This window comes from Urocampus carinirostris, chromosome 19, assembly GCF_059441175.1.
Source record: "Urocampus carinirostris isolate Australia breed hairy pipefish chromosome 19, RoL_Ucar_1.0, whole genome shotgun sequence".
NCBI lineage: Eukaryota > Metazoa > Chordata > Actinopteri > Syngnathiformes > Syngnathidae > Urocampus > Urocampus carinirostris.
Window position 1 is genome coordinate 4,923,077 of NC_142367.1, and position 51,559 is coordinate 4,974,635.

General features: G+C 39.6%; 3 protein-coding genes across 4 annotated transcripts; all 3 read right to left on the reverse strand.

Moving 5' to 3' along the window:
• Nucleotides 1–485: 485 nt before the first annotated feature.
• On the reverse strand, nt 486–19,896 carry nploc4 (NPL4 homolog, ubiquitin recognition factor). The gene is made up of 17 exons (XM_088323963.1): nt 19,729–19,896; nt 16,433–16,513; nt 14,091–14,200; nt 13,789–14,016; nt 12,296–12,344; nt 12,058–12,152; nt 10,936–11,059; nt 10,423–10,602; nt 8,060–8,146; nt 7,150–7,221; nt 6,667–6,793; nt 6,450–6,610; nt 6,311–6,382; nt 3,589–3,681; nt 3,407–3,523; nt 3,231–3,333; nt 486–2,361 (listed from the first exon to the last, which is right to left on the reverse strand). Exons 1-17 carry the CDS (start codon nt 19,741–19,743, stop codon nt 2,201–2,203), a joined length of 1,875 nt encoding a protein of 624 aa, XP_088180089.1. The 5' UTR covers nt 19,744–19,896; the 3' UTR covers nt 486–2,200.
• Nucleotides 19,897–32,413: 12,517 nt separating this feature from the next.
• pde6gb (phosphodiesterase 6G, cGMP-specific, rod, gamma, paralog b) lies at nt 32,414–38,095 on the reverse strand. Of its 2 annotated transcripts, none has more exons than XM_088323602.1 (4): nt 38,017–38,095; nt 33,846–34,018; nt 33,696–33,736; nt 32,414–32,574 (listed from the first exon to the last, which is right to left on the reverse strand). In XM_088323602.1, the coding sequence occupies exons 2-4, from the start codon at nt 33,989–33,991 to the stop codon at nt 32,498–32,500; spliced, it is 264 nt and encodes an 87-aa protein (XP_088179728.1). In that variant the 5' UTR covers nt 33,992–34,018; nt 38,017–38,095; the 3' UTR covers nt 32,414–32,497. The 2 variants fall into 2 exon arrangements, with proteins under 2 accessions (XP_088179728.1, XP_088179729.1); XM_088323603.1 differs by having other exon boundaries at nt 37,960–38,053.
• Nucleotides 38,096–40,779: 2,684 nt separating this feature from the next.
• Nucleotides 40,780–45,990, reverse strand: oxld1 (oxidoreductase-like domain containing 1). Its single transcript, XM_088324133.1, has 2 exons — nt 45,819–45,990; nt 40,780–44,050 (listed from the first exon to the last, which is right to left on the reverse strand). The coding sequence occupies exons 1-2, from the start codon at nt 45,867–45,869 to the stop codon at nt 43,739–43,741; spliced, it is 363 nt and encodes a 120-aa protein (XP_088180259.1). The 5' UTR covers nt 45,870–45,990; the 3' UTR covers nt 40,780–43,738.
• Nucleotides 45,991–51,559: the final 5,569 nt, after the last annotated feature.

Below are 51,559 nucleotides of genomic sequence, written 5' to 3' on the forward strand. Positions count from 1 at the left end.
GGCACACTACATCTAGGCTACTGAGCTACCTTCCATATGACTTTAAAGCGCTGATTCTTCCATTGTGAAGAGTTTGATCCCTTTTGTGCACACTTTTCAGCGTGCTGTGTGAGGATTTTGTATTTTTGGGTATCTTGGTGTGATTTACCTGTCCTTATGCACTTTTCCTAATGCACCGGTAGGGGGCGATGACACTTTACTTGACAATGCCCTACAAAGCACTGAAATTGCCGCTTCTGTGTCAGCGTCATTTTTAAGTTGACTTAATTGTTTTATTGGTCTTTGTTTTGGGCATTGTCTGTTGAGTCAGACTGCCGAGAAACACAGCAAGAATTTCAAACACTCCACTAAAAAGTCAGGCGTTTTCCTGACCTTAAAAACACAACATTAAAATTCAAGTATTTTCCCGGATTTCAAGCACCCATACGAAACCTTATAGCTGTCATTCCGGTCCAAGTTAAATAAAAACCTCAGGAAGAACGAGAGCAAGTTTTTAATTCTTGGTTTTTATTCCTTCAACTGAACATCACGTCAAGAGGAAGCTAGCCTCAGCAAACACGGACAAAAGTCGCTCGCTAACGTGATCCGCAAAAATCACTCAAGAATTCGCACGCCTCCAAAAACAAAGAGTCCAGAATCATCCAGACTGAAAATATTTTCTCACAGCAACAGAATTCCGATCAAACTCCTCGAGGAACATAATAACCACAAGTGTCCGTCAAAACTTGAATATCTGGAAAGTGTGTCCACTTCTTAAATTTGTATATCGAGGGCACTTTACGCCTGAAGGTGGGGATCCAGAGTCAAAAATTCGATTTCATCCAATTTTTTTTACACGTCTTGTAGGTGCGTTTATAGGTCATTTTAATAATTTCACAAGCATGAAATAAGCTATGTTTTGAAAAGTGCAAATTCCAGACGTTCGCAAACTTTTCAAAGTTTTCTATAATGATGAAGATCAGTGCTGCCTTGAGACACAAAGGTCTCAACAATCTTTTTACAATTGTTTTTGATGCAGAAATTGTAAATGTATTTGCTTCAGATCTGCACAACCAGACAACTGAAGGTTAGGCTAAGAAGATTAATCAACAACGTGAATATTTTGTTCCCACTTTTGCTATTTCACAATTATCTGTTTTTGATATATAACAGAATTTTCTACACACAGTTGTGATAAAAAAAAAAAAAGATCATTTTCTTTTTTATAATTTAAAAAAGTCCCTGGAATGAAATTAACTCACAAATTCTGCCTGTGATTTAAGTTGTAGTGTGTACAAAAGCAAAGTTATTTTTAAAACTCAATCAGGGGATAAACCTGTTAGTATGAGAGGCTGTTTGAGAAGCAAATCATACTTGCTCTGACACACACATACCACCCCACCCCCACACAAAACCCCTTTAGTAAAAGTAATTTTAATGGTCTGGAATTAAAGTGTAAGAGTGTATTTGTGTGTGTATGTAGTAGTAGGTGTATGAGAGTATATGAATGTGTGAGAGTGTCTATAGTAGAGTGTGTGTGTGTGGGGGGGGGGGTATTGTAGTGTGTGGGAGTATAGTTGTGTGTGTGAGAGTATCACAGTGCGCGTGTATCTAGGAAAACAGTATAGTGAGTATATGTGAGAGTATAGTACCGTGTGTGTGAAAACCTAGAAGTATGAGTGGGTATATAGGTGTGTGTGCGTGTGTATGCATAGCACTGTGTCTGTGTGAGAGTATAGTTGTGCATGTGTGAGGGTATGACGCTATATGTGAAAGCAAGAATGATTTGCTTCTTAATAGGCCTTTTATGTTATTATAATTTATATATAATCTTATTTTAAAAATCCATATTAGTCTGGATCTAACGTCGCAGAAAAATCCATAAAAATACATGTCGATGCATGATCATTTCTTTCAGCAGGCAAAGCTAAAATTAGATCATTGAATCTAAAGGCAGCACCATTACATCTAGCGTTCTGTCCAATTTTGTAACCATTTCAGGCAGGAAGTGACGAGCACCAGTTAAATGAAGGTGAATACAACCGACAGTCGGCGTCAAATCGGGTTATTATGAATTTTACCCATTCCGGTCCAAACCATCCGAGCAGGAAGCGCTTAATACGGAAAGCCGGAGAGCCGCTGGTCTTCTATTTGAAAGTAAACGGGGCTGGCAGCGTGCCGTAGGGTGGTGACACCCGGCGAAAAGGAGGCGTGGTTGCCTTTAAGTGCGAGGCAGCCTGCACATTTCACAGTGCTCTGTCCCAGGCTGGTTCATAAAGGTGCAGTGCACACACGACCACATGGAGGACGAAGATGGCGGTGCCGACGGGTCGCCCATTGTGTCGAAGCCCACCGATGCAGACGGCTGACCGCTCACGGTGCCTATGGGTTAAGAGAAAATTTTGAATGCCTAAAAAAAACATTTAAACAATTAATCTCAGGTGACAACGACCTCTTTTTTTGCAACATTTTAAACACTGCAGCTTTAAATGAAGTGTGGCTTATTTGATTTTTTTGTGTGGCGGCACACAGGAAAACGGCAAGCTGCTCTTTTCCACAACCCATGCGGTTTAAATACAAAACACCACAGTGACGTCTGGAAACATCTTTGACACTTTGTTAGAGTACAAATGAGTTGATGATTCTGCCAAAATTGTTTATATAGTACATACGGGAACAGAAAGGGGGGTTTAAAAAGAATTTATTGAATATTTATAACATACTCACGATATTTCAATTTTTACAGCCACAAATTAAGTCATCAATTATATATCTCAATTGAAGAGCAGTGGATGTAATCAAAACTGCTACAATACTCTTTCTGTATCATCTGCGTCAATGTCAGGTCGCTTAAGTTTCCTTTAATTCTTGAGGAAAGATAAAAAGCGAATGCAATTTGGTCTTTTACCGCAGAAACCACCAAATAAAACACAAAAAGACATTGAAAAAGACACTGTGTTGCACTTTGGCACTAATCTCCACAGTACAGTTGCCCTAGTGCCGTCGTTTAGAAATATAGGGCTGGCATTTTACTGCGTTTTCTTTCTGTGCAGTAGTAAATATGTGTTTGTCTTTGTAATCGCCATTTTGAATGGTCAGATCATCTGAAAACACATGATGAAAACAACTTGAAGCAAAACTGGCTTTAAATCCAGTGTGTGCAAAATTCTTAAATTTGCACCTGCAATTTTGAAATAGGTGCACTCCGTAGGCCAGAATTTACGGCAGATTTAAGCGGGTCAAAAACTTACCGCACAACTGCTCGATGGTGGCCCACTGCTCTGACTTTTTCCACGTCTCTGCCAGGTCTTCGTCTGACGTTTTGACGGCGTCCAACAGCAGGCCGATGCTGTCCTGCAATTAAAAAAATGTGCTGGTGGACGGGGTAGGGTGACCAACGATGGCACCCAGGGGCTGGTGTCCTCACCCTCAACGGCATGACCTCATTGGTAACCAGGAATAGGAGAAGGTGAAAGTCCGACACAATGTCCAAGAAGGATGAGGAGGTGCACTGCGACAAATATGTTGCCAGGCTGTGGAAGTTCTGTGGGTAAAGGAGAAGAAGATTGAATTCGTTTTCTCTTCAGGGAAAAAGACGAGCTTTCTTACTTGTGTTTCGCCGAGGATTTCTCGATTCTCGATGGGGAAGCGCTGAGTGGAGCTGAAGGTAAACTGGGGGTCCTTGGGGAACGTTGTGGTGATCTGGTGAGGAAGCAAAAATGAACTTTTGAAATTGTGTCTTGCACTGTGTAGAGTGTACTCTTGCTACTTGGACATACAAATACATATATCCCCCATTCAACTACAGACAGGATGCCAAACAGGAACTATGTTCCCTGACTGTTAAGAGTACAGATGCCCCCGGATGAGCAGAAACACAGTAATCCCTTGCTTTCGCAAAGATTGTCCTTCAAAAATGTCCTGCAATAGTTAAAGCCGCACAGTAGAAACGTGTATTTATTTATGTTTGTTAAATACTCCGAAAAACATTGAAACCAATAAAACAAACCCAATTTATAGGCTTAGGTTTTAGTTTAACAAATAAAAGTACCATATGTAAGATGTTTTTTTTCACAAAAAACTTCTGTACGTTCAAATTATCATTTGAAAAATAATCTTTTCGCAGTTTTGCAAAACTATAGCTGTAAGACATGATCATTTTCCTTCACAAAATACTTTTGCCACCATCATGTGGACGTTGTGGAATACTGCTTTACTTTCCGGCCTAGCAACACAAGCCATATTGGAATCATGTAAAAAGCAATGCCCTGAGCAACAAAATATTAAAAGCCTTATAAGGAAGGGAACACATACTGTATGTATATTCACTGGAAAACGCTAAGAATATTTCCTGTTTTCATTTTACAGAAACCATATATTTTTCCATTATCAAACATTTGAGAGAATGCACCAAGGAGCTACTACTGAGCGTCAAAGAGCAGTATGTGACTCAAGAGCAAGTTTAGTGGGGCAAGAAGTCCAACTTTGTAGGCGATAGAATGATTCTTCTTCCACGTTTTTGACCAGGTTGCCGGTGGTTTTGCCGGTCCAGAGTATTTTGTTGACATGATGGCTTTTAGAGAAACTTGAAAAAGATTTGAACATACACAATGTAAGTCCGTAAAGCTGTCGTACATAAGTGTATACCTCTGACCGCAATGTCATTGACACACAGGCAGAATTAAGCACAGAAACGGGATGGGGGAACTGACTGTTTAGCTAAACAGAATGCAGAATACGATCGATGAAAATCTGCTAAGTAGCAAAACAGTGATAAGTAAACCGCAATAGAGCAAGGGATTACAGTACACGTGTCTCTACCACCCCGATGGACAGCTTCAAAAATGCACACTAGTCGTCCGCAAATTCTCACTCAAACGACCAAGTCGACTATTGAAACGATTAGTCAAATAATCGGGTAAAATGTAATTTAAAAAAATGAAATATCTAAATTTTGTGAAGTACAATCAGTGGTCAAGTGCAAAATCTAACAATTAACTATTGAACAGAAATCAAACGGTTTCAGCAACTGGCAATTGTCAGTTTTAACAAATGACGTCTGTTCTTTGGACTGCATGCATGATTGCAATGAACAGCGTGTAATTGTGCTCTGTATCTGGCAATCTACAGTAAACTAAGGAGACCCTGACTACTTTGCACTTAAGTTATTGCTGGTTCCCTGCTTTGCAGATTTATAATTGTCTTTATTGTTAATGATATCAATGTATCGTGCATCATGTTCAGCAGACATCAAATACTATCACAGGGGCAGGGTAGGGAACTTTGTGTATTGCGTGAGCGTGAATGTCAGTGTGCCCGTCTGGAATAGGCTGGTGTATGCCGTCAATCAAACGGCCGGGGCGGGCAGGCGCACAAGTCAATGTGTCTACCCACTCAGAAAAAACTGCGAATGCATAGCTACAACTATCTTTTAGCGACTCGTTACATTGAAAAAAAATCCATTAATTAAATCTGACTGAGGAAAGTTAGAAGAGCGCAAAGAAACGGTGATCCGTAGCAGGTACTCAGAGTATTTTTATTGGGTTCGGGAAGCAACTGAGGCGGCGGTGGGAGAGAGGGCTGAAGGCCTAGCCTACTGCTACGGCTAGGTTATAAAATCTCTTAAAACCACCCTTGCCAAGCCTGTCTCTCACCGAAGGTAGATCCATTACCCAAAAAACGGATGACCTGGAGCAACTCATGGGAAACTGCTTAATTTTAAACAGTTGTTTTTTAATAATAACGGAGACATGGCTCAACTGAAGATACCTGATGCTAGCATGCTCTCTAAATCCAACAATGAAAGGAGAAGCCGTTCACTTTTGTATAATGACCATTCATTCATCTGTAATTCTGTGTTTTTTTTTGTCTATCTGTTGTTATTTTGTTGTATACTCTCATTCGGTAAGGACGTCATCTTGACGTAAGTTTGACCCTTGGAGGCTTTTATGAAGGAGCAACGGATACTTTGCAGATTTTCACATTTTGCGGTGGGTTATGGTCCCCATTAACCGCAATAAACGAGGGATTATTGTACACCAGTAAATCTATCACATTCCAATTTCTACCTAGTTGAAATGTTTGATTATTGTTTTGGTTTGAAGAAATTTAGTTGCGTTTTCATCAATGTGTGCTTTTGATTGAATTAGTAATTCATCGACTAATGAATTTCGAATCAAAGAATGGCTCCCACAAAATAGAGACTGTTATTTTTAAAGAGTGAAAATAAGGCCTCCGCTTTTGTTATTATACGGTAATTTTAATCAGGACTCAAATATCCTAAAACTATTTTTCCTTCTAGACACAAAATGTAAAGCAAAAACTAACTCACATCAATGATGAGATACTCAACAGGAAGCGGCCGTGCCAGAAAGGTGACGTCGTTTCCAAACTTGTCTTTGTCCTGTAGTGACAGCATCTTTGACTACCGGTCCTCTGAACAGCAAGAGGAGCACTAGCACAAGTGTTACCTTGAAGAAGACGTCAGGGACGTACTGCTCGGGACTGGATTCTTTGGCGTAGCCCAGCTCGGGGGCATCCTTGCAGGGCAGCAAACACTCGTCCCTTACCAGCGCCATGCACTGGTTGGACACCTGGTACCCCTCAAAGTGCACTTGGTTGTCTGGACCGCCTGAGACGATCGGAAGTCAGGAAATGAGGTTCACACCTGCTGGGAGGTGGACTTACCGGTGGCGACCACAGTCACAAACTTAGAGCCAAAGTTTCCGTCGCGAGAAAGCTTGCAGGGGTTGGAATGTTGATTCTGGAAAAAGCCCGCTGTGATGCACTCCTCTGCGCTCAAGAAGTAAGCATCCTGTTGGGAACAATCAAAATCAGTGGAGAAACATGTTATCTCTGCTGTGAGAAACTCCTTTGGCACAATATAAGCAGTATACCTAAAAGGTTAATAGTTTAGTCGACGCTCAAAAGAAGCGTCGAAATAACCAATGAATTTTGAACTTCAGGAAGAACAAGAGAGGGCAATAGAAAAACTAAGTATCGACCGGTCTGGGTTTTTCAGGGCCAATACCGATACTTAGTATAAAGAGGAGGCCAATAACCAATATTTGGAGCAGATATTGATTAGCTCTAAAAGCTTAAAAATATGAAGAAAACAAAGTAATGCAAAAACAAACAAATAGTATATATTACTGAAGAAATGTACCCCACCTGGTTTCGGGTGAAGCGGACGGTCCCAATTCTGGTGTCCTCGGAAAGCAGGTCGGAGAAAATCCAGCCCACCTGGCAAAATCAGTTGAAGGTTATGTGACAATTTTGGTACGCGATTATTCTCTATTAGGATACACTTTGAACAGGTTTCTTTATCAATTCCTGTATTCAAAAGCATTTTATTTCAATTCAACAGGGAGGAAAACAAAGTAGGATTCAGGTATTTGTGTGCCTGTTAAACAAGTCAGGAGAGGGCTTTCTGTAGCTTCCATTTAAAATATAAATAAATAATTGATCAATCATGAGGAGATTGATTTCGGAATAAATAATTTAACCATGAAATATTGAATTGCGTTGTCACGCTGTTCTTTTTTAATTCTAATTTTATTTATTTTTAATCTCAGTGTGCAATTGGGTCTTTTGCAGTTACAGAGGTGTGAAAAATTGCAGAAATATAAGAATGAATATCAAGAATACATGTACAGTTGATTTAATGTTTAATACTCAGTTGTTTCGCAAGGGAGCTTGTTGAGGATGCCAGGGTTATCCATTATTTTGACCAATATTGTGCACATTCCTTTGTTATTTTCGTTGCTTTGCATTGTTTGCATTGTCTCAATTGGCCACTTTTGTTGCTGTTCTTTGTTATCTAAAACCCTTAAGTATGGATCTGCTTTTTGTAACCAAGGAGTTTTAATCAAATGTAAGGGCTCGGGGGAGGACCTTCAGAACACCATTTAATTTACTTATATTGCTTTTTTTCTTTTTACAGTCTTTTCTTCTCATTGCAGGTTCCAAAATATATATATATGACGTTCCTTCTTCACTTTGAGTGTTTAAAAAAACTCTATAAACTTATCACGATGATTGTTTTTTTTTTTTTTTTTGCTTAAAGTTTGTGTAAACACACCTTCCGAAGGCCAAGTTTAGCGGCAATCTCATCTACAGCTGCTGCTTTGGGATCTTCTAGTAGTTCCAGACTGTTCTGAGTCGCGTTCTGAAAAAAGAGAAGCTTTGGTTAGTTTGTACCAGGGGTCGGGAACCTTTTCGGCCCAAAGGTCCATAAAAGAATATTTGTTTGTTTGTTTGTTTGTTTGTTTTTAAAGAGAAAGCCGTACTATACATTTTAAAATTCAGCAAATTTAGCCAAACACACTCTCCAGACAAAATTTTATTTTTCAGCACATTTTACTATGATGATAGATTAGACGATAGATTAAATGATTAGTTAGATTACTTTATAAACTTTATGAATCAAGAAAAAGAGCCAGAGCGTGTGTCCCATATAAACCCATATACCACTTTAAACTTGTTTCTGACCCGCAGTTACCAAAGATCGTGAGGCTCATTCGACCTTCATTTTTTTTTTTATAAATAATTATTTCAAAACAAGGTGCAAGCAGGGTTTTTTCATTTAAATATGACAAAATATTGCAAACAAAAATACTGGGGCATTTACCTTCGGTGCAGATGGCGCTGTGTGCATACCTCTGCCCACCCCTACCGCTTACCCAATCAAATTGCTTTGTGTGCTTGGCTTGCGTATTTGGGTGTTTACGGTTTGTTGTATGGATTTTCATTACTAAGTGTCTCAACGGTGAACATACATTGATTAATGAACTTCCATAAAGGATTCCTTGGTGACGTATGGCCAAAACCGAGTCTGTTAGTTCGACCCATTGACTGCAAACTTAAAGTTGGGACTGTGCCCTTCATATATTGGACAGAACCATTTTTCCTACTAGCGTTATTTCTGCTATGCACACACCACACTTGACTCTGGGCTTTTTAGAAAAGGAATGCTATTGAAGTACCGTAAATTCCGGACTATAAGCCGCTACTTTTTCCCCAAATGTTCAGCCCTGCGGCTTATTCAGTGATGCGGCCAATTAATGTGATTTTTCTAACGACCACCAGCGGTACTCGAGTACAAAAAGTAAAATTTAGACCGGTGGCATCGTGCGCCGAGGTAGACTGCATCCTCTTAGTCTATGATCGAATGGTCCGTATGACAGAGGAAAGAGGTTCAATTCAAATATGAGGAAGACAGCCTTGATGGCGACAAATGTGAGGGGTAGGACGAGAACAGTTTACCATGAATTTCATAATTGAGGTACGTTTTTTTTTAACAGCTACGCTTTAAGCGTTGCGAGCATGTTAGGAGTAGCGTGGTGGTACCTTTCACAGGCACGGTTTGGGATGAAAGTTATATTATTATTATTAAAGCTTTGAAAACTCTCTCGGTGTACCGTCTTTCTTTGTAAATATGTGTAACCATGTATAAAATGTATTTGCAACTGTATATTTTTGTAATGTATTTATTTGTATTTATTTTGGACACTTATTCTGATAAGTCTTGCAGTGACCAATTAAAAAGAAGGGGCGTAACAGACGCGGGGGATTATGGGAAGTGGGGACCGGTAAAGGTGAGTGTTTGTGGACACGGCAGACAAAGGTGGATATATATTTTTCCCACCCTTACCTTTGGAAATATACACTATTTTTCCTTGGATTACTTTCAACAGGCACTCGGACTTTGCAGGTCTGCATCAAATGATAACCACCGGTATCATTTGACAATCAATCTGCCGGCTGTGGTCGATTTTGGACTGTATCGGTACGTGTTGCCGAACATGACGGAATTGTGTATATGCTTGGCTGTTAGGATAGTTGTTCAAACCTCACATTGTGTATGCTGTTAAACGTCATATTGAAATATAATATCGTGAATGTGCTTGATTGCTGTTGAGATTGTCAAGAGGGGTTGTTCAAACCTCACACTGTTTGTTTTCTGTTATTAGTGTCAATAAATTTGTTCAAACCAAAAAACGCGTAGGATAGGCTAGGGCCTTGTCTCAGCCTCTTCGCTGAAATTAAGTGTCTCGGCCTAATGGCTCTTAAGTGTATTATGATATAATTGATAATGGATAACGTCAAAATAATAAAGAAACGATAATTCTACACAAATCCTCCCCATTAAAATTGTTCGATCAAAAGGAACTCCTATTTTTAATGTGGGTGCATGCGGATAATATACCGGTGTGGCTTGTGTATGTACTAAATCGGTTTTCCTCCCGAAATGTGGGCGGCGCGGCTTATATTGAGGTGCGCCTTATAGTCCGGAATTTACAGTAATATGCATTTCCAAAATGTTATCTAATAGCAATATGTACTCATGAAAAGAGCCACATACTAAATCGCGAGCCTTAGGTTCCCAACCCCCGGGTTTGTACAAATGAAAAAGGAGAAACAGTGAGGTTGCATGTCTGGCACCTGGGGAGGCTCGTAGATGGCGGCCACTTCAGCTCTGATGCCCAGCGGGATGTCTTTGTGCTCAGTGTACTTTCCGTATAGGTATCCCACCCTTTGGCTGCCCGTTTTGCGCCAGAAATCCAGGAAGCGGTCAGCGATTGTGTGGTTCTCAAACATGATGTTGTCCACGTGTCTGTATTTCTAAAAAGAGGAAAAAATACTCTTGTTTACTTTTCCAAATCTGTCACAACTAAACCAAAATAGTGAAACTGGACTTGAGTGATGGATAGAATTAGAATGATCTTCATTGTCATTGATAATGTAGTGAATACTGTTTACAAGATTAGAAGTGGCAAACATGAAACAAGACTTTAAAGAAAATAAGATTAAACCTTAAAATCAGGAATGATAGTCAACATTTACAAGGTAGTGCATGTAGACTGGACTAAGTGCATAAAAAAACAGCAGCAACATTGTGTGAAAACAGCATAATATTTTTCTCTCTCAAGCTTGTGTAGATTTAGGGTGGCTTACCTGTCTATTGAGCGTAATGGCACTGGGCTGGCACTTGGTGCAAATGCCTTCCGGCCAGGGCAGGTGGCCTTCGCAGCCTGCCTTGATCTTACAGCTGATGTTCTCCAGGGCAGCAAACTTGCCCCTGAAACACCAATCATAACAGACCATTTTCAGAGCCAACATCATCTGAACTCTCAAGTAATGTTGTTTTGATTAGCCCTAAATCGCAAAGTCTCAAAGGGCTGCACAGACCACCATTACACCATCTCCCGATCTGAAACATATAAATGCTGAAAAGAAGGGAACCAAGTACCGAGCCTTACGGAATGCTGCAGATAATACTAAAAGGCTCAGAAGTCATATCACTTTATCTCACACAATGCATCCTATCTAAGAGGTAGGATCTGAACCATGAAAGACCAATCCCCTTTTCCAGCCGATTTAGTAAGCTATTTTGGTCACAGTGTCACTGAGATCGAGCAGCAGCAACAATGAATAAGCGCTAGAGTCCAATGCCAGGATATAATTGGTCACTTTAACCAGGGCTGTCTAGAGTATTATTATTAAGAAAGAGACCAATAATACAATTCAACAGCATTTTTCAATCAAAAAAGGCTGTTTGAATAAATAAATATCTCATAACGTCGTTTATTTCTTCTCTCTATTACATTCCCACAAAATTTAGATATGAAGTTATTTTTGTAACGTTCGCGTGAAGGGGGGACTTTTCATGCTGGGAGTGCATTTATCGACACAACACCGATAACAACTGGTAAGCATCCAGACTTTTAAAAGCTTTTAGGGCAGCGCCGGTGTAAGGGGATACTCACTTTACAATACAGTGGTACAGATTGTGTGGACTGAAGTTAGGCAGACTAAAGGGTTTGGTTAAATCCATGTCAGGAGGAAGACTGTATGGGTCGTTAGCTAGCCCTGCTAATTTTTTACAGGGTTTCTCTACTGCTCTTTGTTCTTTCAGACAAGGTGAGCCACCTCATCAGACAGCTGCACAATATTTGTTTGACAAGTCATTGTTTTGTATGATATAGATTTTGGTGTTGTTGTCAACCATTTAATGGCGTCACCCATGGGGAGCACGGTTTTATTTAGATCAAAAAATTAAAAGGCCAATGCACTCACTTGTCAGCTCCTCCGGTCAGCTTTCGGAGATATGCGTGGAACGACATGTGCTTGACAGGCGGGTCTAAGTGGTTCAGGTAGTCTTCATCGAAGGGCTGCAGAAGAAGTGAAAGAGGTCGTGTTTGTCAAAATCAAGCAAAATACACTGGGGAAAAAAAAACAAGACGTTGGGGCAGCGGACAAAAGAAAAAGGTAATGGCACAGGAGAAAAATGAGCGAGAGTTGATCTTATTCTGACCTCGAGCGGCACACAGTGCACACACTTCCCCAAGGCACCGTGGCGACATCTAAAGGACAAATGTAGGAAATAAAAAAAGTCATTTAAAAAACGAAAAAGCCACATAAACTAGATCATTTTATAAAACTACGTGTATGTTTATATTTAGACAAATGTTTACACAAAAGTAATGCTTCGCCATGTTTGGTAGTTTTGGGGGCAGAGTATTTTTGCAGTTCACAGGACTCGATTTTATGTTTCCGTTTCCCAGAGCACCTTTAGACATAGGGTCACCTAGAGGAATTGATCAATATTACACGGGTGTTAGAAAACCAGTTGTTCATCATATTTACATTTTCATTCACAAGATTCGTTTATTGTTACAAATATTATATATCATATTCATACAAAATGTGTACAAACAAGTTATTAATGGTTGCTTTTTTTGTTTGCAGTTTTTTAAAAGTGATAACATTGTCCAAAAAACACATTCTACTTTAATGTCACTCTTAAATGCTACTATGAATTTATTTTCAAAATCTTAGTATCTTAATTCAATATGACATGCCATTTTTAATATTTGGCAGCTCTGTAAAACTTACTAAATGATTAAAACTTTCTAGCTAACTAGTAGTTTTATTATTTTACATATTCTTGCAAGCTATGTAAATATTTATTTCATTTTACCTTTATTTTCCAGCACAATGCCTACACCGTATGGCAGACAGCAGATCCTCTAGCTCATTTAATTTTTTCATTCAAAGTATTTTAATTTAAAGTAAGAAAATAGTACTCAGAGGGACTTTAGATTTCGCTGTATTGTGAAGTGCAATTGAAAATGAGTGCTAAAAGCACATTGAAGCATAATATGGCAATTAAATCGTCATTTTGAGTTAGTTTGAGTCGTTAAACTTCTAACATTTTTATTTACAAACTTTACTTTTTTTATTTCATATCTTTGTTTTTATTTTAACCATTGTTTGTGTTTGGAATAAGTGTTTCGGGTTGTTAGATGGGAATAAAAGAGGGGATTTTATAGTCTTATCGTACATGGAATGTTTCAAGAGCAATTTGAGTGGCAACTTCCTGCCTGAAATGTGTCTAACCACTGAATTTAACCTGATAGAAACTACGGAGACTTAGACAGACTATAAAGCACCATTCTTCAACACATTTTTGGCCCAGCCTTTAGTAGGTTTTTTGGGTACCCGTAGAAGCAAGATGGCAGACAATTATGTCAGCTGCTTCTAGATGTTGCATAAAACAAATGCACATTTCTTGATCTCTGAGTATTTAAAACAATACAGGTTTATAGAATAGTTCATGTATTTTCTCCTATTTTGAACTCAAAATATTTTTCAGTTATGTGGTTAAAAAAACACAGAGTCACTAAATATCACACACTATCCATTTAAGGATGCGGTAAGATATGTGCAAATTTCCTCTCGCTTGTCTACCGTTTTTTCGCATTCTATGTTAGCATGAAGCTAGCGCAATGCTATGTGTCTCCTCACAGCTGGGTGTCTCGGCTCCTGTAAATCTTGCCGTCCTGCTTGGTCAAAAACTGGTCGATGTCGTCCTCTTGGATCTGAGGCGCAGACTGGGGACGGGGTAACAGGAAGGACGAGGACGTGGACGGTAGGGACGAGGACAAATGCGGTGCAGTTGTGTCCATCACCTCCGGCGAGGTAGAGGAGGAGCCTGGCGAACTCGAGGGAAACAAAAAGAGCATGTCGCCATGCCTGCCGAGGAAGCACAGAAGATGTCTTAGTGATCTCACTTTCTGTCTTGATCTTTGACGCTAACTGATGCTCACTTGATTTTCAGCAAGCTGAGGCTCTCGTTTTTTGAGAGGATCTCTCCTGTTTTGTTGCGGTTCAAATAAAGGGAGAAGTGGTTGGAGTTTAAGCCAAATTCTTTTGCCACCTGAACACAGCAAAAACAACATCCATACCTTTCAATAGTATCATAATGCATTGTTATAATCGTAATTTGCAGACTATAAGCTGCACCTAAGTACAAGCTGCATCCAATATACGTTTTAAAAGGAAAAATAGAAAAAAAACGTACATACCGTATTGTCTGTGCCATTACATTAGGCTCACCGGATTATAAGGTGCGCCCCCAAAAAAGTATTTTGTTAAACAGCCGTATGCAAAAGTTTGGGCACCCCTGATAATTTTCAAGATGTTCATTTATAAATCATTGGTTGTTCGGATCAGCAATTTCAGTTAAATATATCAAATAGCAGACAAACACAGTGATATCTGAGAAGTGAAATGAAATTTACAGGATTTACAGAAAATCTGCAATCATTGCTTAAACAGAAGTAGGCAGGTGCATAAATTACATAAATATTTAGTAGATCCTCCTTTTGCAGAAAAAACAGACTCTAAACGCTTCCGATTGCTGGTTGAAGGTATTCTTGTCCATTCTTCTTCACAAAACATCAAGAATCTGCTGATACTGACTGGAATCCATGTGACCTTCAACTTTAACAAGATTGCAAGTACCAGCACTGGCCACACAGCATGATGGAACCACCACCAAATTTTACTGTGAGTAGAAAGTGTTTGTCTTGGAATGCTGTGTTCTTCTTCCACCATGCATACTGCCCCTTGTTATGTCCAAATAACTCAATTTTAGTTTCATCAGTCCACAGCACCTTATTCCAAAATGAAACTGGATTGTCCAAATGTGCTTTAGCATACCTCAAGCGACTCTGTTTGTGGCATGTTCACAGAGAAGGCTTCTGCCACATTACTCTCCCATACAGCATCTCCTTGTACAAAGTGCGCTGAATAGTTAAACGATGTGACAACATCTGCAGCAAGATCATGTTGTAGGTCTTTGGAGCTGGTCTGTGGGTTGAGTTTGACTGTTCTCACCATCCTTTGCCTCTGCTTATCTGAGATTTTTCTTGGCCTGTCACTCCGGGCCTTAACTAGAAATGCCTGTGACTCCCATTTCCTCATTATGTTCCTTGCAGTGGAAACTGACAGTTGAAATCTCTGAACAAGCTTTTTGTATCCTTCCCTTAAACCATGATGTTGAACAATCTTTGTTTTCAGGTCATTTAACAGTTGTTCTAGGGCTCCCATGTTGCCACTATTCAGGGGCGGCAGTAGCTCAGGAGGTAGAGCGATCGTTTTAGGATCAAGGGATCCCAGTTCGAATCCCGGCTTGTCTGTGTTACATGCCGAAGTGTCCTTGGGTAAGACACTGAAACCCCAATACCCCCAATAAGCAGGTTAGCGCCTTACATGGCTGCACAGATCACGGCCGCTATTGGGAAATGTGAAGCACAATGTTAAGCGCTTTGGGAAGTCTTGACTTGAAAAGCGCTATATAAATGCAGATCATTTCATTTCATTTCAGAGAAGATACAAAGAGGAGAACAACTTGCCACTGGCTGCCTTAAATATCCATTTCCATAATTGGTTTCACCTGTGTATGTAGATTAAGGGTGAATGAGCTTACCAAACAGATTTTGTGTTCCAATAACTAGTGCTAAAGGTATTCTAATCAATAAAACAACAAGGGTGCCCAAAGGTACGCACCTGCCTACTTTTGTTTAAGAAATTATTGCACACTTTCTGTAAATCCTATGAACTTCATTTCACTTCTCAGATATCACTGTGTTTGTCTGCTATTTGATATGTTTAACTGAAATGGCTGATCCGAACAACCAATGATTTATAAAGGAAAATCTTGAAAATGATCAGGGGAGCCCAAACTTTTGCATACGACTGTATATAAGGCACAATGGACTGTAAGGCACATGGAATTAAAACTTAAGTACTCCAGTGTTTGTACACTTTTTTCATGAACAAATTCAAGCACTTTTTAAGGACTTTCAAAGCCAATTTTCAAATGTATCTGGTACCATTAAAAGACGAAATCTGGTGTAAATCATGTGCTTTGAAAAGCCACTCATTAACATACGAGATTTTTAATGTTGCGTGTGCATTTATCACGACATAAGATTTTTAGAGTTTGAGTAAAACACAAATACATCACAACATTAGTTGCATCTCTCCATCAGCAGGCAGGGTTGAAATTGTGTAATAAAAGCTGTGGCTTATAGTCAAGAAATTAGTGTAATATTTAATGTGTCTTTTAAAAGCGAGCATTGTGATATACTGTAGAATTAAATACCTTCTTTAGAAAGGCAGCAGCGGTCTCACGCTTGGTCGAAGGGACTTTCTTCATCCCATCAGGGGACTGGACCCGGATGATCTAAAATCAAACAGACAGCAGTTACTAATTTTGGGGAAAAGGTGAACGGCCAATCCATTCCAATACATACCAAGCTTTTTCATCTATCTCCCTTAGTTGGTTTGAAAAGGTTAACCAACTGTCCTTTACTGCTAATACATTTACTTAATGTTTGTTTCTTTTATAGATATGCTTAATAAATTACTATATTACAAAATACAATTAGTAAGGTGTATGGGATGTGTTATTAATTAATGTTCTGTTTTTAAATAAAGCAAATAATTTTTCAAACAAATTGATGAAACATAATATTACACAAATCAGTACAGTATATATATATCAGACTTACCTCTACACCGGGGGGCACATCAATGTAATGGCTGCCTTCAAAGGGCCCGATGTAACAAAATGTTTGTAAATGGTATGTAAAATAAATGTAACTTCTCCTTAAAGTAATATAACTTTGAATATAATACTTCTCCAAGTCACAAACATTAGAGTTACCACATTAGGCCAGTGGGCCAGGAATTTAATACATGTGGTATAATTATTCGCACCTAACGGCAGACATGTTGGTAATTTGTCTTTCTAGTTTTTTATTTCCACTTTGTGGTCAATCTTTTATCAAATAAACATCTGAATCCCAGTAAAAAGGGACATATCAGAAAGAAATAACAAAAATTAAGAAGATAGCAATTGAACACACAAAGAACTAAGAAAATGTAAAGAAAGTCGGTCACAATAAGTATTCCAGCAGTTGGATATGTGAACTATACGTACAGTATACATACCTGTCGACCTATACGTTTCCTCTATATTATGTTCATAGATCATTTCAAATTGTGTACGCTTTGTAACAAACTTTGTGCACGATTTTTTTATCAATACACTGCTACATTTAACAAGCATCATTGAGTTTACTAAAAGTGGGGAAAGAACTAAGATGCTGAAGAAGGGTTTGCACACCATTTTTTGGGCTTAATTCAAATACTTTTGAAAGACCTCATGTGCAGTCCCTTTTCAAGGTTTCTTCATTTTCCTCATGCTGAGGTTTTTGAGCTCATGTAGCTTTTAGATCAGGGGATGGTTGTAATAATAGTCCGTGGTTTGCAATAAACGGAAGAGCAGCTTCAGCGACAGACTGCTGTCACAGTCTTGTTCCATGGACAGACTGAGAAGATAATTTCTTCCTCATGCCATGAGGCACTTTAACTCCACCCGGGGGAGTAAAAGCCCTCATTAAACCACACCCCCACATTGCATATTACCCTATTTTTATTACAGCGTGTATTTTATGTAGCACTATTTAAATACGCTATATCAACACGTTACATTGGGTATTTATGTATATATTCCTTTTACTTTATTGTTTTATTTTCAACACAAGGATACTGCTGGAAGTGTGAATTTCCCTACGGGGATGAATAAAGTATCTATCTATCTATCTATGTATCTATCTATCTACCCATCTATAATCTGTGGTCTGTGCAGTCCTTTGAGTGTCTTAGTGATTAAGGGCTATACAAATAAACATTTCTTGACTGGACTATCCAAGTCAATTCTCCAATTTCTCTCGTACCAATAAAAAAAAAAAACCTGGTGAATCATGTATTCGCAGAGCCACATTTATATCTGTGATTTATAAACACGATTTTTAATTATTTTTGTGCTTTTTTCAAGACATATGATATTTAAATCTTGTGTGAGTCATGGATACATTTATTTTTGTTGGGTAAAAATGATAGTAATATGTAGCTTACAGTATCAGTTTTTCTCATTACACTTTACCATATAATTGTTTTCATGGCCCATAATAAATATCCATAATTAATATGTAACCCTTGCAGTAAAACACAGAGCCCTGTTTAAGTGTAGCATACACCTGTCCTCTTGTGAGAAGTGATGACGTACAAACAAATGCCCACTTCAGTCCATCACGAGGAAAGAAGAAATGCAATGCCAAAGCGAGGCCACCAGAGAGCAATATTTGTGTCATTTATAAGTGGACTTGAGGAACATGGCAACAATTTCAAGCATTTACAAGCACTTCACGAAAATTTCATACACTTTTCAATACTTAGAATAGATAGAATAGAATATACCTTTATTGTCATTGTTACAAAATGGGTTAACATATTGTGACAACGAAATTGGGCATGACACTCCAGTTTTATACATTCACAGTGAGGTATGAGCCAAGAAGATAAAGGAACAGAGAAGGTAAGGTTATAAAACAAGGGGGATAAGGCTATAGTTATAATTTACATGGTATTTACACAAGAAATGTCGGCATGTGGGATGTTACATACAGTGTTGTCGTGATACCGTTGGTATCGTAAGGGTTGTGCAATATTGCATTTGGTGCAAAGTCATCATAGTGCAAACATAATAAACATAAAATAAAATGTTATAAACATAATAAAATTCAAGCATTTTTAGGAATTTCAAAAACCCTGTTATTCGTGTTTAACCGTTATGCATTTTATACACTTTAGGTAGATATTAGTGCAAAGCATTGTATGCAACGAGAATCCAACCCGGGTCGCAAGGTAAGAGAGCAGAAACCTAACCACTAGCAACCGTGCGAAACCGGTCAGCAAATTGATCCTGTTGTTCATTTGGTAGATTAAAAATAAACTTGTTTGAATACGTCGTCTTTGTTTTTATTCTATATAGTCCGTCTTGCTGTGAATAAATAGGTGCCGCGTTGTGTTAGTAAAGTTTATTAACGCCTAGTTAGGGGAAATGTAATCATCAAAAGGGGAGCAATTGGCTATTGGAGGTTGACAGGTGATAAGTAAAGAAAATAATTAAGTTTGAAAACTGCTTAGACGGAGTTCATTGAGGTTAATGAGACAGAAATCCAACAAAATCAAATTTCTAAGCTGCCCTATGTCCACCTGGTAGAATCAAGACATGAAACATTTTGGCGTAAAATGATCGAACATCGAAGAATACGTTTAAGTATTCTTTAAACTCTGAAGCGACATTGTGTTGATAGCAAAACATGCACTCATTCAGTTTACTTTAGCCGGTTAGCCAGCTGGGCCCGTCAAAGCAAACGAGCAGTCACGTCAGCCGGCTAGCGAGCTAATTGTGCTGCCTCATCACTACCAATATTTTAGGCTAACTGCAGCTAGCTGCTAACCCGGCTAGCTCGCCTTCCCCTAAGGCAGAAATCGGGAGCCTCCAAACGACATGTTTTCGATTCTGTTGTTTTAATTGTTTCTACTTACGATGACGTCTGACATGTTGCTGCCGCCTTGTCAGCTGCTACCAAGAGGATAGTTGACACTCGCTTAGTACGCTGTGTTTGTCAACGAAACTCCATCACACCTCGGGTGCAGCCATCGGTAACGTCCGACGAGAAACCGCCAGTCCTGAGTAAAACAGACCCTCCCAGAAACAAGTGCAGCGGAATTTTTGTCTGTTTTCTTAAAGCTACAGTGTGTAAGATTCAGCGGATCCTCGAGGTAAAAAAAAACTTTTATTCAAAGAAAATAAAAACAATACTCATTTGAACAATAAGCTAAAACACATGAACTACTATAAAAACGTTCATTTAAAAAAAAATTGTAAGTCAAGAAATTTGTGTTTATTTTACATACCACGAGGTTCACCTAAAGCAGTGCTTCTCGATTATTTTCTGTCACGCTCCCCCCCTTGGAAGAAGAAGTCCTCTCGCGTACACACCTCACCCTAAGATCGATCTTTTTTTAAAGGGACAGTGTGCAATATTTAGTGCCTCCTAGTGGTACAAAAACATTTTATCCAGAAAAAAACCGATTTGAATACTGGCCAAAAATACATAAACTATTGGACCAAGTACATTTTTATTTAAAAAGAAAATTCAAGAAAGCTGTATTCCTTCTACGCCAGGGGTGTCAAGCAGGCGGCCCGCGGGCTGGAGCAGGGACCGCGAGACAATGCTGAAGGAAGCGCTAGAGAAAAACGAGCTGCATGTTGAAATATGTCGACTTGATGTTGCCAAAGCCAGATCCTCTCACAAAGACGCTGTACTTGTATTTCTTCCTCTCTCTGTCTCTGTCTCTCTCTCTCTCTCTCTCTCTCTCTCTCTCTCCTCACTTTTTCTCTCACTCTCTATCTCTCTCTCTTTCACTCTCTCTGTCTCTCTGTCCCTTCCCTCTGTGTCTTTTTTCTTTTTTGGCCACTCCTCCTGTTTTTCCTTTTCTCTCTCTTGCTTTCCCCTTCTCTATTTCTACCCTTCTCTCTTACTCTCTTCTCTTTCTCGATTTCAATTTATCTTTGTATTTCTTTCTTTTTCTTTCTTTCCCACTCTCTTAACATTTCTCTTGCTATCTCTTTTGTTTCTCACATTCTCTCTCTCTCTCGCTCTCTTTTTCTCTTTCCTTGTCCCGTACTCTCTCTTTTTCTCTCCCCTCTTATTTCTTTCTCCCTTTTTTTCTTTCTCCTCAATCGACTAGTCCGGCCCCAGAGAGAGTGTTTGTTCTATCGTGTGGCCCCCGAGTTAAAATGACACCCCTGTTGTATGCCATGGTATCCCCATTTAGATCGGCGCCATGATTGCCCAGCATCCTGCTGTGTATCAGTTACCCTCACTCGTACTAGACAACACATTGCCATCTAATGGTCAAATATTACACATTGGGGCTTTAAAGAGACGTTGTGTATTTTTTGTGCTTCCTGGGGAAAAAAAAACGTATTTCAATGAAAAAGAGACAAAAAAAAAGAATATTGATTTGAATAATAAGCAAAAACTGATGAACTACATTATAAAGGTACATTTTTTTAATGGTCATAGGTCAAAAAAAATATTTATTTTTACATACCATGCTATTCACTTAAAGCAGAAGTTTTCAAAGTTGGGTCCATGGAACCCCAGGGAGTAAAAAACGTCTTTCCAGGGGGTCTGCGACACGATTTCTCACACAAAGTAATAATAAAATATGTTTCTGGAAAAAAAAAAGCCACAAATTTCTTTTCTTCTTTCTCGCTATGTCTCACAACCTATCTATACTATTTTGAGTCCAGCCCAGATGAGTGATTCAGGCTGCCCCACACTCAGCGGAGAGAGCATGGGCGGCGGTTAAGCACTCCCAGAGAGAGAGAAGCTTAGTGGGTAGCTCCCGACCACTCCAAGCAGCCAAATCCAATCTTTCGACGACACATTTTGATTGCTTGCATTTAAAAAAAATGTATTCTGTACTGAATTGAATGTTCTCAAATATCAGAATTAAAATTGTCTTTATTTTCATTGATAACGATGCAGTGAACAGTGTTTACGAGATCAGACATGGCACTCCGGTATAAACAAGTAATAAATACTTAAAATACAAAAGGGAGAGAAAAATAAATGTTAAGATACAGTAAATAGGCAAAAATATTTACAAGGTAGTGCTGCATATTATGTTGCATAATTATGTTGCATAATTCGAAACTAAGTCGATATCTCTAATAAGATACAGTATGAATACACATGCACCCCTCAAGATTTTAGCATTTTTAAAACTCTCTTACCGGACCGGATAGGCTTAAATATGATGAAAAAAAAACTAAAAATCTGATGAAAACTGCTAGATTCATTAAAAAAGTAAAATAAAACAAAGATGTGAAGAACACACTGTCAGAAAAACTCCACTGCCTTGAAATGGTTCAGTCCATTCGATTTTTTGCACCGCTCCTCTTTTGCTCGGTTCGTATCACTTGCGGTATAGCGGCAGGGTCTGTGGAGTCTCCGGTGTATTACGGTCAGAGGATGTTGTATCACTTTAAATAAAATGAAAAAAAACCAAAAAAAAAACCTGGCAGACAGTCTAGATCAGGGGTGGCGAATAAGTCTGACACAGAGCCGAAATTTTTGACTGTGAGAGTCAAAGAGCCACACAATGCACTGACCTGCCATGACAGACAGACACACACAAACACACACAATTAAAAACATATTATTTCCCATAACACACTCCTCTCCTTACAGTACAACAAGTATTGTTCTTGTGTTGATTTCAAGGAAAGTGTCCACCCTCAATGCACACAAAAAAACTAAACATGAAACAAGGCAAAGAGCCGCAGTATATAGAAAATATGATGAGGCAAAGAGCCGCATTCTTATTGGCCAAGAGCCGCATGCGGCTCTAGAGCCACGTGTTCGCCACCCCTGCTCTAGATGCTCAGCACCCTCAAAGCTCTGAACCTAAAATAGCCGCCTGAGAGAGAAGTGAGAGAGAAGACACGTGGTACAAAAGGCAAGAGTGGACTTGACTTTGATTGTGGTTTTTTTGCAATTGCAGATATCGTTTTGATTTGAATGTGATTGAAGAGGTGAAGTAGAATAGGAAAAAAAACGGTTAAACTGTCGGCTTTTTTACCAAAAACCCAGGTTGCAGGAACAATTGATTCTCTTCAAAATTACATTAAATTAGTTTTTCTTTGGGCCGTACAGTGGCAACTGCAACTGTCATCTCATAAATGCTTAACACAGTCGTTTTTTCATGGTTCTGTTCCGCTGTATAGCATTAATGATCATGTTTTGCATGTTGTTACTGAACATGAGGATCTGGGTGTCACTCTTACTTCAAACCTAAAGTTTATCACGCATATCGCCAAAATTACCAACAAAGCCAATAGCGTAGCATCAAACATTTACAGAAATGTTTACAACAAGAACCCAGCATTCTTAGTTCGAATCGAGTGGCGGGAATTTTGTGTTGCTCACGTCGTCGCGTCTACGAGATTGTTTTCAGATTCCTACTATAGCAGAATTCTGGATTGAGACTTTTTATCTTGAACAGCTGAAAAGTTTCGGGTAAGCATCTCGGACGATTGGCGCAAGGTAAGTGCCGCGCACAATTGTTTTACAGTCGGAAGCTGCTGCCGATCGTTGTTGAAGGGCATCCCCTCCCACGGCTGCTAAGACGCTCTTTGGCATCCAACGCTTACAAGTGAGTATGGGTTGCTGTAAAGGTTGCTCCCGTGTCCGTAGGCAAGTAGCCCTTCTAGAGGGACGTGTCCGTGAGCTAGAGCAGTTTAAACGTAAAATGTTAGGTGCCTCGGACACCACTGCTAGCGTGGGTTGTAGCGAACCTGCTAGTCCGGTTAGCACTAGCCCTAAACGGCATGCTAATCGCGGTGAGCCAATTCAGACGCATAACAAGTTCAGCCCCCTAGCTAGTCCCACTCCACCACGGTCTACTGGCTCCCACACCCTAGTTATAGGTGACTCCATCACCCGTAACATAAAGCTTAGCACCCCAGCCACGGTTATGTGTATTTCTGGGGCCAGAGCACCCGACATTGAGGCTAATTTGAGGGAGCTGACGAGCAAACCTAGACACCAGGACAGGGCTAGCTACACCGATATAGTCATTCACGTCGGCTCTAATGATACTAGAATGAGACAATCTGAGATTACAAAGAAAAATATTGCTAGGACCTGTAATCTCGCCAGAAAGATGAGTCGGCATCGAGTAATTGTCTCTGGCCCCTTGCCTGCGAGAGGCAATGATGAGAGGTTTAGCAGACTAGTCTCGCTAAACCGGTGGCTGGCAAGTTTTTGCAATCAGAAGGGATTTAGGTTTGTGGATAACTGGCCTGCTTTCTGGGGCCGACCTGACCTGCTGAGGAGAGACGGCCTTCACCCTAACTGGGAAGGTGCTCTCACTCTTTCTAAAAATATAGATTACTGTTTCAGCCTTCCATGACAGGGTACACTAGTGCAGGCCAGGTCACAGGTGATTAGTGAACCTGTTACCATGGGTGTGGAGTCTGTAATGCTAGAGCGAACTAGCGCTATGCTAGATTCATGCAATTCACATAGTTTTTGTAGTTTAGAGCGTTCTACTGACTGCACCATACACCCTGATTTATACTCTTCTATAGCATCTTCTTCTGTGCTTCTTACCTCTGTTTCTCCCTTGTTAGGTGAGGAGGGAGAAGAAATAACATTATTTTCTACCAATAGTCATCCTGCTACTCCACCTGTCAACAATATTCCTGTGGTATGGAATTCGGGCCGCATCTGCCGTCATGCAAGGCACAAGACCCGGGACCGGCAGTCTAATCCTGTGGTGGTTACCACTAAGGTTGCCATTAAGCTTCAAAACTCGCGAAAGGTTTCAGCTCAGTCCACAGTGCTGAAGCTTTGCCTTCTGAATATTAGATCACTAGCCTCCAAAGCTTTACTTGTCAATGACCTTATTAATGAACACAATCTTAACCTTATTGGCCTTTGTGAGACCTGGTTAAAACCAAATGAGTTTGTAGTGTTAAATGAGGCTTCTCCCCCTAACTTTGTGAGTTCGCACTTGGCACGACCATGCAAAAAAGGTGGAGGTGTTGCTCTTATATCGGAAGATAGGTTGAAATTTACTTCTAATACCCCTACTAGTTTTAAAACGTTTGAAGCACTTGTTATGAGGTCCTTAATGTCAACACCAATTTATTTAGTTGTTGTGTATCGCCCGCCTGGACCATACTTAAATTTTTTGGAAGAATTTTCGGAACTGTTAACAGACTTAGTAACTTATGCGGACAATGTTGTAATTATTGGTGATTTTAATGTTCACATAAACTCCCCATCAAATTCACTTGCAATTGCATTTAAGTCACTGATTGATACATTTGGTTTCAATCAAATAGTTGATGTGCCCACTCATAAAGATGGGAACACTCTAGATCTTGTCCTGACCCGTGGCGTAGTAGCCTCAAATGTTACAGTGTTACCGTATCCTACTGCCATCTCTGATCACTATTTTGTTAAATGTGAGGTGCTGTTTAATGTTTACTGTGATAAGGAAAATTTAGGCTTTAGCAGTCGCAATATCCGCCCTAAAACGGTGTTAGCCTTAAAAGAATTATTACCTACGGTAACTGCAGCCTTCCCTTCGTACACTGGGTCTGTTGACTCACTTACAAACAACTTCAATACTGCTTTGGTAAATGTTCTTGATTCTGTGGCGCCCCTAAAGTATAAATTCCGACCCAAGAAGAATACACCTTGGTTTACTGAAGAAACTAGGTTACTCAAACAAAGTTGCAGAAAAATTGAACGAAAATGGCGCACTACTAAGCTGGAGGTTTTTCGACTGGCCTGGTGTGACAGTTTGCTGAAATATAAAGTAGCTCTTGCCTCAGCTAAAGCTTCGTATTTCTCTAAGATTATTGTCGAACATAAGAATAATCCGAAATTTTTGTTTGACACAGTGGCGAAACTTACCAGACAACAACTTAACCCAAATGGTTGCACTTATTCTGCTAATGACATTATGGATTTTTTTAATAAAAAGATTCAACTAATCAGGAATGAAATTTTAAAAGAACGCTCTGTTTCCTCCTCCTATATCAAAGATGTGGAGGTGCTAGGTATGGACTGTGTCAGCGGTTGTTCAGAAACATTCTCCAGTTTCAATGATTTGTCCCTTGATAATCTAACACAGATGGTCAGTAGGGCCAAACAAACTACGTGCCTGCTTGATCCGTTTCCAGCTTCACTGGTGAAGGATCTGTTTGGGATCTTAGGACCATCAGTTTTAAATATTATTAATATATCGCTATCCTCGGGTATTGTTCCTGTAGCCTTCAAGTCTGCCGTCATTAAACCCACGCTTAAGCGACCTAACCTTGACCCAGAAAGCCTAGGTAATTATAGGCCAGTGTCAAATCTGCCATTTTTTGCGAAAGTACTTGAAAAGGTCGTTGCACAGCAGCTAAATGACTTCATGTCAGAAAATAACCTTTTTGAAACTGTCCAGTCAGCATTTAGGGCAAATCATTCTACTGAGACAGCCCTTGCTAAAGTAACCAATGATCTCCTTTTAACAATAGATTCTGGTGCCTCATCAATGTTACTGCTGCTGGATCTCAGCGCTGCTTTTGATACGGTCGACCACAACATATTATTGGTTCGTCTAGAACGCATTGGTATCTCAGGAACTGTACTCTCGTGGTTTAGGTCCTACCTGTCAGACAGGATGCAATGTGTTAACTATGGCAATCTGACCTCTAAACAATCTAATGTCCCTTGTGGTGTTCCTCAAGGCTCTGTACTTGGCCCCCTTCTTTTTAGTATTTATATGATCCCGCTTGGTGACATTATCCGCAAGTATAATATTACTTTCCATTGCTATGCAGATGACACTCAACTGTATGTGCCACTGGAAAAAACTGGACATTTAAGTTTTAGAAATCTGGAGGCTTGCCTTACTGAGATTCAAAGATGGATGTCAAATAATTTTTTACGCCTTAACCCAGAAAAAACTGAAATGTTGATTATTGGTCAAGCTCACTGTCGTCAGTTGTTTTCAAACACTACCCTGAACCTAGACAAATGTAATATCACCCATAGTGACTCGGTCAAAAATCTAGGTGTTATATTTGATCCTAATCTGTCGTTTCAGTTACACGTGAAAAATATTACTAGAATAGCTTTCTACCACCTCCGTAATATTGCGAAGATTCGTTCGATGCTGTCCCAATCAGATGCAGAGATTTTAATTCATGCGTTTATTACTTCTCGGCTTGATTACTGTAATGTATTGCTTTCTGGTCTCCCGATGTCTAGCATTAAAAGTTTGCAGCTGGTTCAGAATGCGGCAGCTAGACTTTTGACTAAGACCAAAAAGTTTGAGCACATTACTCCTGTATTGGCCAACTTGCACTGGCTCCCAGTCCACTTAAGATGTGACTTTAAGGTTCTCTTATTAACATATAAATGTTTGCATGGGCTTGCACCCTCTTATCTCTCCGATTTGATTTCCCCCTATGTTCCTGCACGGAGTCTGCGCTCGGAAAATGCCGGTCTACTTGTGACTCCGAGAGCCAAGAAGTCTGCGGGCTCGAGAGCGTTCTCCATCCGGGCCCCGGTGTTATGGAACGCCCTGCCTCTGGAGATAAGATCTGCAATCTCAACGGAAGTTTTTAAATCGAGGCTTAAGACACACTTCTATTCCAAAGCATATGATTGATGCCCACCTCATATTCTGTTTTGTCCTGTCTTTTTCCGACGCCTGCCTGGCTGATACGAAGGAGAAGGATGATTTGGGATGGGTCAGCGGACCGGCGTCTGACCTGCAGCATGTCAACCCCTGCATTTACCAGCTGGCAGAGACGGGAGGCAACGTCGTGGCCGTCATAGACTTTCTGGACTGGTTTGCAGGCTGGGGGCGTCGTTGATGTCATGCACTTTCCGGACATTTTCAACATCTTACCTTATGTTTACTATTATGTGTACAGTAATGCTAATTGTAATTCACCCTGGTCAATCCTGGAAGGGGGATTACCACATGTGAGGTCCTTTCTCAAGGTTTCTCTTTTCTCCTCACACTGAGGTTTTTGAGTTTTCCTTGCCCGCATGCTGGTTTAAGATCAGGTAATTGTGTAATTTTGTAACTGTAATCCTGTGCAGTCCTTTGAGACATTTTTGTGATTAAGGGCTATATAAATAAATTTGACTTGACTTGACTTGAATGTTTTGCGTGTATGTTAGACCCGGGTTAGAATAAAATAGCGTTGTGTGGAACCCTTACTTACTCAAAGACTTCAACCTACTGGAAGGAGTTCATTGTCGGTATACGAAGCGGATACCTGGGATGCACAATTTCTCATATCCGGAAAGACTACAAAGGCTGAACTTGGACTTGTTGGAGCTCCTCAAAATTCGAATTGATTTAATTTTTGTGTTCAAAGTACTACATGGAATGATCAATGTGCCCATTGATCAATTTTTTGAGTTCTGTCGTGTTGATGGTTTACGTGGCCACAGATATAAGTTACAGGTGCCTAGACCTACCATCAACTTGCATGGAAACTTTACTTCTTTCAGGATACCAAAAATTTGGAATTTTTTGCCTGACCGGGTTGTTAGTGCAAATTCAATGCAAACTTTTAAGCAAAGGTTGGCAGAGATAGATTTTTCAAATTTTCTTAGGAGAGGGGGCATAAGGTGACCAAATTTGGCCATGCTCACTCTTAGGGGCCGGTCACACAGCCGTTTGCGGCTGAATCACGGCTAAAATTTTGCGTTTTTTTTTTGCCCGTGGTTGCCCGCGATGGAAAATGCGCAAATTTGGCCAACCCGCTGTTCATCGGTGGTATGCCCGCAAAACAGACGCCGGCGACTGTTCCGCTTCCTCATCGCGTAATTTCTGCGTCATTTTCTCGTGTGGACCACGGGTATAAAAGCTCCCGAGCCGGTGTTGTGTCCAAATCCGACTCCTATGCAACACCACCACCCCCCCACCCCCTCGCGTGAACGCGCATTCTGCTGCGATCGCTTTTGTTGTAAGCGTGCATTGACGTTGGTGACTTTTTCATCCGCGTTAACAAACGCATTTTGTAGAATACGATCGCACTTTATTGTTTAAATAAATGCGTTATATAGACTAGGATCTCCCAATTGTTATAATTAGCTCGCTTTATAGTTTTAATAAGCGTTTTATATAGAATACGATCGCTTTTGTTGGAAGCGCAGCAGAATGCGCGTTCACGCGAGGGGGGGAGGATTTACCGTTCGATTACGTTCACAACAAAAACAAAGACGGAATGGTTTAAGTTGTATTACATTTCCAACAAATGCAAGACAAAGTGGTTTTGGTTATATGTTCGCCATTACATTCCCTAAAAGTGAGATAAAACGAGGTAAAAGTGGTTGTAGTAGCGAGGGGATGCAAATCTCGGCAGGGATGCATTTCTCGGAAACACCGGGCTATAAATCATAACCGCTCAAGACACAGTCCCATGAAGATCAAGATTTCAAGCTATGGCATCATTTTTATTTTATTATCTTGAAAAGAAATGTCAAGAAATAAAAATGGATTAAGACGAGGTCACTGCGCTGACGGGGATCCATGTTCACCCCCTTGACGTCTCGAGCACAACTGACGTGTGCTCGGCAAAACGCGCTGTATATACGCGGAGAAAGACGTTTGACTGTCACACACGTAACTCGCTAATTTCACGTAATAACACCGCGATACAGGCGCAGAACATGCTATTACCATGCTCCACCCACGATTACCCGCTGAAATTTCCCGTCCTACCCATGTGTAACCACACCCTGGTCGCGGCCAGAGCACGTCGTTCCGCGTCATTTCCGCGTCATTACCTCGTGTTGACCACGTGTGCGGCACGCGGTTTAAAACATGCTCAAACTTTTGAGCAGCTCAAAAGTTTTGCGCGCGGCCAACAACGTGTGAATTTCCGACCGGGAGTAAAGCACTGCTGTATCTCGTCTATATGGCGGTCTCAAAACGTCCAACAGCGCCCAACAGCAAATTTCTGGCCGTGGTTCAGCCTTGATACGCTCGTGAAAGGCTGTGTACCCGCGCTCTGAAGAATTGAGCAGCGCAAAACCCTTCCGCGCTGCCACCCGCGCGCGAATTTCCGACTGCGTGTTAAGCACTGCTGTATCTCGTCTGCATTGCGATCTGAAAGCGTCCAATAGCGTCCGCCTCACAGGCAGAAATTTCTGGCCGTGATTCAGCCGCAAATGTCTGCATTAGTTTTGTGTCATGTTTTGACTAGTATATCTAACAATACTTTCAATAAACATTAAATTAAGTATAAAGGAGAAACTTTCAGCTTTTCTGGAGAAGTTGGCTTAATTTGACAAACAATTGGGAAATGATTATTTTAGTATAGCGTGATATACAGTGTTACAACAGAGTCCAAGTCTGTTTTTTTTTAAAGTAACACAATTGGGTGATAAGAATGAGGATAATGGTAAAAATATATATAATATTTCATATTTAAATATGAAAAACAAATAAAAGGTAAAGTTTTCCCAATTTTCGGTTTAGCTTTTTCAAAAATGTATTTAGTCAACAAATTCTGATAATTTACGACAAAGGATTCCTCTTAACCCGGACACCACCACTTTGACTTGCTCCCCTCTAGTGGGCGCTACAGGTCCTTTGAAACAAGGACTGAAAGGTTCAGAGACAGTTTCTTCCCCTGGGCCGTAACCACCCTAAACAAGAGCTTGAGAATGTGAAAAAATATCTTGCCTATGTATGGATAAACAGGTATGCATACTGTATCTTATTAAAGATATCGACTTAGTTTCGAATTATGCAACATGATATGCAGCACTACCTTGTAAATATTTTTGCCTATTTACTGTATCTTAACATTCATTTTTCTCTCTCTTTTGTAATTTAAGTATTTACTTGTTTATACCGGAGTGCCATGTCTGATCTCGTAAACACTATTCACTGCATCGTTATCAATGAAAATAAAGACAATTTTAATTCTGAAATTTGAGAACATTCAATTCAGTACAGAATACATTTTTTTTAAATACAAGCAATCAAAGTGTGTCGTCGAAAGATTGGATTTGGCTGCTTGGAGTGGTCGGAAGCTGCAGTGCCCATTTAGGCCGCCAGAGGGTGTTGGAGACCCCACAAAAGCAGACCACACAAAAGCAGATGTTTATTGATTTTGTTGGTATTTATTATGGGTGCCTTGACATGAAACCTAGCTCGAACCACTCGCTGAGGCAGAAAGTACAACTGTGTACATTTTCACGAAAATTGGTTCTGTCGTTTCGGAAAAGTCACATACAAACACACACACATCGGGATTTAGAAAATAGTTTGTAAAACTATGACTAAATTCTTAACCCACCTTCAACTATTGACAACAACAAACTGCCATTTGGATCTTTGTTGTTTATTCCTATAGTCATTTTACATCCAGCGAACAAGACAAATATACAAAATCTTTCCATCAGCAAAGTTTTCTTTGGTCAAATTATTATTCGAATCTCATTTGGAATGCAGACCGGGCTACAGAAGAAAACATGCAAAATTAAAGCAAAGCATAAATCCACAGCTGCAAACTGTCTGATTTTCTTAGCGTGCATAGTAAATAAACAACATCATGATTACTTAGCAATAAAACCAAAGACAAAGGCTGCTTTGCTGGGAAAGAACTGACAAATTTCGATTTTGAACCGTGAGAAAAGCCAGGCGGACCAGTAACGTCGACTAGGGGTGGGCAAATCGATCCAAATATAGATATTACTTGGATCGGATAATTACTATTGTCCTGGGGTCGATTCTTCACTCCTCCACCAATTTCCTCAAAATGCTATGTAGATAGAGCTGCCCTCCTATTTCTCTCTCTTTCCCTCTCACACCGCCCGTGGCCACTCTAAGTTAATGCCTGATTGTGTAACTGACACATTTTTTTTGAACATCTCCCTACCGGGCCTGCTGCTGCGTCCTGTCAGAAAAGCAGAAGGGAGGGCCAAAGCTATGCCCACTCCCATACCGGCAGCTAAAAATGAAAGCCGGCAAACAGGAAGCACAGCGCGGTGTGGAAATTTTTTTAAACCACAGAAAAGGACCATGCAAGGTATCATTTGTGAGGTGGTCTGCTACTGTGGCAACACCACATATTTACACAAACACATGTAAAAAAAGCTCACTCTACTGAGAGAGACAAACTGAATCTAAAATGTAAACATCTAACTGTTTCAGAACAAAAACCTTCAAACCCGTTGTCACTATGGCAACTGAGCCAAAGAGAGACATGAACAGTCTATTTTCAAAATACTGTGCAGTGGAGGTATTTTTGCTCTAGATAATGTGAAGTATTAGTATTTTCGTTACATTGCTTATTTGTTGGTTTTTGTTGAAACAATTGTTATAGAAATGTTTCTATTTCTTTCTATCTGTTAAATTTTGCATTATAGTTCTTTGATGATAAATATTAAATATTTCTTCCGTGTTTATTGTAAATATACGGGGAAGGATTCAATTATTATCAAATTATTGGTATCGATCGATACTACCATGTAACGACACCAAAATTCTCAGTATTGCCTGCCCTTAACAGCTTCTATGCTCCACCACCTGACAACAAAGCATATGGGACAACAATCATGAACCATGCAAAGATGATATTCTAAACACAAGTAAAACTGCAATGTCTTGACAGCAACCATTCAATAAACATTTTTTTTAATTGTTTTTTTTTTAATCGGAGGTGTTTTTGTTCCAGTTTTGTTTTGATGAGTCCCGGGCAAGCTCAAATGATTCCATATTGGGCCAGCTCGTGCAGCTCCAGATGGTTGAAGGCCTCCCACGGGCAAATCACTGTAATATCTAAATACACACATACTCAGATATACAGTATCTACATAGAGACTGTTTACATCAGGGGTCTCAAACTCAACTGACTTAAGGGCCGCCGGAGCTAGGGTCCTGTTGAAGTTGGGCCAAATTGGGTTTTCGCAACAACAACAAAAAATAGCTCTGATAAAAACAATTCACTCTTCTCAAACATACAACTGTATACTGTACATCTTAAAATTTGCTACACATAATAAGACCAGAAAATAAAAAAACATCAAGAATTTATAGTGAAATCGCTTATGAATGAATCAAGTATTTCACGTGGGCTGAAATGAAGAGGACAGTGTTATTATTTGACCACTAGATGTCGCTGTATCGTGTAGTTCAACTGAAAATGATTGCTTAAAAGAACAAGGAAGAATACAGACTACTGGAATTTTAGGGGACCAAAACATTACTTTCATTTTTTTTTTTGGCCAAGCCTCATGCAAAGAAAGAAAAGAAAAAGGGGAAGAAAATAAAAGAAAAAATGTAAAACAAGAATTTAAGAAAAAACAAGAGTAAATAAAGGAAAAGAGAAAAAACTAGGGGAAAAAGAAAAAGTAGCAAAATAAAAAGAGAGAAGGAAAATAATTAAAAAATGACAAGAAAAGAGGAAAACACAAGAAGAGGAAAAAGGAAAAGAGAAAAAGGAAACGAAAAAAGGAAAAAACAAAAAAGAAAAAGATTGAAAATGAGAAGAAAAAAGGGAAAAACAAGAAAGAGTAAGAGGTAATTAAAGAAAAATGAAAGAAAAAGACATGTTTTTCGAGATAGCAGCAGGATGACTGACATATATGTCAGCATGAGGTCAGCCTCATGTTATGTCAAGTAATTGCAAATTTCTCGACCTACAAGTGTTTAAAAAAAAACACACATTTATACCATGTTTATTTGTTTATTATTTAAACCAATGTTGTTTTTTTGATACCGCTAGAAGGCGCTAAGTAATACACATTGTCCCTTTGATCTTTCATATTAAGAGGCGAGACCTCGAGTTTGAGAACCCTGGCCTACATGTATATACAGTATATATATATATATATATATATATATATATATATATATATATATATATATATATATCAATATGTATTTATATAAAGGCTTACCTGTTCCTAAGCCCTCCATTCCCGGGATATCATCGCCAAAACTGTACTCGACACAAAAGGGGGAAAAAACAACCACGAATGAATGGCAATAATTTTTTGGGTTGCAAAATCCGAATTGAAACTTTAATTCTTTTTGTGTAAATGACGCACCCCTGTACACCCTTCTTTGGGGGCTTGCTTTTGAATTGCCGTGTCTGCCTCTGCTTGAACTTGGGGGGGCCTTTTCGTGGTGTGGCGGGGCCCCCGCTCACTCGCGTGGCCGATTTGATCTCAGCTTTGGGCGCCTCCAGATTCATCTCCGATTCTCGGGTCAGTTTGTTTCTCTGGAAACATTGAAGTAAACATTCACACTAGTTGGCAAGTTTAAAGTTTAATAGTTACTCAAAATGCGTAGAGACAACAGCAATGGATTTTGAACTTACAGGGAGAACAGGGAGAGAATGCTTGAGATAAGAAAGTCCAACTTGTTCTAAAGGCCCTCTCCTGAGCCCTTTCTTTTATTAACAATTCCTGGGTTATAATAGCAGATAAGCCCTAAAGGGTCTAGTTATCAAAGAACAGCAACATGATTGGCTGATATAGTAACAATGACGTAAACCAGGGGTGGGCAAACTATGGCATGCGGGCGAAATGCATGCTGTCAAGCCTTCCAATCCAGCCCACAAACGAAAATGGTAAAAATTACAATACAATTGATTTTAGTAACCTCAGGCGAAAACGGCATTATTGACAATATTTAATTTATGAGAAGACTAAAAACTGTTGCATTTTGAAAACAATAGTGTCACGGTTCAGCACCAGCAGTCCCTCCCCTACTCCGAGAGATGGCGGCATTGGCTTATTTTCAGTTCCCTCCCTCTCTCTACTCCACTCTCCGGTCAGGGTGTACCGATTGTACATTAGCTACCCTCTGCTATTTTTACTCCACTCTTCCATTCCATGTTGCTGGATCCTCTATGTACACTTCTCAAGATATTGCCCCCAGGACAATCTCAAGTTACTCTCCCAGGATTCCCCACCTCTTCAGTCCTTGTCCTGCTCTGCCTTGTCTGTTAGTGTGTCTCACATTGTTATCAAATAAATGCGCCCTGATATTGTGCAATGGAAAAATTTCCAATTGCCTTGTTGACATTGTTACACAGTACAGTATTTGTATTTTTGTTACAAAAATGCCTTTCTTAGTTTGACTTTTGGGAGAGTGATTTCACGCGCATGTTCTTGGTTTTCTTTGATTCTAGGATGAAAATGGTGAAAGTAAGAAAAGTAATGTTTCAATAGAGGCCAAATGCCAACCCAAACCCCAAAAAGATGAAAAAAAGAGTTTATGTGAGTGTGTAAGAAAGACTAGTATGTGCACATGGCACACAGGCAGCCTGACGGAGGCTGCAATGACGATTTCAGCCAGAAGACGGCGCAGGCAAGTAGAATGTTTGAGAAAAATACAAATTGTGTTTTGTTTTTTTGAATCAGCAAAACAACAAGTCAATAAAGAAACATATTTTATAAAATACACAATTACAAAACAAAAAATCAATACTTACAATTTGAAAAAAATTACTGCCCAAACTAGAGCTATTTTGCATGGAAAATGTTTTTGTTTTTTACAATATTTTTCTCAATTCTGTTTGGATTTTTCAACAAGGGCCACATTAAAGGGTGCAGGAAATGATGAGAAAGACTTTGAGTGTGCGGACGTACAGTGCACGTGTCGGCCAGTCAAAACAAAATGTTTTGTGTAACAAAGCAATGTTCCATCAGAGTGACCCTGACACAATACGGGCTAATCCTAATCTCGGGCTCACTTTACTAATCTTCCTTCAATCTGGTTAGCACAAGTGCTGAGCACACACTTACACTCTAACATTGCACGTTTCAATGACAAGCACATCACAACAACTGCAAAACACAAACATTACATATTTAATCGTCATTAAATTATGAGATTCTTAGTCCATTCATTAAATACATTTGAAACTAATCCTATCATTTAATGGAAAGGGAATTTATTCCAAAAGGTATTATTCACTATGTATTTTCAATTTTTACATGGGCTGCAAGAATTGGTGGGAAAAATGTAGGTTATAGAAAGAACGAAAGGAGGTACACCCAACAAAATGAAAGAAAGTACGGCAGACAGAACGAAAGAAAGAAAGAAAGAAAGAAAGAAAGAAAGAAAGAAAGAAAGAAAGAAAGAAAGAAAGAAAAGAAAGGACAAAAAACAGAAGAAGGAAAGAAGGGACAGAAGAGCAGAAGAACAAAATAAATCAGGGATAGAAGAACAAAAGAAAGAAGATATAAAAGAACAAAAGAAAGAACAAAAGAAAGAAAGGACAATCGCACAAATGAACGAAAGAAAGAACGGACAGAAGAACAAAAGAAGATATAACAGAACAAAAGAAAGAAAGAAAAAGAGAAAGAGAGAAAGAAAGATTGAAAGAAAGAAAGGACAAATGAACGAATGAACGAAAGGAAGAACGGACAGACAGAAGAACGAAAAAAACAAAAGAGATAAGGGACAGAAGAACAAAAGGAAGAAGATATAAAAGAAAGAAAGAAAGAACAAAAGAGATATGGGACAGACGAACAAAAGAAAGAAGATATATTTGAACAAAAGAAAGAACGAAAGAAAAGACGATTGAACAAAAGAACAAAACATGTTATCGGAATACTTATCCTAGTGAGGATAAGAGATGCAGAAAATGGAGGAACGGATGGATGGGTGGATGATGACTTTTTAAGGGGAGAAAAGCTCACCAGTGCTGGGTCATTGTGATTTTCTAGTATTACATATATATATATATATATATATATATATATATATATATATATATATATATATATATATATATATATATATATATATATATAATATTTTTTTTAAGCTGACTGAATCTATTTAACCCTACTTTAAATAAATAACATGGTTATAACATGGAAACAACAAAGCAATAACATGATCAAGTGTTATTTTAGAAATACATATAAAACTCGGTGCCCTTTGTACCATTTAGCAGAGGTAGGTAAAGCAGCCAAACTTTTACTCAATTAAAAGTACTGTTGCATTAGAATATGATATGACTAAAGTAGAAGTAAAAAGTAGTAATTCAAATGATTATTTGAGTAAAAGTACTTGGTGAAAAAACTACTTAAGTACTGAGTAACTGTAGCAACGTCTCTTTTATTGATCATTTTTTAAACAACCATTGAATCCGATCATGAAAGTTCATCCAATCAACAATAAATTATAATTAATTTAAACATAGATTAAAATATTCAAGGTAATTTCAAGTACTTTAATAAACAACATAAAAATATTGGTATAAATCAAAGAAATAAATTAAACATTAGTAGCACATTTAAAGCCTCAGTACTTTTTATAACAGGCTCAGCAGGCAGAACAACAAGCTAGCCTAGGAGTCGGCCACCCAAAATGTTTAAAGAGACGTAATGGACTAAAAAAAATTTTTTTTAAGGAACTGCAAAAAAATTCAAAGCCTTAGTTCCAACGCAACACATGCTGTGTGTATCTTCATTAGCTTACTATCAAAATGACTAAGTTGGATTCTGTGGAGAATGACGTAACGATGATTCCGCCTCAAGTTTAACTTTGATACTATATTAATGAACTCAAAATGTTGGTGCATAATGTGTCTGTTATCTGGAAAACAAAAAGGGGGCAATAAAATGCAGGATATATTTATACAAATAAAATAGAAACCTTTTGAAAAGTTAAAGTGAATGAAATCACATTGATACCGTCTAAGTTTGATTTCTCTGCAGTTATTTTTCTCCTCTTTTTTGTGGTCCATGGTTGATCACACACACACACGCCGGTTTGCTACCTGCGATGCTCCTTTAAAAAGAGGCGAGGCTTTTGCCGCACAACGCGTGAGCCTCTCACTTAGGGCACACGGGACAGAAGAAAACAAGCGAAGGAGGAATGCTCGTACTTACTCAAGTAACGGGTTCAATGCAGCCATATTTGCGGAGTAAGACTACAGTTTCTTTTTCACAAATCTACTCAAGTAAAAGTAAATAGTTTAGTGATTTGCAAATACTCCCAGAAGTACAAAATGTGCCAAAACGTATTCAAGTAAATGTTACTTGTTACTGCGCACCTCTGCTATTCAGTAAAAATAAATAACTCTCAGCTTGAAAAAAGGTTGGAGACTCCTGCTCTAAAGTATAAAACTGTAGTGTTGGTAAGTTTACTCTTTCTATGTGCCAAAAGCGTGCGAGAAAAAGAAATCCATACAACCCATACCAAGTTCTAAGCAGGCGGGACCCCTGTGACGCTTGCCCCAAATTTTCTTTTACTCACGTGCTGATTAGCTTGCCTGCCCAACAGTCGGATGACAGGATATCGAATGAGAAGGTGACAATGATGGCTGGCTCTTATATTGCAGGATTAGTGTGGACACGCCTCATGTTGTGGCTGTTTGAAGGATGGAATGGGTTGACACCAGTTGTGGAACTACTGTAACGCATTATTAAGAAACACGGTCTTAAATGGTATCTTTTCATGGTAACGTTGTTGATCAAATATGGCAACCTAACTTTGGTTACTACATGGTGCATTACAACATTCACATTGTCACATATAACCCCCTAAATTGATAGAAGGTTTGAGGTGTTTGTATTTACCTCTTTGGGTCGAAAGGATTCAAGTGAGGACACATGTGTCAGGTTGACGGTCTTTAATAAGGATTGGGGAGGTAACGAAAAGTGCTCCGAGGAGGAAGGCAATAGTATAAGCTTGGGAAAAAAAAAAAAAAAAGCCAAGGCTGGAATAAATGCAATGTCCTACAAACTAGCGAGGCGTGGAGGGCTTTCTTGAGGACAATGTGATTGGGCAAGAATATCAGAGTTGAGTGATTATGTTATGGCAAAGGTGCTCCAAAGCTGATGGCATTTAATAACAAAATAATCAACAAAGTAACAAACAAACGGTCAAAAACAAGAATAAAACTGTCAGAACCAGAAAATAACAAACCTAAAAAAAGCAAGATGGACTGGAAAAAAAGGTGATGGTGGAAAATGAAAATCACCCACCCCAGAGTGATGTCCAAAATGTCCTTATGAAGGGTTAGGCTATTTAGGGACATGAGAGGGATGATTGTGTCATGATTACTGACGCGAGGCACCTGAGTCTGTTCCTTTGGCGCTAACTGCCTCGGACGTTGATTGGCTGGTTGTCTCTTTTTAAATCCCAGTCTTCCTGTCACCCGTTGTCAGTCCGTCTCCGAACCTCATTTCACGCTAGGCAAGCCTTTTCGACCCTGACTCTCTCCTGTCCTGATTCCTGTTTGATTCCCGGCTCCGACCCCCTTTCTGAACTTGACACTACCTTTTTGCTCCCCCGTCCCGGGCATCGATCTGTTTTTCCTCGACACTGCCTTCGCTCGCCACGGAAATACCACTTCCGCGTCTGAGTAACCTGCTCCACACGATCAACGATCCACGGATCCTGTATACCACCCTTTCCCTTCTTCCTTATAAAAACGCACGCAAGTGGGTCCTGTCTTCGTTCTGGTCCTGACAGATTGGACACACCTGTCCCAATTACCAAACGATTAGGCACTGTCTGGTGGACGATGGTGCGCGAGACCCTCACATAACCTACAAAAATATCACTGAACACAGAAATAGAGAGGGAGATATTCAAGTGGTTCAAAGCCCAGAAACAAATCGGATATGGAGTATCCCAGGTAAAAGTTTGTTGGCAAGCTTCCAAGAGTTGCACAAGTCAAAGTGTTCACTGCTTTCACAGGTTGGTGTACCCCAGAGGTCTCCAACATTTTGGAAGCAGAGAGCTACTTTTCGTTACTGGTCAGTGTGAATGGCTACCAGTTTGATATGCATCTCTTAAATAACACATGATTACTATGTTGTAACTAAAATGATCCCTAAAAATAAGGATTTGAGTAAATGGTTTCCTATCTGTCTACCCTGCGATTGGCTGGCAACCAGTTCAGGGCTTCCCCTTCCCACTGCCTGAAGACATCTAGGATGGACTCCAAACCCCCGAGACCCTAGTGAGGATAAGCGTCTGGAAAATGAATGAATGATTCACATTGAGTCTCACACTAACAGATGTTTGAGAAGAAAATCTATTTTTACTGTATTTTGCAAGTGTAAACAACATAAGGATTTTACTTTTCAGACTACCATTCGAAATGAGCTGCTGACTACGATGCAAATGTCCAGCAAGAAAATTTTATCCCACACACTAAAGGGGACGATATTCAAGTCCGGTGTGCGTTCTTTTGAATCATTTTTATCATTTTCCTCGTTCGCATTAGCTTTGTTTATATTTGCCATTTCTGGTCGTGCCACTCTCTCTTTTACAATTCATTCATACCACACACACGTAGCACACTCTGGAACCCCCTCGCTCCTTCCACCTACAAAGCTGCCCAAGGTGCCTGACTAGAAAATATAACAAAAACTAACAGAAAAGTGCCAGGTACTAAAAGTGCAACTAACGAGACAACTTCAACAAACAAGAACGAAAGAAATAACCTGAAATGAAATGATGTAGGCAATTTAATTCCTGGGAGCATGTGCCCTCTTCTCCTGCATCCTTTCCAATATCCATTTATTAACTTAATGCATTCATTCACATGTGTCTTACATTTACAGATACATAATGTACTCGTAGATGAATTGTGTCTATCATAATTTCAATTACTGACACTAGAGAGAGATGACAACTTTAAATATGTCTGCAGACAAAATAGCAAACAGGACATAAACATTATGGACGAATGAGCAGTCAGAAGATTAGCCAAAAAGAAGCGACATTGATGGCTGGTGTTCCACATAGATTAAACATTATATATAATACAGATTCCCTATATATGTCCCCGCTGGTTACAAAGACATAAAAATCGATAAAACTGGAAGACGCTAAATTGTCTCCAAGTGACCTGAAGTAACCCTGCTTCTACCTTTTATGACGTCACTAATCTGTGTTTTTCCATCATCGTCATAAACGCTACTTGTCATAATCCAGACACTCTTGAAATGGCGACAGGCCGATACAAGAACCAATGAATAAGAAATGTTTCATTGACAACACAAATGTAATAAATATGTTTTTTATTCACAAGATCGAATAAATAAATCAACGTGCACTGCAAACAGACTTGAGTACAAACAATTACTACTCTCCGATGAAGTAGTACGTCACCTTGTGTTATTTGCAGTTATGGGACTAACGCGTTTCAAAGGAACCTGGAACACAAATACTTGTCTTGGTAACGAGTACTGTAACACATAATTACTCAACTTTAAATGCTGACCATTAACTGAAGTGTCTTGATTGGAAGTAAGATATGAGCCTGAGCCTGGCCCGAGTCTAACCTAAAAGCACCCCTCCTCCACCCAAGTCCTCACAAATAACATGAAAATTTGGGTTTGCTTAGGGCTTGGTCATTCAAGTCAATTTAATTGTTCAGGCTCCGGCTGGGTCGGACCTTAATATCTATGGGCCCAGGTTGGGTCGGGCTGAATTATTTAGGCCCGATCTTTCCTCTACCTCTGATTGTTGAGTACTCCTGCTTCACTTACGTTGTCACATACATCCCTCAATCTGGTAAATGGGATACCTGAAGGGTGTTTGTATATACTTAAAATAAAATTAACGTAATTTCTGGGCTACATGGCGCACCTGATTACAAGCTTCATTGGCAAATTAAGGAAAGAATCTCAATATTGTTTTTGTACATGCCGCCTCGGATTTAAAAATGCAGGCGTAAACAGCCATAAAAATAAACACATTCATTTCTATTTCTTACATTAAAAAAATAATTAGCGGGGAAATGTCTAGTACAGAAAAGTAACACATAGTGCCGTGATTAAGACACTCCATTGTGGATTGTGTCGACAGCTGTCAATCTTAATCAACTAAATGAAATGAAATTATCTGCATTTATATAGCGCTTTTCAAGTCAATGACTTCCCAAAGCGCTTTACATTGTGCTTCACATTTCCCAATAGCGGCCGTGATCTGTGCAGCCATTTAAGGCGCTAACCTGCTTATTGGGGTATTGGGGGTTCAGTGTCTTACCCAAGGACACTTCAACATGTAACACGGACAAGCCGGGATTCGAACTGGGATCCCTTAATCCTAAAACGATCGCTCTACCTCCTGAGCTACTGCTGCCCCAAACTAGCACAGCAGTCTATCTCAATGAATTTGGTATCAACATATTGACAGGTGTGTGACAAAAACATTCTCAAAACAAAAATCAATGTACTATACTGAATAAAATTCAGAAGCCCGGATAATCACAACAGCCTGTAGACAAGCAGAGCCATGCGACTGATCTTAAGCTGTTCCATCCCTTGCGCACATGACAAAGTGATAAAGAGGAGACCAAGTATTATTACTACTACATAAAATAAATCATTATACATGCCAACACTAGGTTTTAACTAAGAAGGGGTACATGTTAATTATTGGGCTGACAGTTATTGTACTGATAAAAGCCTAATATGACATCGTTTTTTTGTCCGATACTTGATATTTTAGTCAATATTCAATCAGCCGACACTACTTGTTTGAAATATTCCAAGCTTTTATGTATAATGAAATGTTTTATGCAGTAGTCGCAATACTTTGTCTTCTCTCTATTAGTTTGTCATGTGCCCAAGGGATGGGAGAGCTTAAGATCACTCGTATCGCTCAGCATGTGTACAGGCTTTAGTCAGTGTACAAGCTTCTGATTTTTAGTCAGTACAGTACATTGAGTTTTGTTTTGAGAATGTTTTTGTCACACCCCTGCTTCCAGAATAAACCAGGGGTCAGGAAGATTTTTGACCCAAAGAGGTAAAAAAAAAGAAAAATATTTTCAGTTTTCTTGAGAGAGCTAGGTCATGGATTTAGGACAAATGTTAACAAAACCGCCAAACCAGCTCTCCAGACAAAAGCTAATGTTTCAGTACATTTTATTACACTGCGTGACGTTTTATGTTTTGACAAAATTTATGAAATAATAATGTCCGGGCCCGTGTCCCATATCAACAAATAGACCACTTAACACTTGTATCCCTCCCACGATTAAGCATGTTGAGGCTCGCTTTGACCTTCAATTTTTTTTATAAATATTAGTTTCAAAACAAGGTGCAAGCAGAGTTCTTTGGAAAAAATGTTACAAGCTACTGCAAACGAGGATGACATATTTAGAGAGGGAAAAGCAAGTACGTGCGCTGTGCATAAATCTGCCGAACTCTACCGCTCACACAATCAAATAGATCTGGGTGTTTGCCTGGCATTCCTGACCGTTCACAGTTTGTTCGGTGGCTTTTCATCATTAATACTCCCAACAGGAACCATAAATTGTTTATCGAGCTTCCGCGTAAAATATTTCTTAGATGCGTATAGCAAAGACCAGATATGTTAGTGTATCACCTTGAGAGTAAACTGTAGTTGAGACTGTGCCCTAAATATACTGAACTTGACTAAATCCATTTTCAGGGTTCCTTTCGGCTTCGCATGTATCAGAATATGCATCCCTCAACTCAAAATTGGAACCACACAGAAAACATTTGCACATGGAGGATTTTTTATCTCCAAGCCATATGTAATCATGAAAAGAGCCATAGGTTCTTCATCGCGGCACAATGTGTTACTTTTCAGTATTAGACATTTCCCCGCTAAATTTTTTAAAATGTATGGAATGGAAGTGAATGAGATCCTCTTATTGGCTGTTTAAGTTTGTGACTTAGAATTTGGTTCAGCTTGTACAAAAATAGAGTTGAGCTTCTTCCATGAGTGCATTGGACTTTGAATGAGGTGCGCTCTGTAGTCTGGAATTGAAGGTACTTTTTTTTTTCCAGTAACACGCCCAACACTGGTTGTCTCTACAACATTCTGCTTGGTTGCTTGTTTATGCAATTGTGACTTATTGTCAATCTTTATCTGTAGCTGGGAGGCTTTACTTCCATAGGCAAAATTTCCCACAGGAATTTGTTCATCCCTATTAGCAACGTCATGCTGAATTGTGGTTAAGGGAGTCGCTAGATCACTGGGGGTCCGCTCATGTCTTTTTGAGGAGTCGTATCTCCATCTTTAAGAATGCTTTGAGGTTTTCGTCTAGCACGTTCTCATCAATGGCGGCGAGCGCTTTCTCGCCTCCGTCGTGATAAAAAGCCAGCAGTTGCTCGGCGTGTTCGATCCACACGCAGTTGTGGCAGCCGCTCATGCAGCAGTACGTCGGGGGTACAGGGGGGCTGCCAGATTCCCGAGCGGTCTCTGGGTGAACCGCCAACGTGGAGGGAGGGTTTGAGTCCGTGCACTGGTTCCGGACGTCCCAACGGATCAGACTTCCTCTCCGTAACGCCAGACACAACTAAAAAGACAACAAAAAGCAAGTATTTTACTCTGTTTTCCAGACTATAAGGCACATCTAAAAACCCCAAATTGGCTAGAAATTTGAAAGTGCGCCTTATAATCCAGTTCGACTTACATACCGAAAAATACGATGGATAAAAATGTAAATGCCTAGTTACAATTAGATTATACTGCATACAATAACTGTTCTGCCTGAAAAGACTATATTTTGTTGGTGTGCCTTATAATCTGGTGTGCCTTAAAGTGCAGATAATATGACACTGTTTTTTCAGGGTGACTAAATTAAGACAAAATTGAAATCAACTGAATTTTTAATTCATTATTTCTGACACATGATTTGACACGAGAAAGCGGCAATGTCACTCGGGTCAGGGTGACACAACACACTCTTCTGTTCAACAGCAGGGCCCCGACGGCTTTCACTGGTTTACCCCTGCCGCATCACACGGGTGCCCTGCCCATCCCTTAGAACGCGTCCAAACATCCCACTATCATTTTACAACACCTCTCCACTCATTCCTATCACCAACAAGGGCTATAGCTTCCATTACAATTAGACCTATTTCCTACAGTGAACTCATAACACCATCCGTCCACGTCAATCACGGCCTTCCTCATGGTCTCCTCCCATTCAATTCTACTCTGTAGATCCTCTTCAACATTCGCTCCTCATCCATCCTCTCCTTGTGTCCAAACCAACCGAATACTTTCTTATCCACCACTATTTTAGTTCTGTCTCTCACAATTTCATTTCTCAATCTATCCAATCTTGTCACTCCTAACATACGCCTCAAACACTTCATCTCGAAAACATTTAATTTCCTTCTCAAATCTGCGTACAGGCTCCAAGTCCCTGCACCATACAACACAGTCGGCATAATCACACTCTCATACAGTCCCCTCTTAGCATCCATACTCATACTCTTATTGATCATCACTTTCCTCAGAGCATCCAAAACCTTGCTTCCTTGATTCACTCTATGCAATACCTCGCACTCCATTCCACCAACTGCAGCCACATCACAAACCAAGTACCTAAAGCTTTCAACTTCTTCCTGCACCTGTCCATGCAACCTTATTTCTAACGCCATGCCCACTCCATCACATGAACACTTTATCACCTTACTCTTCCCAGCATTCACACATAACTTACGCCTATCACACACTGTTCCAAACTCCACTACCAACCTTCTCAATGTTTCCTCAGAATCCGCCACAAGCGCTGTGTCATCTGCAAACAACAACTGACTTACCTGCCACACCGTTCCACTCTTATCCATCATCTCAAGACCTCTGCCAAATACTCTTGCATTCACCTCTCACCACACCATCCATGTACACATTCAACAGCCATGGTGACATCACACACCCCAGTCTCACACCAGTTACAAAGGGAACCACTCAATTGTCTCACTCCCTACTCTTACACATGCTCTGCTGTTCACATAAAAACTCTTCAATGCTTCCAACAACTTTCCACCCACTCCATACATTACCATCACCTGCCACAACGCCTCTCTATCAACTCTGTCATATCGACTATTCATAAGTACTGAAAATAAAAATCTGATTTCATCTCATGTGTTCAAATCGTTAACTTTGAGGTACTTCTTGATTTAAGATGAGGGGGAGTGATTTTAATGTCACCTTGACACTACTCTTCTATAGCATAAAAACTCATACTAATAACAATAAAACTGTTGTCACGTGAGGATGGCATAAATAGATATGATAGGGTACGTAGAAAGCTAATGGAGGCTAGCGACCTTTCGTAAAGAGACCGACGACCTCGTCATGTTCACAACCAAGTAAAGCATCCCGAAAATCCCTCAAAAGTCAATTTAAATTATCTCCAAACTCTTATGCAAAAAAACTAAAAAGACTAAAAACTAAAACGCAACGTTCATACTCCGAGACAAGAAGGTCCTTTCATTCTCCCGGAAGTTTCATTTTGTAAACAAGAGCATTGATAGGCTAATAGAGGAGATATTGACCAATTGTCAAGGAGGAATATCTATGCCAACCAATGGACAACCGTGTAGGCGGGAATAGAGTGACGACAGAAATACGTTTAATGAAAAGTTTTCTGTAGAGGGCAGTACTGTGCCGTATGTGATTATTTCTACGCTTGAATGGTATAAGAATTATGATGGAATTCCGGCTCTTTTTAGAGGACGGATCGGTTCACTAGAAAGAGCCAGCTTTTTCGGCTACCAAAGGGCTCTTCATATCTTTAGTTTTAAATGCTTTATTAACAATAATTATGAAACACTGTGCAACCAATTAATTCGTTATGAGAATGTATTATGATACTTTACTACAAACGCCTTAATTGACTCAATATACAGGGACCATTTGGGTAATTTAAACTTACATTGTTTAATTATGCAAAAAGCAGAGAGAAGAAAGGTGAGAAAGGAAAAGAGAGAATGTGTGAGAGAGAAAAAGAGAAGGAGAGATAAGAGAATAGAAGAGAGAGACAGAAGAAACTGGTGAGTAATAGAGATAGTAAGAAAGAAGACAGAGAATGAAAGAGAGAAAAAGGAGAGAGAAAGAGAGAGGAATATAGAAAGCGATGGAGAAAGAATGAAGAGCGAGGGAAACTGAGAGAGAAAAAGAGGAAAGAAAGAGAGAAAGAAAGATGAAGATCAAGATAGAAAAGGAGAGAACAAGAGATAGAGAGTGAGAATGAGGGAGCGAGTGAGAGATAGCCTGAAAGAAAGATAAAAAGAGAAAAGGTTGGGAGATGGAGAGAACGTTTCGAAGAGCCGGCTCTCATAGTTCTCCTCAAAGAGCTGGCTCTTAAGATTCGTTTTGTTCGCGAATTAAACGACCCTAGCTACCACACGCAAAAACAAAATCATCGCTTTACGTGAAAACTACACTGAAATAAATGTTCTCTTTTCAGTTTACCTTAAAATGTAATTAGTGTTCTACATACAAGGCCTCCATAAATCAGCTCATGGTCTCCATTGCCTGAAACCTCTGCTTTAGGTGGATGAAACAAAAAACAGATGGATTTTTTTTTACATAGTGCTTTAGCTTTAGTCCGTCAGTATAAACGGAAAAGTGAACTACAAAAAATGAAAGGCGAAAAGAAGATAAATCGTAATCCCTCGTTTTTCACTGATGTTGCATTCCAAAAATGACCCAGCTTCATCAAGGTCATCTGCAATCCTTGTGACCTTGTGATTAGGATATGGTGCTCTCCGGGATCGCTTTCTGTTGCATCTAATGCTAAATAAATGTGGTCAGGGTTATCTGTAGACTGATCAATCATTGCTCAATTACAGTAATTTATTAGCTTAAAATTATTAAAAATATCATGCACTCGCAAAATGAATGTATTGACAAATTTGGTATAAGCAAAAAATACGGCAATTTTTTCCTTTCCATGCGGCCCGGTAACAAATTATTTATGGCCCAGTGCCGGTCCACGGCCCAGTGGTAGATGACTACTGATCTAAAGCACAGTGGCTGTTTTTTTTTACATTTTTCATGTTTCACCAATACATGTTGTGTGTTAAAAACACATGTTTAGGTGTTATTTACCTTAAGCAGGCAACACCTACCTCACCCTGACGGCTGCCCAACGCCCCGTGAGTCGGGATCTGATGTTTGCCTTCCGGTGGCCCCCATGGGGAGCTGTGTGTTTGCAAGCAGCGTTCATGGAAACGCAGAAAGGAAGAAAAAGAGAGAGGAGAGAGAGGGTAAAGAGAGTGAATAATAGAGGGAAATAGACAATTACAGTGCCTAGTGAAAGTACAGTATTAGTCCCACAGGAACTTTTTGCCATATTGCCACATTTCAGGCTTCGGACTTTAAGGTAAAAAATGAAAATATTGTCCAAGACCTAACAACATGCGAGACACAAGCCTAAAGTGGAATTTTAACATTTTATACTTTATCTACAACAACAAAACTGAAAAGTAAGTGTTGCGAAAATGTCAGCCACTTGTTCCCTCCGCTAAGCCAACTCACTCCAGTAGTTCCCTAATGACATCTGAAGGATCCAATGTCAACTTAAATGACTAACAATGACAAACACTCTCAGTCTAAATGCATCTGCACTGTGATGGGCTCAGAGGTCTGTGAAAAGAGATACTGGAGCGCAGACAGCATTATGAAGAGTATAGAACACACCAGGCAGGTCCGGGATAAAGTTGTGAAAAGGTTCAGAGTAGTAAAGGGATACAAGAAGATTTCACAACATTTACACATCTCCCAGAAAACCGTGCGAGCAATAATATGAAAAATTACTGAAAATCTAGTAAGACCTGGCAGCCCCTCTTAATGTTTGGCCCAAAGAGGAAACTAACCAGAAAAGCATAAAAGAGGCCTAAACTCAAATTGGATGACCTGCAAGCTTACACAACTGAGGTGGGACAATCTGTGCATAGAAATCATTAGACAAGGCGTGTCCAAAGTCCGGCCCACGGGCCAAATACAGTCCGTGATCACATTGTTACCGGCCCACGCCCTGTCTCATGAAAATAATATGTGGCTCGCCTTTGATGTTCACCATAGTATTAAAAAAAAAGAAAGAAATTCACAATTTCACCAGATAGTGGCAGTAATTAGTAGCAGTAGCCCTTTCGCCAATTTAGCCCTGCCCTTAAACCTTTCACGGAGGGCAAATTTATTAAAGACTGCGTCATAGGGATAGTGGAGAAGATTTGTCCTGAGAAGAAGGAGGAATTCTCCGATATTTGCCTGGCTCGTAACACTGCAGTGAGAAGAATTGAAGATGTTTCTTTAGATATTAAGAAAAAATTAATAGTAAAAAGAACAGAGTTTGATTTTTTTCGTTAGCCTTGGAGCACGGATGCATCAGACGCGGCTCAATTATTATTTTTTTTGCGCGGAGTGGACAATGACATGAATGTGAGTGAAGAGCTGCTTAATATCCAGAGTCTGAAGGACCAAACAAGAGGGACATTTTTATTTGCTTCAGTATTTTCAGCTGTAAATAACCTCGAACTGCAGTGGAATAAAATCTCTGGGATTATTACTCACGGTGCACCTGCAATGACTGGTGAGCGCAATGGCTTATCAACCCTTGTCTGCAACAAAGTCACTGAAGAACGAGGCTGGGCTATTAAACTACACTGCATTATTCTCATGAAGTTCTCTGTGCCAAGCATCTGAAATATGATCATTTATGAAACCGGTGATAAAAGCAATTCATTCCATCCGCTCCAAAGTGCTGTGCCACCGCCAGTTTCATTAGTTTCTTCTTGACATCCAAGCTGAATACTGAGATGTTCTCTATCACAATGATGTCGGGGGTCTGCACTGCAGCATTTTTCGCTCTCATTTTTTGATTGAAAAGGGACAACAGTTGCCACAACTGTGTGATTCTGTTTGGCTGTCCGATTTGGGATTTTTGGTTGACGCAAAGAGACATTTGAATGTGCTGAACAGAAGCCTTCAAGGGCAAAATGCAGTGGTAAGCCAACTTTATTCAAATATCAAGGCATTTTAGACTGAACTACTTTCCAGAAGCATCTGCCACAGGTGCAGCCCAATACAACCAATTTCCCATTGCTGCAGGAAATTCTGACCAGTTTCCCACAGAACAATAGACGTACGCAAAGTATGCAGGAGACATTTCATGTCTGGCTGAGGAGTTTCAATAACGTTTCTGGGACTTTGCAGCCATTGAAAAGGAGATCACACTTTTTTTTGCTCCGTTCTTCGTGGACCCTCCAGACCACCTGGAGCTCATTGAACTGCATTGTGACGCCGAGTGTCGCAGTCGGCACAAAGAAGTTCCCTTTGTCAATTTCTACCGCCAGCTGGATGAAGGCAAGTACAGAGAAATGTGAATATTTTCTAAAAGACATTTTCCTTAATGACCATAACAAGAGCCGTGTGAGGACGACACTAAGTGACTCTCACTTGAGCCAGACCTGGACTACACACTGCAGTCCAGGTCCCAGTGTCAACTTTCACGTTAGCACAGGCAATATTTTTGTTGTCTTGAGTTGAATAACTATTGAGTAAAAGATTGTTTTCCCTGACAGATATTTTATTTTTAATGGTCTGTGAATTTCGTTCATCAATAAATGGGTAAAATAAATATATGATGAATATTGTTTTTCCAGACAGACATTTTGTTCATTTTATAATGGTGTGCAATTTTGTCAAAACTAATACAAGTTTGCTATTTGCAATAAATTTAGTCACTCATTCGTCTTCTTTACCCATTTATTCCAGAGTTTATTAAATGGGTATAATATAGTTTTCCCAAACAGACTTCTTGATCATTTTATAATGGTATGTGATTCACTTAAAACCATAATAGAAGGCTGCCATTTGCAATAAATGTATTCATTCATCCATTTTCTTTTAACCTGTTTATTCCTGAGTTGAATAAATATTTGAGCAAAATTGTTTTCCCACATACTTTTTATTCATTGTATAATGGTCTGTGATTTTGTAAAAACATATAAAGAAAAAGTCTGCCATTTGCAATAAATGTAGTCATTATTTCATTTTCTTTACCCTTTTATTCCCGAGTTGAGTAAATTGGTAAAATACAGTTTTCCCTAGACAGAATTATATTCATTTTACAATAGTCTGTGACTTTGTTAAAACTTAAAGATGTCTGCCATTTGCAGTAAATATGTTTATTCATTCATTTTTTTTACCCGTTTATTCTTGAGCTTAGGTCCGCTGGAGCGTATTCTAGCATTCCTTGGGCAAAGGTGGGGTACACCCTAGGTAAGTTGCCAGTTCACCACAGGGCCACAGAGACTCTCTGATATTTACACCTACGGATAATTTATTGTGTTTAATTAGCTTCTCATGCATGTTTTGGGTGGTAATGTTGATTTTATTGGTTCAAAAAAATGCCAGGCTGAATAGTTGGCCCGCACACATTGACAGATTGCCAAATCTGGCCCGCCTTCTGATAAGATTGGACACTCCTGTATTTAGACCTACATTGCAAAAATCTGCCCTTTATGGGAGAATGGCCAGGAAGCCTTTGCGAAAAAATAAAAATGCCTGTTTAGAAATTGGAACACAAAAATATGTGGAACAAGTTGCACTGGTCAGATGAGACCATATTTGAACTTTTTGGCCTGAATGCAAAGCATCACATTTGGCATAAGAATAACACTACACATCGACCTGAAAACACCATCCCTTCTGTCAAACATGGTGGTGGCAGCAGGAGGTTGCTTTCATCCACAGGATCTGGGAAGATTGTTAGAGTTTATGGGAAGATGGAAGAAGCCAAATACATGGCGATTCTGGCAGAAAAACTGCAAGAGACCAGAGAATGGGGCGCAGAATCACCTTCTAACAGGAAAACTGTCCTAAAACTAAAGCAAAATTTAATGTAATGGTTTAAAACTAGCAGTAAAAATGTGCTAGAATGGCCAGCCTTTCAAAGTCCAGACCTCAATTTTGCACAGCATTTGTGTGAAGAGCTGAAAAATGCTGTGTACAAGCGATTACCATAAAACCTTGAGAAACTTGAGCTGTTTCGTAAGAAAGA

Excerpts from the sequence above, each read along its gene's own strand:
- nploc4 (XM_088323963.1), bottom strand. Across the intron at positions 6,611-6,666 it reads TGTGACTGTGGTCGCCACCG|GCGGTCCAGACAACCAAGTG; the intron begins GTAAGTCCACCT and ends CGATCGTCTCAG. Across the intron at positions 6,383-6,449 it reads TCCCTGACGTCTTCTTCAAG|GACAAAGACAAGTTTGGAAA; the intron begins GTAACACTTGTG and ends CTGTCACTACAG.
- oxld1 (XM_088324133.1), bottom strand. The coding sequence starts at position 45,869 with ATGCTTTACTTGGTTGTGAACATGACGAGGTCGTCGGTCTCTTTACGA. Across the intron at positions 44,051-45,818 it reads CGTCGGTCTCTTTACGAAAG|TTGTGTCTGGCGTTACGGAG; the intron begins GTCGCTAGCCTC and ends TTGTCTTTTTAG.
- pde6gb (XM_088323602.1), bottom strand. The coding sequence starts at position 33,991 with ATGAATCTGGAGGCGCCCAAAGCTGAGATCAAATCGGCCACGCGAGTG. Across the intron at positions 33,737-33,845 it reads CCAAAGAAGGGTGTACAGGG|TTTTGGCGATGATATCCCGG; the intron begins GTGCGTCATTTA and ends TGTCGAGTACAG. Across the intron at positions 32,575-33,695 it reads AATGGAGGGCTTAGGAACAG|ATATTACAGTGATTTGCCCG; the intron begins GTAAGCCTTTAT and ends GTGTGTATTTAG.